We start from the raw sequence: 72,089 nt of genomic DNA, 5'->3' as shown, positions 1-72,089 counted from the left end.
GTTGCTAGCATGTTTCCAGCATGATTAGAATGTTTGCTAGCATTTCGCTAGCATGTATCTAACATGCTTAGTATGTTGCTAGCATTTTGCTAGCATGTTTCTAGCATGACTAGCATGCGACTAGCATGTTGTTATCATGTTTCTAGCATGACTAGCATGTGACTAGCATGTTGCTAGCATGATTTTTGCATGATTAGCATGTTGCTAGCATGTTTCTACCATGTGACTAGCATGTTGCTACCATGTTTCTAGCATGATTAACATGTTGCTAGCATGCTGTTAACATGTTTCTAGCATGATTAGCATGCGACCAGCATGTTGCTAGCATGACTAGCATGTGACTAGCATGTTGCTAGCATGATTTTACCATGATTAGCATGTTGCTAACATGTCACTAGCATGTCTCTAGCATGTTTAACATGATTAACATGTTGTCAACATGTTTCTAGCATGACTAGCATGCGACTAGCATTTTGCTAGCATGATTTTAGCATGATTAGCATGATGCTAGCATGTTTCTAGCATGATTAGCATGCAACTAGCATGTTGCTAGCATGTTTCTAGCATGTTGTTAGCATGTTGCTAGCATGATTAGCATGTTGTTAGCATGTTTCTAGCATGCCTAGCATGCGACTTGCATGTTGGTAGCATGATTTTACCATGATTACCATGTTGCTACCATGTTGCTAACATGTTTCTAGCATGACTAGCATGCGACTAGCATGTTGTTAACATGTTTCTAGCATTATTAGCATGAGACTAGCATGTTGCTAGCATGATTAGCATTTTGCTAGCATGTTTCTAGCATTACAAGCATGCGATTAGCAAGTTGCTAGTTTGATAAGCAGGTTGCTAGCATGATTTTAGCATGATTAACATGTTGTTAACATGTTTCTAGCATTACTAACATTCGACTAGCATGTTGCTAGCATGATTTTAGTATGATTAGCATGTTGCTAGCATTTTTCTAACATGATTATCATGTTGTTAGCATGTTTCAAGCATGCCTAGCATGCGACTTGCATGTTGGTAGCATGATTTTACCATGATTACCATGTTGCTACCATGTTGCTAACATGTTTCTAGCATGACTAGCATGCGACTAGCATGTTGTTAACATGTTTCTAGCATTATTAGCATGCGACTAGCATATTGCTAGCGTGATTAGCATTTTACTACCATGTTTCTAGCATGTTGCTAGCATGATTTTACCATGATTAGCATGTTGCAAGCTTGTTTATAGCATTACTAGCATGCGACTAGCAAGTTGCTAGTTTGATAAGCAGGTTGCTAGCATGATTTTAGCATGATTAACATGTTGTTAGCATGTTTCTAGCATTACTAGCATTCGACTAGAATGTTGCTAGCATGTTTCTAACATGATTATCATGTTGCTAGCATTTTTCTAGCATGACTAACATGCGACTAGCATGTTGCTAGCATGTTTCTAGCATGATTAGCATGTTTCTAGCATGACTAGCATGCGACTAGCATGTTACCAGCATGATTTTAGCATGATTAGCATATTATTAGGATAGCATGATTTGGTAGCATGATTTTACCATGATTACCATGTTGCTACCATGTTGCTAACATGTTTCTAGCATGACTAGCATGCGACTAGCATGTTGTTAACATGTTTCTAGCATTATTAGCATGAGACTAGCATGTTGCTAGCATGATTAGCATTTTGCAAGCTTGTTTCTAGCATTACTAGCATGCGACTAGCAAGTTGCTAGTTTGATAAGCAGGTTGCTAGCATGATTTTAGCATGATTAACATCTTGTTAACATGTTTCTAGCATTACTAACATTCGACTAGCATGTTGCTAGCATGATTTTAGTATGATTAGCATGTTGCTAGCATTTTTCTAACATGATTATCATGTTGTTAGCATGTTTCAAGCATGCCTAGCATGCGACTTGCATGTTGGTAGCATGATTTTACCATGATTACCATGTTGCTACCATGTTGCTAACATGTTTCTAGCATGACTAGCATGCGACTAGCATGTTGTTAACATGTTTCTAGCATTATTAGCATGCGACTAGCATATTGCTAGCATGATTAGCATTTTGCTACCATGTTTCTAGCATGTTGCTAGCATGATTTTACCATGATTAGCATGTTGCAAGCTTGTTTATAGCATTACTAGCATGCGACTAGCAAGTTGCTAGTTTGATAACCAGGTTGCTAGCATGATTTTAGCATGATTAACATGTTGTTAGCATGTTTCTAGCATTACTAGCATTCGACTAGCATGTTGCTAGCATGTTTCTAACATGATTATCATGTTGCTAGCATGTTTCTAGCATGACTAACATGCGACTAGCATGTTGCTAGCATGTTTCTAGCATGATTAGCATGTTTCTAGCATGACTAGCATGCGACTAGCATGTTACCAGCATGATTTTAGCATGATTAGCATATTATTAGGATAGATAGATAGATAGATAGATAGATAGATAGATAGATAGATAGATAGATAGATAGATAGATAGATAGATAGATGAGTTTGAATGAGTTTAAATTGATTAGCATCAAAGCTTGATTGAGTCTAATGGGATTTGGAGCTTGGGTCATCTGAACATCCTGTCAATTGAAGTCTATTGGATTTTTATGACATTTTAATATTATTTTTAAGAAAACCGTAACTCAAACCAGTCTGAAAAGATATAGCACACCAAGTCAGAACAGTATGAAGGTCTGACCCGAGTTTGGAGTATGTAGCTTGAACGGTCTAGGAGGAGTTAGTGCCCAAAAATTTTGCGGACAGAAAAATAATAAGAAGAAGAAGAAGTTTAAATAGGATTTCAGTAAGTTGGCTTTCTCAAGCCAACTTAATAATAAGTTTAAATAGGATTTCAGTAAGTTGGCTTTCTCAAGCCAACTTAATAAAGGTGACTTGACTAGTACACAGCGTCTAATGCTCACTTACATTTAAGGACAACGAATTTACCTAGTAACAACATCTATTAATATAATAATCATAATATATATTTAATAATAATAATAATAATTATATATATATATATATATATATATATATATATATATATATATATATATATATATATATTATTATTATTATTATTATTATTATTATTATTATAAAAAAAATAATATTATAAAAACAAATAAAAACATCAAATGTGTTAAAATTAGTTTTCATGTTTACTCCACTCACTGGAACAGTTTGTCACAGGAGCTGAATATTACATAACAGATCCCGTTGTTCTATATCTTGATTGGATGGCTCAGACTTTTCGCTCCGCATTATTTGCATAAAGAGAACGTGGACTTTCCCTTATTTGCCCAGGACAGAATGTTTCCTGAACAAACCGAAAGCAGGTGTGCCGCTGTTTACAGCTTTACAGGAAGAGACAGGCTCAGAACAGGTAAGGAACAGAAAGAAACATGTATGCTTATATTTAAACTTAAAACATTTAATCTCTTTAAACGTTTTGTTGTTGTTGTTACTGCTGCATGGAACTTTAGATTAGGCTGTATTTTTGCTATCTTTGATGAGTGGGAATGTTTCGTAAAGAAAGGTGAACGGCCTCACAAAAGGCCTCATATGTTATCTACTTCGTCTTTTTCTTCTTCTTCGTCTTCTTCTTCTTAAAACACCTTGTTGTTTTCTCTCTTAACTTCCTGAGGTATTGAGTTATTTTGTGTTATTTCCATCAGATATCGCAATTTGAATCTGGGAATACAGGAAAAGCGATGGAATCATTTCCAGGTAAAGAAAATGTTCCAGGTTTGGGGAATTTATGGTTAAAGTGGGCTCAATTTTACAATTGAAAAACATACATTTTGGTTTGGGGAGCAATAATACCTGCATGTAGTGTTCCTCAACTGATTTTGCTTTTATTCAGTTGTCGCATTTACATTGGAGCCAGGTGCCACCCCAATAATAACTATGCTACAATATTATTTTCTTTGTTGAATCATACTTTGTTGAATCGTACTGAAGCGAACTCAAGGATGCGACGCGTCTGGTCTGGTGTTCCACATCGGGCTAATTCCAGCCTCTCGTGTGCGCGCTCTCGCGATACAGGTTCATTTTCTACGGAGTAAAAAAAGTCGCAGAGCAGAGAGGACACAGACAACGAGTTGACGGCCACAACAGAGTAGAAAACACAGTCTCTGCATTCAAATTAAAAATGTATTAAGAATTTAGTAGCCTGACGGATCATGCGCACTCCCGCTGTGCCTCAAGTTCAAGCAAAGCAGGAGTGCATTTTTATTAGCATGAACATCAGATCCAGGCTGAAACATACACGACAGCTTACTGAATGTATAGTGTCATGTAATCACTCGAGCAGTGTTTCAACCAAGGGAAGACACGCAGAAATGTCTTTATCATAACTTTTGATCAATTTAAATTAAAACGTCCATGTTAAATAAAAGTATTAATTTATAATTAAAAATGTATGATTAAATACATACATACATACATACATACATATATATATATATATATATATATATATATATATATATATATATATATATATATATATATATAATAAAAATACTGACTCCAAGCTTTTAAATGCTATGGTGAATCATGTTACAAAAGCTCAGATAAATCCTGATCTTTGGATCTCTTTATTCATTAAAAGAATAGTGAAAAAAATAAATAAATAAATAAAAAAACAAATCAGCTTTGAAATCACAGGATTAAATTACATTTTAATATATATTCAAATACAATGCAGTTATTTGAAGTTGTAAAAATAGACCAGTTTCAAATTATTACTGCTTTTATTGTATTTTGGATCAAATAAATGCAGGCTTGGTGAGCAGAAGAATAATCTTTAAAAAAACATAAAAAATGTACTATTCAAAACTTTTGCTGATGGTGTACTTAATCGTAGGCTTGTTAATTAATCCTGATTAATTCTCACTCCAGGCTGAACTCAAAAGCTGGCAGCCCTGTTTGAAGTAATTTGAAGTTTTATGCTCCCTTAACAACATTTACAGAATTCACTGTAGTCTACAAGTTAATTATAGATATTTTGCTCCAACTACTGGTTAATGATATAAAATATATTCCAAATAATAATGATTGCAACTATTAAACCGGTTGAGAAAAGTACAGAAGAATTAAACACATTTGATCAAAGGTAGAATAATCCATTGTTGTTCATTGTGCAAGAAACGAAAGGCAATATAAATATACACACACACACACACACACACACACACACACATACATACATACATACATACATACATACATACATACATATATATATATATATATATATATATATATATATATATATATATATATATATATATATATATATATATATATAATGTACGTGTGTGTGTGTGTGTGTATTTGTAAATAAATCAAATCAAAGCCAATTAATACAGTCATTTAATACACTGTATTTAATGGCTTTGATTTAAATTATGCTTATTGAATTAATATATTTACACTACAGTTTATAGGAAGATAAGAAAAACATTCTTGCGACAGTTGCTGCTGGGCCATACTGACTGGATATAATAACTCAGCAGCTGTGTATGTCCTGATGGCTTCTGAGCTTTGATGGACTTGCCCGCATTCCATCCGCATCCGGTGTAATATATCAACATCTGAATGAGTGTCAATGTCTTTGCCCTCACCCTTGACTGGGCTTTGTAATAGGATGTCGTCCAATACCAAAGTTTTGCCTGGTGCAATATTTTATAGTCGGTTTGAATCTCTCATGCATTTAAAAATGCAACAGAAGAATGAAAAGATACCTGAAGTGTGAAATTAAAACTGCCAGTAGGTGGCAATAAGTCACTCTTAATAAGTGAGTTGTTACGATTGAACCGAATCATTTAACGGTTCATTCGGGAACAAAACAGCGTCCTGTTGTTCAGAGACATAAAACGGCGCTGTGGGTGTTTTTGTAACAATTTTTTTGTTGGAGAAAAATAGAGCAAATACAGGAAATATGGTGTCTAAAACGTAATCTCTTAATATTTTAACTACTTGTTTATTTAACTGCTGTATAAATCCAATATATCATTCGTAATCATGCTTGCTTTTGGAGAAAAAAAAAAACGTCCCTCTTCATGTGATATTAACTACATGAAATTATATAAATAATGTTCTTCCACCTATTTTAAATTATGTGATAATTCTAAACGCATTTTAATAGATTGATTAATGCATGCAGTGAAAGAACGCACTCTAAATGCGCGAACGTACACTAGTCTAACCTAGTGCTTTTCGTGATATAGGCAACTCCTAATATCAAATCGCACATCATTAAAACTACAATTACAATATTATCACAGACTATACATATTTCACAACCCTGTTTAGATTTTTATAATGTATTGTCTTCTTATCAATCTACCAGGTCACATTTAAAGCTCTGCATGTTTGCAGGGTAAAAACATGGGTCGATTTTCGCATTGTTCTGAACTCTGAACAAAACAACAGTTGTATTGTAAATGCTCATTAATTCTCTGCCAGCAGGTGGAGCGTTTGGTAGAAATATAACCGTTTCCCCAATAATGACAGAACACAAAGCAGCAGCACATGACTTTGAATGTGCAGCACTCAAGTTTATTCAATGAAATCATAACTTTAGGCTTTTGAAGTTTAATCATCTAATTCAGCCATATCGCAATTCTGGTCTTTCCGTCCCAAAATTTAAGACCTCTTGAAATCATACTTAAGATTTCTTGTAAAATTTTAAGACTTTTCAAGGACTTTAATTTGATACAACTACATTTAAGACTTTTGAAGACCCTGTGGAAACCCTGATTAGCACTGTTTTGGTTGGATTGTTTGAATGCATTTGCTTCCTGGATCACTGGACTGAAAACTTTCCCAGGACAGCTTAAAATGATCTATTCACAAGCCAAGCAGAGAAGCAAAATTCTTGCAAATGCAAGTTTATATCTCCTATTTCGAAACTGAATTTAACTCAGCAATTGTGAGTTTTTCAATTATGAGGGGAAAAAAGTCTGGATTATATATAAACTCATGGTTCTGAGTCAAGGGAGAAAAAAAAAGGATTGACGAGTTCTGATCAGAACTATGAAATATAAACTTGGAATTGTGAGAAAAATTTAAGAATTAAAAAAATTATCTTTATTTTATTCCATGGCTCTCATTTTCTGCGACCAGATAGGTTCCACCCACAAAAAATGTATCACCATTTGCAAACACCTGAATTGGTCTATAAATACTACATTAATATGCAAGCTGAAAAAAAGAGTTGACGGCTGCAATGTGAGTGTTTTGCTTCACTCTCAGAAGGCTCTCTTTGAGGAGGGAGCTTTCACTGGCATTTCTCATGGTGCCAGCCCCGCTTTCGCCAAGGCGGAGCGTTGGGTGTGCTCGCGGGTTTCGCTTTCAGATCCGCTGGAAGGAATGTAGACGGGCAAGTCCCTATCTTCTTCCTTAACCACCAGATCCGGCGCCCACTCTCGGGGTTTGGAAGCCCGCGTTTGCGGTACTTTCTCACCGGTGAGATGGCGCAATGCACTGCCTGTCTTTCTCTGAGGAGATTGATGTGGAAGGCGTAGCTGAGCTCGCCAGTTGCACAAGCACCAGTTGCACAAACATCAGTTACACAAGTATATTATGCCTTGTATTATAATAAGCAGCATAAATTAGGATTGGAGCTTGCGCAGTCGGCCCTTGGGGGGCTGATTTTGCTTTTCACGCTGTTAATCGCTCCGCTCTTGCTGGGCACGCTCCGAGGAGTGTGTACGTGCATGCAATTTGCTGAGGCACGGCGCGAACGCGATAGCGGGAATCACACTTGGTGAATGGATTGGAGACGGCTCATCCAATCTCCACACATGTTCACTAGATCAGGAGATCAGGAGATCATTCTGCCAACCCTGCCAGTGTTCCAGGTTGCAGCAATCTCCGGTGAGAGCTTTACTCAGTTACAGCCAGGAAAAAGGCTGAGGCTCGCTACCTCTATGGAGGTCTCTAGTGCAGCTAGTACGGTCGTCCCCTGCTGGTCCGCTGCTTCAGGGCACCGAGCTAGTGGCTCTCAGTTCTGGTGGGCCCTAAGCAGGCTCTGGTAATGGAACAGAAGTAGACTCTCTCTGAGGATGGAGGCCATCAAGGTGGTCCCTCCTTGGGTTGCAGAGTCCAGCTCCTACAGCTGGTACTTCACTTTTCCGAGGAAGGATGAGGTGTTGTGTCCTGTTTTAGATCTGTGCTTTTTGAAGTGCTCAGTCAGGGGACTGAAGATCAGCACGCTTGGACTGGTGTGTCACAATCATAATTATGCACTTATCTCCATCCTTCTTCATTGGAAGTTCCTAAAGTTTGCTTTTGGGGGTAAAGCCTACCAATATGGATCTTCCACTGGCCTTGCATTCTCACCCCACACTTTCATGACTCATGTCCACATTGACGATTGGTTGATATTAGCTCAATCAGAGCAGACGATAGTTCGGCATCTAGGTTTCATTCTCGCTCACATGAGAGAGCTGGGGTTAAGACTTAACACCAAGAAAAGTGTGCTTTCTCCAGTACAAAGAACCACTTATCTGGGTGTGGTTTGGGATTCGACCAAATCCCGGACCCACTTTATATTAAGTGGCCTTAACTACTATGTAGTTACATTTTAATTATTAATTTGGTACAATGCACTTATTGCGTACATACATGTTTTTACATTGTACTTATATTTGAAAAATATCTGCACATAATTACATCTGTAATTAATTTCTGTAATTACGTGTATAATTACAGGTTGACCCATCCCTTACACCTTAACACACCCTTAAACTTACCCATACCACCAAATCTGTCCCTAACCTAGCCTGTTTCCCACCTTAATAGCAGCAAAAAAAGTTGCAATACAATATGAACACAATAAGTACATTGTATTTATTTTTTGATGTAAGTACATAGTAGTTAAGGCCACTTAATATAAAGTGGGACCCAAATCCCAGAGGGCACGTATGTCACCTGCTCGGATCAAGTCGATCCTCAATGCAGTCGCGAGAGTGAGAGAAGGATGACCACTCACTGTCAAGCAGTCTCTGAGATTGCTGGGTCTGATGGCAGCTGTGTCCAACGTGAATACTATTGGCCTGCTGTACATGAGACCCCTACAGTGGTGGCTCAAGACCAAGGGGTTCTCTCTGAGGGGAAACCCATTTGACATGCTAAAGGTCACGCGGCGGTGCCTACGTGCCTTTAGAAATGTGGAGAAAACCTTGGTTCTTGTCTCAGGGCTTGGTGCTGGGAGCTCCTTGTCATTGCGTAATGCTAGCGACAGACACATCCCTCACCGGCTGGGGTTTGGTCATGAGTGGCCACCCCACCCTGGGTCTGTGGAGTGGCCGCCATCCGAAATGGCATTTCATCTTTTTGACGGCACTCCATGGGAGGTTCCCGTCAGGAGAGATCTCCTCTCTCATTCGGAGGGTGTGCCCCCGCCTGAAGCTTAGAGGCTGTAGGTGTGGTCTCTGAGGTGTCAACTCTTAGCTTCCGGTCTCTTAACCAAGGTTGTTGAGACTGTTTGCCAATCCAGAGCTCCCTCAATGAGGAAACTGATGCCTTGAAGTGGAGGCTTTTCACTTCTTGGTGTGGAGACCGCCACCTCGTCCAAGTTAACTGCCCGGTTGGTACAGTGCTGGAGTTCCTGCAGGCTCTCCGCAGGGTTGACCCACTCCACCCTGAAGGTCTATGTGGCAGTCATGGTGGCCTTACCGCACCCCTCTCGGTGGCCAGTCAGTCCTCCATGGTGCGCTGAGTCAGAAGAAGCTTGTGCTAAACGGTGATCAAGATGCTATCCTAAGACTCGAGTCCTTTGATCTCCCCTCTCCTGGGGTCTAGACTCACTCCTTCTGAAGTTTGGCCATTGGACGGATTGTCCCCGATTAATGTCAGTCTCCTTCCAAAAGAGGACACAACTAGAAATCAGTGGTTAAGTTTTATTTACAACACTGTTCCAGAACAGTTCAACCCAAATATTTGAGTGTGTGCACTACTTTTTATGGAAGAATGTTTCCTGGGAGAGTAGCCTACAATGTTGTTTGTGTTACTATGAAGTGTAGCGACTCCAACTTTGCAAGGATAGCCTAGATTCTGACTCACAGTCTGTAAGAACGTGTTCATATTTTAAAAATTTGCCATCGATTCAAACACAAGTTTTGAGCAGTGTAGAGTAGAACTTGTTGTTTCTTCAATCACAAATGCAGACATATTTTTTATTTTTTTATGCTGCGGTATACGCAACACAATTCGTAAAAAGACCGTATAAGTTATTACAATCAGTAATTATGTCCCCACTGCATGCAACAAATGCCTTGTCATTGCACCGGGACACTGCGTCACAGTATTGTAAGGTATGGTAATTTCTATCACACGCTTGAGGTATTCAGCTGATCACAGTGCACTGGATAGCTGGCCAATCAGCATACACCTCGCTTTTCAGACAGATTTTCAGACCAGCTTTTTAAAAATTGCAGCGTTTCAGAAAGGTGGGGCATAGCATACTGTACAGTAATGTACTGTATGTGGAAATGTTTTTCACCTTAAACCGCATAAACCCATCGCATTAAACCAAATACACAAAATAATGTTATATTAAGCAACATCATATGACCCCTTTGACTGAATCAATCTAACGGTATAGACATCATTATTGTTTGTCCATAATGCACCAACCACAAACCTCTCTCTCTTGTTTTGTTTTCTCAGACTGCTGTCCACATCGTAGTATGCCTGTAGAGACTGATGAGTCTATGACATTGTCCTCTCTCAATCTGGTCTGGCCTGTGTGCCAGCAGTGCCAAACACACACCCTTAAAGACAGAAGAAAAAATGATATATTCAGCCAAAAGATGTGTGTTCCTGATGTAAGTAGATTGGATTACCTAGAGGGTTGCCATGGGTATACTCCTAAAGATTTAAGGGGCAGTCACCTCACCAAACTTTCCATAAGTGATTCCCAACACAGAGAGAGCCCTGTTGGCTTGCCCAGTCTCTACTTGCCTCAGAGTTCAGGAAGACACCTTCAGAGAGACTGTAGAGCCCACATTGAAGATCTGAGCGAAGGTATTTCAGGCATCAGACTTGAAAATTGCTGCATTTCCCCTGACATATATCCACAGAACCCTGTGAGTGAGGATGAGGAGAGTCTAGAAAGGCCTAGTCCTCTTCGCTCTGACCTGGGAGAGAATTCCTGCAGATATTCTCCAGCAAAACAGCCAGGATTTTACGGTATGGTTATTATTAGTATGATTAAAAGGGTTGTGATATGAGGATACAAAGTTTATTTGATCTTTTGAAATAAAAATAGCAGTTACGTTTTAGACCTCAAAATTTCTCCCTAGCTCCATAAATAGCAGAAGAAACCATGAAGCTATTATTATTATTATTATTTTATTTTTTTGTCACACTGTGGTATACACCTCTACATCAACACATTAATGCCTAGTTTACCTTACCCACTTCCGTAGCCCTTCTGCAAGTTGTCTGTGTTGTTACATTGACAGTCCCACTTAAATTACAATATCCCCCCCATTTCATTAGAAATAAATCTCAGCATATATTAGGCCTAGATTAAATAATATATGTACTGTGCTGAATAGATTTCCGTATTAAAATATGCATTAAACTGAACTGAAAGTACTAAAATCTTAATGGTAACTGGAGGTGTAATACATGCAGGGGTCTGTTCTGATTCAAACTGATTGCATTAGTATTAGCCTGTATAACCTATGCAACACATACATGTAGTGGGGTATTCTGCATAATCGATTGCACAATGTTGACTTTCATCAGTGGTTGGCATACAGTACATGCAACCAGTGAGAATGCATTTCTGTCAGTGCTCATCCACACAGCAACACAACAAGTTTCTTTTGATAAGTCATTAGTGATGTACCAAAACTTGGCAGAAATCAGAAACATTACTTTTAAGACATCTGATATCATAAATTTTGACATGGGTGAAGTTGCATGTGCTGTATGCACAGAAAAAAATAAACCAGGTGTAATCTGAGTCAATGATGTTATGGAGCTTGTGTTAATGAGACACACTGAGTGTAAACCACACAAACATAATAAATAAATTCTGAGCTATATTCGTCCTCAATAATGTCTGTTTTGGAGTCTTGAATTATGGCTGTGACACACCAAGCCATCAGTAAGAATCTGTTAGCATAGTTTTTGCAGTGTGTTTTTCGACATCAGCACTAGTTGATTCTTGTCAGTTGGGTGACTAAACATGTTGTATTCTAAAACTTAAGCCTGCATTACGACGGTCGCTGTGATTTTGCCAAGATGTTTTGTTGGTCCTGGATCAACATTACTGTTCAAGAATACAGACACAATCCCTACCCCAAAACCTAACCCTACCCATAATTTATTTCTAAAATCAGTGTGAAATGATAGCTGATTAACAAGGGTGTAGAAGCACCTTACCTCGATCATAAGCCTAAAACAGATATTTTCTGTAAAGTTATCCCTAAATTCTGATTGGTTGATTGTGTGGTGTTTTCACACTTTAAAAGAACATACTCCACACAATGTACAACTCACATTCTCAACTTTATTCTTCTTCATCCCATTACTAAACAAAATTCCTCACTAGAGCCCCTAGTGGTGCAGTTCCACATTAATGTTTTATATTTAGCAATTATCAAATATTGTATGCTTCTCAACACAGCATTTCCCCCGTTACTCAAACAGAATTACTACTCTTTTATAATTGTTACCTTATTCAAGTCTTTACTCAAACATCAACTTATCTCAAATAAGCATACTCAAATGACCTCTTATGCATTCAAGCAACAGTTTATTTCAGTGGAGCATAATGAAAGATTCTAGCACACTTTTTTTCCTTTTAACATTACACAGAATAACATTCATCAAACATTTCAGGATTCAGTGTATATTCACATTATTATTATTATTTAAATAGGGCAGTGATCTGCCTACACCCTTTACATATCTTCTTGGTCTGACTTATTTCTTTCTCTTCAGACAAATTACTCCAACACATAGTCTTTAGACCACAAAGGTGGGCATCTCTATCAAGCCCCTATCTGAAGTCAACTCTAAATTCCATCTTTTCCCATCACTTAAGATGAAAAATTTGGACCTGTTTGTTGTTTTACTGCCAACGGATCAGTAAAATGGGCTTCTCCTTTTTTCACATGAAAAGGCTCTGTCACTCTCACCTTATTTCCAACCACAACATTGAGAAATGTAGATCCTCTTTTACGATCTGTGTATTGTTTTCTTTTGTTTAATTGTGTCACACGAGCTCTGACCTGAGCAAATTAATCAGGGGTATCCACAGGCAGAAGAACATTCAAATTTGTTCTCATAGGTCGGCCTCTCAAGACCAGAAAAGAGGGCTCACCCATTGCAGCATGGGGTGTTGTTAGCTCTTCAGCATGGTCAGGACTGCAGATTTCCAGGGCTAATGCACCACTTCAGCTGCTTGAAGACACTCTTTAAGCACCCTGTTGAACCATTTGATGGCCCCATTTTCCTGAGTGTGATAAACACAGGCCTTTATGTGCTATATTCCCTGTGTTTTCACGAAATCAGCAAATGCAGACGAAGTGAACTACATGCAGTGTTGGGCAAGCTACTTGGAAAATGTAGTGAGCTAAGCTACCAGTTACTCTACAGTAAATGAAGCTTCACTACACTGAAGCTACCCCCCTGCGAAATGTAGCAAGCTAAGCTACATCACCAGTAGCTTGCTACATCTAAGCTACTTTTAAAATTAAATTTTAATGTTGAACATGTTTTATTACAAGTCAATGCTATTTCAGTACTTAAAACTGTCAGTCAAACAGATAGGCAGGTGTAATTTTTTAGTTTAATAGTTTTTTGTGTTCCTTATCAATTTGGCTACAAAAACAATCAAAATACATGTAATTAACAATGTGCGCACAAGTAAGTGTATGCACCTGTTGCATGGGCATGCTTAATATACTGTAGGCCTTTGCAGAACAAAATGCAAGACCTCCAAACAATTTCAGGCTGGCCCTTATGAAACAAAAATATATTGCAGTATATTGGAAAATATCATGCAATATATTAGGCATATATTCTTATATATATATTTATTTTTTCCAATATATTTCAATATATTGAAAGCGGCAAACATTTGTATATTTTGCAATATAATATATAATATATGTGTCATCAATATATTATTAAATGTATTCAAATGTATAAAATATTAGAAATAAAAAGGGAAAATAATATATTACAATATATCACAATATATTTAAAGAAATATATTGGTAAACATATTTTTTTCTTTCGTAAGAGGGACCCTGATAATTTTTACAAGCAGCATCTGAAAACATATTTTCTCTCTGTTATCTCGGTCAGTGTCATGTACTTGTCGAGGTACGGCCACGGCGACTCACTCCTCGGCATTAACTGTTCTCCGACCTCATCCTGTGCCATCATTTCATCAAATAATTTTTTGCCTGACTGGCTAAGGACTGGTACCATCCGGAGCAGAAGGTGGCGGTAATGCATCATAAAGATGGTTGGTTGCTATTTACCCTAAACACAAACAAGACGTCGCGTCACTACTGATCCAGGATCAGCGATCTTAGCAGTTGTATTTCCCGATTTGAGTTTGAGCTTCAGAAATGCTTGCGGAAATGTAGCTTGTGTGGAAGCTACCGCACTACTTGGTAGAAAAAAGAGCTTCGCTACTGAAAAGCTGTTTGATTCAGAAAGCAGCGAAGCTACGACCAAGCTACTGAGAAATTTAGTTAAACTATTAGCTTCGCTGCTTTTAGCGACGCTACTGCCCAACACTGACTACATGATTGTCTGTTGAGATGGTGCAGGGGTTTCCTTAATTTGCAAAGATAGTGGTCAGAAATTTCAAAACAATCGCTGCTGTTACTGATGAAGCAAAACCAACTTCTAGCCATTTGCTGAAATAGTCAATCAGTGTTATTGCAAACTTACAATCAGTAGCTCCCTTTTTGAAAGGTCCAACTATATCAATAGCAACATGTTGAAATGGGCCTTTTGGCAGTGGTGGACAGTACTGTACTTAAGTACATTTTTCAAGTATCTGTACTTTACTGGAGTAGTTTATTTTGAGTAACTTTTACTTTTACTTCACTACATTCCAAAGTATAAGATCATACTTTTAACTTCACTATATTTCATAAAACATATCGTTACTCCCTATAATATATCACGTGCTCCGACACGCAGAAGCGGTGTCTGATTCATCATGAACAAACTGAGTCTTTTCAAAATAAACTTTTAAATCGGATCGCAAATCGCACCAAACTATTAGTTTCCGAATTAGAATTATCTGATTGCAGCTGTTCTGGAGTCGACCACTCACTGATTCAAATGAACCATTTAGTGCGAGTCAGTAAGAACCGGGAGATCTTGTGAGCGTGCGTGCGTCTGATGTTGCTAAAAGTAAGTTATTAATGTCGAAATTTAGGATTAATTATTGTGACTGAAAATCATATTTAGGTCAAAATTGTCAGTTGTTTGGGAACTAAATCCGCTGTAAAGAGTGATCTGTTTAAGCCCACTGAAATGCTCGAGTGCAGACGATGCAGACACATCAATCAGTGTCTCTGTGTTTTAGGTAAAAAAAAAACAACAACAAAAAAAACATTCAACTAACACAGATTAAATAAAATAACTTGTGCATGTTCAAATTCCCCGCTGCCATAATATTAACAGTTTTATTAAAATAGTACCATGTAGTACCAATAGTACCGTCTGTTTTTATATTGTTTATCAACAGTAACGTTATATTGTTTGGATTAACTAGACGAGCAGATAGACATGAATGTTTATTCATAACCGTACTGAAAATAAGTAAATATTGTTAGCTGATGCTAACTATCTAGCTAACAAGCTTGCTGGTGCTAACTTGAGGAAATTATTATAAATAATGTCCAAATATTTTTGTTCAACAACACACAAATATATATATATATATATATATATATATATATATATATAGATAGATAGATTACATCTATATATATATATATATATATATATATATATATATATATATATATATATATATATATATATCTATATATATATATATATATATATATATATATATATATATATAAATATATATAGATAACATCTAGGGACAAAAGTAAGGATGTGATGTTCAGAACATGGTAACTACAGTAATTATCAAAGTGGGAAGAGATGCACCCCGTTTGGCCAGGGGTGTTTTTACACCTCAGACAAGGTTTGAGAAGGAAAAAAATTATTATGAAAATATTATTATATTTTCCTTAAAATGTTCTTCCTAACTTCAGGCATTATTATCATGTCATATATAACTGTGATGTTCTGTTAAACAACAAACTTTAAAATACTTTGTTCTTGCTGGTGAAAATCAGATGGTCAACTCTGCTTTCTCTCAGGTACATCACAGTGTAAGCTTCACAGTGAACATTACTCTCGTCAACGTAGTCCATATCAACAACAAAAATATATCTTGACTCCATATAGTGGTTATTTTGGAAAAAAATCCCAGGTATTTTGAGCTGTAGGATTATTAAAAAAAATATGTGCTAATATAAAATTAAATTAAGTAGCCTATATAAAATTGCAAACATCTATCTTTCAGTATTTTTTTAATTAAGTACATAAAAAATTTAGTACTTTTGTACTTTCACTTGAGTAAAATTGAAAAAGGAGTAGTTTTACTGGAGTAATATTTTACTATATATATCTGTACTTTTACTCAAGTACTTGATTTGTGTACTTCGTCCACCACTGCCTTTTGAGGACTCCACTGGCTGCATTGGAGCTGTAAATGTTTTGGCCGATTTATCACTGGCCTGGCAGGTCACACATGCGGACAGGATCGTGTGAACAAGATCCTCCATTCATGGCCACCAATACAGCTCTATCAGATGTGGTTTAGATCGAACCAGCCCTTGATGTCCCTTGTGCGCCAGGTGGATGAGGTGTTCCTGCAGTGCAATAGAAACAATCAAATGATTCCCCCTGAATATCAATGGACATTCAACAGCCAGTTCATGTCTGATCAGGAAGTATGGATGTAAATCAATGGAGACAGACTTCTGTAGTTTAGCCCAACCTGTTTGAATTGTCTGACGTAACTGAGACAGTTCTGGACATTCCTCTCATTCAGCTTTAATGTGTTATATTGATTGAACATATATATGTGTTGTATGAATTGAACATCAAATATGGTATGCTATTGTATGCTCAACACAACAGATTGGAATGTTGTTACAGGATCAACACGGATGTTGATACAGGAACATGTTGTACTTGCTGAAATCATGCTCCCCACATTATAAAATTGATACTGAAGGAATGCTTGACCAAAAAGTTTGTGAAACACTGTATCTCTGCACTGATAGGTCAGCAGAAAATAAGCAATAGATTACTTCTACTTTCCATATTAGCATATCATTGTTTTGTTTTTTTGAATATTGAGAGCGCTAAATGATTGGACCAAATGTTTAAGTGTCTCAATATGTTGAATAATTAATTCTCAAATAAATTCTGGGCTAGGTGTCCATAAGGCTTGATTCCCTAAGGATAATCCCATATGTGTATTCTTCCACGATAAGTTTTCCTTCTTGGTAAACCTGTGTCTTCGCTTGACAGACCTGCTCTGTCAGTCTCTTCTGGCAGCTTCCATCCCTACTCTAAGGTAGGACCTGCCTCAGAGACCCATTCCATATGTAGTACTGCCCCCAGGTCAGTCCATATCAGTATCTCCACGTCACCTCCCTATGGGTAGGATGTGGTCTCCTTAGCGACCTTTTCCTAAGGCTTGTTTCCCCATCGTTTTGCCAAGCTGAACGAAGAACAAATAGGGAAGATCTGAAGCAATATTTCACCGAAGGTTGAAATCCCTTCCACTAACTTTGTTTGGGCAGAAGAGCAGCATGGCCTTCTCCAGCAGCGATGTACTCACCCTTTCGCTGTTGCCGGGACATGTTTTCGGCTCCTCAGCGTAAAACCTGAATCAGGGAATGAGGTTTACGTACGTAACAGAGACGTTTCTTTGACAGGGGCCTTCATCTCATCTGCAGTTTTTGGGCTCTTGTTTCTCATTTCCCTCTTGACAGTACCCCATATATTCTCTATGGGGTTCAGGTCTGGTGAGTTTGCTGGCCAGTAAAGCACACCAACACCATGATCATTTAACCAACTTTTGGTGCTTTTGGCAGTGTGGGCAGGTCCCAGATCCTGTTGGAAAATAAAATCGGCATTTTCAAATAGCTGGTTAGCAGAAGGAAGCACTTCAAAATTTCTTGGTAAGCAGATGCAGTGACTTTGGTTTTCAAAAAACACAATGGACCAACACCAGCAGATGACATTGCACCCCTAAATCATCACAGACTGGACTTCAAGCAACTTGGGCTATGAGCTTCTTCACCCTTCAATCTCCAGACTCTAGGGCCTTGGTTTCCAAATGAAATACAAAGTGATCACTTACCACTTTTTATTAAATGAACACATGTAGGCATAGTAGTAGTAGTAGTGCACAAGTAGTGCAAAACAAGAAACAAGAAAGTGCATTCTGTCAACTTTTTAGTGCATGAAATTCACAATTTAAACTATGCAACTGGGACAAGCCTGTCAACTGTTTGCTTTTTTTAAGAGAAGCTCTGTGGCAAAAAACAATGTTCCTACTGACACTAAAAACCCTCTTAGATGGGGAGCTAGTTGTTGAAGCACATAAATAAATATATATATAAATGTATACCAAAGACTTTTGCGCTCTCTCTGTCTATATTATGAAAACTGGTAAATATATTGGTGAAATTCCCTACTAGTATTCCAAATGGCCATAGTCTATGTTTCTCTATTCAAAAATCAGGTAAGTGCATTTATTCAGCGATCACAATCGCAGACAAAACAGTTGAGATCTCATGACAGAACCAGAGGCGGATCTATCTCTTGCCACCCCATTTATAAATCAGATAATATTTTTTAAGTATATTTTATGTTCAAAGCCTACACGTTGAAGGCTAAGGAGACCCGCACCAAACTCCTCTCAAATGGAAATCTCTGATTAAGAATCCCCTCCCCCTAACAGTCACAATGGTCTCACCCATCACCAGCACTGCAGTGACCCCCGTGAAATTTCACCCGTCAGTGTTAGCAGGGCAGCCGTGCATCTGTCTGCAGTATGCAGTGTCTCAGAGAAGAGAGATTGATAAGCAGTTAGCAGTGAGTTTAGAGGTAAGTCTGACACCGACAGTCGAAAAAGTCCATAAGCAGACAGTTAACCCTGCAACAACCACATTATTTACATCCGCAATATGTCTCATCAAATTTTTCTATGATCGTCAGGTCAGATTAGGGTGTTAACCTTAGTCTAGCTCACTGATTACACAGAGAAAGGGTCCAACATTCACAAATTAAGACCCACACCATCCAAAAACCCAGCTAAAACTCTGATTTGACTCCCACTCTGTTAAATGTAGTGAAGAGAACAAAACACATTCAATGAAAACCGTAGTATTTTAAATTATGGATGAACTGGGTCCCTATCAAACATCGTATAGATTTTAAAATATTGCTTATTACTTATAAAGCCCTGGTTTAGCACATCAGTATTTGAATGAGCTCGTTTTACATTATAATCCTCTACGTATGCTACGTTCTCAAAACTCAGGCAATTTGATAATACCTAGAATATCAAAATCAACTGTGGGCGGCAGATCCTTTTCCTATTTGGCGCCTAAACTCTGGAATAACCTACCTAACATTGTTCGGGAGGCAGACACACTCTTGCAGTTTAAATCTAGATTAAAGACCCTGGCTTAAACATAACATACTAATATGCTTAACAGCGAGTGGCTTTAGTTAATAGGTGAACGGTGAGAAATATGCGTTTAAACTCATAAATATAAGTAGAATATATCAATGTTTATTCCATATATGTGCCAATCTTCCTGTTGCCAGCAGGTGGCGCTATCATTATAATGGAATATTGGCCTTCAGATGTGTTCAGGGCAGGACTTTTATCGAACATGTGAGGTTTGGGGAGGATTGGACATTTTATGCCTGAGTTACAACAACATCCTTTTCATGGAGAAACATCAAAATTTGTCAGGCCGCCATGGACACGCCCTTTAACGAAACCTCAAGATCTTCGCAATTTAAGATCGCAAAAGGCTTTAGATTACACTAACAAACTCCTCCTAGAGATTTATTCAGATCAACACCAAACTTGGTCAAAGTACAACCCCTGAAAATGGCCAAAACAACACTAATTTTGCAGAGAAAATTCTAAATAACTGACTTCCTGTTGGGATTCGGATTTCGTACCAAGAGACTTTTTCGTAGATATTGGTGTGTTACATGTGTGTACCGATTTTTGTACATGTACGTGAAACATAGCTCGAGGCGCACTCCGTTTAAAGTGTATACGCACTCCGTTGAAAGTGTATAGGTGGCGCTATCGAGCCATTTTGCCACACTCGATGGAATATTGGCCTTCAGATCTGTTCAGGCCAGGACCCTTATCACACAAGTGAAGTTTGGGCAAGATCGGACATTTTATGCCTGAGTTATAACATCTTTTATTCCCATGGCGAGAGATCGAACTTCATCACGGCGCCATGGACACACCTTTTAACAAAAACTCAAGATCTTCACAACTAAACATTACACAGGTCTTTAGATTAGACTGACCACAAAAAAGACATTGATATCATAAAATCTCTAGGAGTAGTTTGTCGCAGTGTAAAATATGTAACTTCCTGTTGCCAATAGGTGGCGCTATGACTATAACTGAATATTGGCATGAAGATCTGTTCAGGTCAAGAGTCTTATCCAACATGTGAAGTTTGGGGCAGATTGGACATTGTATGTCTGAGTTACAGCAACTTCCTTTTTCATGGCGAAACATCGAAATTTGTCAGGCCGCCATGGAACCGCCCTTTAACAAAACCTCACGTCCTTCGCAATTTATTATCGCAAAGGGCTTTAGATTACACTGACCAAGTTTGGTGTTGATCTGAATAAATCTCTAGGAGGAGTTCGTTAAAGTACAACCCCTGAAAATGGCAAAAACAACACCAATTTTGAAGGGAAAATTCTAAATAACCGACTTCCTGTTGGGATCCGGATTTCGTACCAAGAGACTTTTTTGTAGGTATTGGAGTGTTACATGTGTGTACCAATTTTTGTACATGTACGTGAAACATAGCTCGAGGCGCACTCCGTTGAAAGTGTATAGGTGGCGCTATAGAGCCATTCTGCCACACCCGGTGGAATATTGGCCTGCAGATCTGTTCAGGTCAGGACTCTTATCACACATGTGAAGTTTGGGGAAGATCGGACATTTTATGCCTGAGTTATAACATCTTTTATTCACATGGCGAGACATCGAACTTCGTCGCGGCGCCATGAACAAGCCTTTTAACGAAAACTCAAGATCTTCACAACTGAACATCGCACAGGCCTTTAGATTAGACTGACCACAAAAAAGACATTGATGTCATACAATTTCTAGGAGTAGTTCGTCACAGCGTAAAATATGTCACTTCCTGTTGCCAATAGGTGGCGCTATGACTATAACTGAATATGGGCATGTCAATCTGTTCAGGTTCGGAGTGTCATCAAACATGTGAAGTTTGGGGCAGATTGGACATTGTATGTGTGAGTTATAGCAACTTCAGTTTTCATGGCGAATCATCGAAATTCGCCAGGCCGCCACGGACACGCCCTTCAACGAAAACTCAAGATCTTCGCAATTTAACATCGCAAAGGCCTTTAGATTAGGCATACCAAATTTGGTGTTGATTTGAAGAACTCTCTAGGAGGAGTTCGTTAAAATACAACACATGGAAATGACCAAAATTACACAAAATATGCTCATAATATAAAAAATAACCGACTTCCTGTTGGGTTTAGAATTTCGCTCCAAGAGTCTTTTTTGTAGGTATTGGTGTGTTACATATGTGTGCCAATGTTCGTGCATGTACGTGAAACATAGCTGGAAGGCTGTTGATTTTCTTGGTATAGGTGGCGCTGTCGAGCCATTTTGCCACACCCTCTTCTGAATCCTATATCAGACGAAAATTTTCACCAGGTTTGACGCGTGTGCAAAGTTTCATGACATTTTGAGGATGTTAAAGCCCTCAAAAATGCGATTCATTCGGGAGAAGAAGAAGAATTAAAGCTGCAAGCAGCGATGAACGGGCCCTCGCACCCAGGCTCACCGGCAGCGATTGGCTTTAGTAAATAGGTGAGCGGTGAGAAACATGCATTTAAACTCATAAATATGAGTGGAATATATCAAAGTTATTCCATATATGTGCCAATCTTCCTGTTGCCAGCAGGTGGCGCTATCATTATAATGGAATATTGGCCTTCAGTTGTGTTCAGGGCAGGACTCTTATCAAACATGTAAAGTTTGGGGAAGATCGAACATTTTATGCCTGAGTTACAACAACTTCCTTTACTGTGGCGAGACAGCAAATTTTGTCATGACGCCATGGACACGCCCTTTAAAAAAAAAAAAAACAAGATCTCCATAATTTAGCATTTCACAGGCCTTTAGATTAGACTGACCACAAAAAAAACATTAATGTAATACTATTTCTAGGAGTAGTTTGTCGCCGCGTAAAACATGTCACTTACTGTTGCCAGCAGGTGGCGCTATGACTATAACTGAATATGGGCATGTAGATCTGTTAAGGGCAGAAGTCTTATCTAACATGTGAAGTTTGGGGCAGATTGGACATTGTATGTCTGAGTTACAGTGTAAAACATGTCACTTCCTGTTGCCAGCAGGTGGCGCTATGACTATAACTGAATATGGGCATGTAGATCTGTTAAGGGCAGAAGTCTTATCTAACATTTGAAGTTTGGGGCAGATTGGACATTGTATGACTGAGTTACAGCAACTTCCTTTTTCATGGCAAAACATCGAAATTTGTAAGGCCGCCATGGACACGCCCTTTAACGAAACCTCAAGTTCTTCGCAATTTAACATCATAAAGGCCTTTAGATTTAACTGACCAAGTTTGCTGTTGATCTGAATAAATCTCTAGGAGGAGTTCGTTAAAGTACAACCCCTGAAAATGGCAAAAAGAGCGCCAATTTTGCAGAGAAAATTCTAAATAACCGACTTCCTGTTGGGATTCGGATTTCGTACCAAGAGACTTTTTTTGTAGGTATTGGACTGTTACATATATGTACCGATTTTTGTACATGTACGTGGAACATAGCTCGAGGCACACTCCGTTGAATGTGTATAGGTGGCGCTATTGAGCCATTTTGCCACACCCGTTAGAATAATGGCCTTCATATGTGTTCAGGCCAGGACTCTTATCACACATGTGAAGTTTGGGGAAGATCGGACATTTTATGTCTGAGTTATAACATATTTTATTCCCATGGCAAGACATCGAACTTTGTCATGCCGTCATGGACACGCCCTTTAACGAAAACTCAAGATCTTCACAATTTAACATCACACAGGCCTTTAGATTAGACTGACCACAAAAAAGACATTGATGTCAAAAATTTCTAGGAGTAGTTTGTCGCAGCGTAAAATATGTCACTTCCTGTTGCCAATAGGTGGCGCTATGACTATAACTGAATATGGTCGTGTCAAACTGTTCAGGACAGGAGTCTCATCAAACATTTGAAGTTTGGGGCAGATTGGTCATTGTATGTCTGAGTTATAGCAACTTCCTGTTTCATGGCGAATCATCAAAATTCGCCAGGCCGCCACACACAGGCCCTTCAACGAAAACTCAAAAGCTTCGCAATTTAACATCGCAAAGGCCTTTAGATTAGGCATACCAAATTTGGTGTTGATCTGAATGAATCTCTAGGAGGAGTTCGTTAAAATACAAGGCATGGAAATGACAAAAATGACACAAAATTTGCTCATAATATTAGAAATAACCGACTTCCTGTTGGGTTTCGGATTTTGCTCCAAGAGACTTTTTTGTAGGTATTGGAGAGTTACATGTGTATACCGATTTTCATACATGTACATGAAACCTAGCTCGATGCGCACACCGTTGAACGTGTATAGGTGGCGCTGTTGAGCCATTTTGCCACACCCACTTCTGAAACCCATATCAGACGTAAATTTTCACCAGTTCGGAGGTGTGTGCAAAGTTTCATGACTTTTCGAGCATGTTTAGGCCCTCAAAAATGCGATTCATTTTGGAGAAGAAGAATAATAATAATAAATATAGCTGCAAGCAGCGATGGCGGGCTCAAGCCATCAGTGCAACACCACCCCTGTGGCATCAGGTAAACTGTGCCAAGCGGGCACATGCATTCACAATAGCACTCTGGCAGTCAGGTTTTAAGGGATACGGCAGTTAAAAGGTTAATCCGAATCATCTAGACTTTGAAATCACATTCACAGAACAATATATATAACTTTAGAAACACATTTTTCAATCTGAGTTAAACCTTTTTTTGGGCTTATTTTATCAGTAAAGGAAAAAATGCCTAATAATTCTTCACACCTGAATATAAGGAGTTTTGTTTTTCTCTTCCAGGCTTCATGGTCAACTACATATGTATCACACTCGTTGCTTTCTATAGTGCAGCTCAACCAATTCTCATCCCATTCGTCCATATTTGTGAAATCACAAATCCCGGACAATATTTGTTGTAGTCCAAACAATTTGTTCATTATAGTTTTTAAAAAGTGTTTTTTGTTAAATAAAATATCTCCTTTTGAATTGGACTTTCAGCTTAGTAACTTTGCAGAACTTTTTTTTTATGCTGAAACAACAACATTACAGTATAACTAAATTTGAAAAATAATAATAGCACTCCTTTAATAGGCATTATTAAACAGTTCATAAATACAGCTATAAATGTTTTGTTCTTAAGCTATAAAGTTCAATCATTGTATTTTCATACTTTAAGTATTATAACATTATTCTAGTTGTCAGCAGGGGCGCTGCACAAGATCCCGGGCCCTATGCATAGGGAGTCCTAATGGTGAAAGTCCTTTGTTAGCTCATCTAAAGCAAAGACTATTTATACATTTAAATCATTCACAAATGAGATTTAAAGGAACATTCATCTACCAAACTAAAAAGTCAAACACAACACAGAGGGATACAGAACACAGAAATATTTTTTCAAGATGGATAAAAAGAAACTGTACAGCTGTACACTTGATAAAAAAAAAAAAAAAAAAAAATATATATATATATATATATATATATATATATATATATATTTTATCAAGTATATATATATATGTATATATATATATATATATATATATATATATATATATATATATATATATATATATATATATATTTTTTTTTTTATCAAGTATATATATATATATACATGTGTCTGTGTGTGTGTATTGGCTTTCCAATGCCGTTGATAATAGGGGTTAGCAAGTTTAAAACACGTACAGAGTCCATGCAGACGGATGTAGATGCATAACAAATGTCTTTCTTTATTACTTGAACTCCATTAAAAATGATCTCAAACGTCTTGTGTCCTCTCCTTGTACACATGTACACACAAAGCCATACCTTATGGACTGCATACAACCAGAATCCACCTGGAGAGCAAGTCTACAGTGCACTCAAAAACTGTGCTTCCCACATACCAACACACACATATATATATATATATATATATATATATATATATATATATATATATATATATATATATATATATATATATAATTCAAGTGTACAGTTTCCTTTTATTGCATATTGAAATAAATATTTCTGTATCAATCTGTGTTGTGTTTGTTTATTTTTATTTTTCTTAGGAAGATAACTGACCTTTTACTCTCCTTTTTAAAATATGTCCTTATAAACCAAGAAAAAGTTATTTATAGCTGTATTTATAAGCTGCTTACTAATGACTATTAATGTTGGGACAAGACTTTATAAAGCACGAACTGACTATTTACTAATGAGTGCAGTTATTATAAAGTGTTACCAATGCATTTACTAATGTTAGCAAATAAGACATTATTTTACAGTGTTATCAAATCCTTAAATGATTTATAAGTGTTCTGCTTGCATTACAGCTTAGTCTTCATCTGTGAGCTGAACAGATTTACTGTTACATCCATGACATTATGTAAATTCAAATAAATAGCATGTCAGAGGATGTCATAGGTCAGTATCAAATGAGTTTGAAATTATTATTTGCAGCACAAATAAGGTTTTTTAGGATTTTTTAAAATCCCTAAAACTGTCAGAAAAGGATAAGGCCTAAGATATTTCTATGTGAGTGGCTAAATTTATTTTTGTTTTTATAATTGTAATACATAAACTATGAAATTATACAAAATGTATAAAAAAGTAAATAAATAAATACGCTACATTAAAAAAGCAGCCAAGACAAATGAGTCTCCTTTTTTATATATATAGATTAAAATTGAAGACAGAAGCAGCTGGTATATGCGGTCACTTAATATTCAAATCCAGTAGATCCACTTCAGATTTATTTCTCAACAGTTTATGTTCACGTGGCTGTTTTCGTTTATATTCGCCAAGCTATTATGTATTTTGAAATAATCTTGTCCGTGATGTGTTCGTTCGTACGACGAAAGGCAGAATCCTGCAGCTCGAGAGATATATGTTATTGTGCCCGTCGCGCTTTCAAATAGTCTTGCACACTTAAACGGGTCACAAACACCTGTATTTAGCTCTTGTTGTGTTATAATGTGTGTATTGTGTGCATTTATGGCAATATTTTATTTTAAAAAGCTCTTAAACAAGAATAAATTTGTTAGTTTTGAACTTGTGGCACTGTGCGCGCTGATCGGAGCGGTGATTTCAGATAGGCAGCCACAAATATTTAATTTTCACACAAACAGTTCAAAAACATCTTAATTTAGCTCTTGGTGTGTTCTAATTTGTGAATTGTGTGATATCGCTGCAATACTTTATTCTTAATAGCTATGAAACAAGAATAAACTCGTTTTTTCTGAGCTCGTCATTCCACACGCTCCTGCTCAGAGCGGTGATTAATCTCTCCTGTTTCTCACGTATCACTGACCACACATCAATTATTAATGAGCCCTGACCCGGTAATAATCATATATGTTGGTTTAGCTTGTCAGTGTGAATTAAATCTAAGTATTTATTTGTATTTTAACCGATTTAAAAGAGAAACTAAAACTCCGGTAATTACACCTGTAGGGGCGCAATTTCTCTCAGACAATGGAAGTCTAATCACATACACTCAAACAGAGGGACAGAAGTGAGATGAGATGTCTGACAGTTTTTTAATTTTCTGTTACCCATACAGTGTTGTAAAGTCGTGAAACTATCCATATTTACTCAGAATGACTTTTTGTCTGTATGAAAAAAGGTTTTGAAGTGTTTGGAATTAAAAAATGCAGGAAAATTAATAATTCCATTTTTAATGTCATTTAAAAAAAATCACAGAGACAAAACCGTTCAAGCTATCCAAAATCTATTGGCAATTTAAGTTGTTTAAAATGTTTTGGCATCATGTAGACAAAATTTGGTGTGTATAGTGTTACTCTCCTCTGAGCAGTATGCATTAATTCACAGCTAAATGTAAAAAAAAAATCCACATTCAAATCAAAATAGCTGACTTCCTGTTGATCGTAGCTGATGACTGTGAATTAGAAAGTTGTCCGTCTTGATGAGAACAATTTTTGTACCGAGTTTGGTGTCTGTAGCTAAAACTAACCCCCCCACTTTTGACAAAAGGTGGCGCTATAGAGTGCCTCTTCCACGCCCTCTTATGAACTTTTGCCAGTGTCTAGTTATCATAAATACTGATATGTGTTCTGAGTTTGATGAAATTCTAAGCATGTTATATGCCTCAAAATCACCTGAGAAGTATTCCAGTTTAACATGTTGCCACGGCAACAATATTTTTAGATATCAATATCCCCCCAGCAGATTTATATAGGCTGTGTTTTAACATTATTCTGATGAAGTTTGAAGCAAATTGAGTAATAATAAGATGCTGAATTCAAAGCATTTTGAAAATGACACACTTCCTGCTGCCAGTTGGTGGCGCTATAACTTTGACTCCTAATAGTCACATATATGCGATCGACATCATACAAAAAATAATCTGATGAAGTTTGATTAAAATCAGGAAATGTATGTGGATGGTATTAGACACTTCCTGTTTCTCATTTCTCGCCATAATTTCAACACCTCGCCACGAGCAAACCGTTAGAGATATCAAAAATCCCCTCGCAATTTTTCATCCCCAATGTCTTGAGATCATGTTGACCGAATTTGGTGGCAATCTGCAAAAAAACCTATGACAAGTATTTCAAATTCCAGAGCATGCGCTTTTTACATAACTCTAAATAGCTGACTTCCTGTTGGGCGGAGCCTATGACATGCAATACGAAAGTTGTTCGGCACGATGAGATCTATATGTGTACTGAGTTTCATATGCATATGTGTGAGTATGTGTGAGCTATACATCAACATTTCTGACTGTGATCCAGGGGGCGCCGTAGAGCCCTTGTGCCACGCCCGGGTCCCAGCCTCTGCAGGCTCCTAAAGGCCACAGATTCCAAAGTGTGCGCAAATTTTCAAGAGTTTTTGAGTATGTTAAGGACCCCAAAAGCCCCCACAACTTTGACGAAAAATATGAATACTAAACCCTAAATAACCAACTTCCTGTTGGGCGGAGCCTATGACATGCAGTACGAAAGTTGTTTGGTTTGATGAGATCTACATGTGTACCGAGTTTCGTGTGTCTACGTGCAAGTATGTATGATATATGGCCCTCAGTATTCCAGGGGACGCTGTAGAGCCCCTGTGCCACGCCCGTATATCTGTCTCTGCCCAGCCCTAATGGCCGCAGGTTCCAAGGTGTGTGCCAAATTTCAAGAGTTTTCGAGCATGTTAAGGACCCCAAAAGCCCCCGTAACGTTGGAAAAAATAATAATAATAATAAAAAATAATCCTAAGGAAAACAATAGGGCTCTCGCCCTCCAGGCTTGAGCCCTAATTAAAGCTGCAAGCAGCGATGAACGGGCCCTCGCACCCGGGCTCACCGCCAACGAGTGGCTTTAGTAAAAAGGTGAACAGTGAGAAATATGCATTTAATGTGCTAAATATAAGTGGAATATATCAAAGTATATCCCATATATGTGCCAATCTTACCGTTGCCAGCAGGTGGCGCTATCATTATAATGGAATATTGGCCTTCAGATGTGTTCAGGCCAGGACACTTATCAAACATGTGAAGTTTGGGGAAGATTGAACATTTTATGCTTGAGTTACAACAACTTCTCTTGCTGTGGCAAGACATCAAATTTTGTCATGGCGCCATGGAAACGCCCTTTAACAAAAACTCAAGATCTCCAAAAGTTAACATTGCACAGGCCTTTAGATTAGATTGACCACAAAATATATGTTAATCTCAAAAAAATTATAGGAGTATTTTGTCGCAGTGTAAAACATGTCACTTCCTGTTGCCAATAGGTGGCGCTATGACTATAACTGAATGTGGGCAAGTAGATCTGTTAAAGGCAGAAGTTTTATCTAACATGTGAAGTTTGGGGCAGATTGGACATTGTATGTCTGAGTTACAGCAACTTCCTTTTTCATGGCGAAACATCAAAATTTGTCAGGCCGCCATGGACACGCCCTTTAACGAAATCTAAAGATCTTCGCAATTTAACATCGCAAAGAGCTTAAGATTACACTGACCAGGTTTGGTGTTGATCTGAATAAATCTCTAGGAGGAGTTCGTTAAAGTACAACCCCTGAAAATGGCAAAAACAAAGCCAATTTTGCAGAGAAAATTCTAAATAACCGACTTCCTGTTGGGATTCGGATTTCGTACCAAGAGACTTTTTTGTAGGTATTGGTGTGTTACATGTGTATACCGATTTTTGTACATGTACGTGAAACATAGCTCGAGGCGCACTCTGTTGAAAGTGTATAGGTGGCGCTATCGAGCCATTTTGCCACACCTGATGGAATTTTGGCCTTCAGATGTGTTCAGGCCAGGACTCTTATCACACATGTGCAGTTTGGGGAAGATCGGACATTTTATGCCTGAGTTATAACATCTTTTATTCCCATGGCGAGACATCGAACTTCGTGATGGCGCCATGGACACGCCTTTTAACGAAAACTCAAGATCTTCACAACTTAACATCGCACAGGCCTTTAGATTAGACTGACCACATAAAATACATTGAGGTCATAAAATTTCTAGGAGTAGTTCATCGCAGTGTAAAATATGTCACTTCCTGTTGCCAATAGGTGGCGCTATGACTATAACTGAATATGGGCATGTCAATCTGTTCAGGTCAGGAGTCTCATCAAACATGTGAAGTTTGGGGCAGATTGGTCATTGTATGTCTGAGTTATAGCAACTTCCTGTTTCATGGCGAATCATCGAAATTCGCCAGGCCGCCACGGACACGCCCATTAACGAAAACTCAAAAGCTTTGCAATTTAACATCGCAAAGGCCTTCAGATTAGGCATACCAAATTTGGTGTTGATCTGAATGAATCTCTAGGAGGAGTTCGTTAAAATACAACGCATGGAAATGACAAAAATGACACAAAATTTGCTCATATTATTAGTTTTAACTGACTTCCTGTTGGGTTTCGGATTTTGCTCCAAGAGACTTTTTTGTAGGTATTGGAGAGTTACATGTGTATACTGATTTTCATACATGTACATGAAACGTAGCTCGAGGCGCACACCGTTGAACGTGTATAAGTGGCGCTGTTGAGCCATTTTGCCACACCCACTTCTGAAACCCATATCAGACGTAAATTTTCACCAGTTCTGAGGTGTGTGCAAAGTTTCATGACTTTTCGAGCATGTTTAGGCCCTCAAAAATGCGATTCATTTTGGAGAATAATAATAATAATAATAATAATAATAATAATAATAATAATAATAATAATAATAATAATAATAAACGGAGCAATTCCAAGAGGGTCCTCACACCATCGGTGCTCGGGCCCTAATTAAAGCTGCAAGCAGCGATGAACGGGCCCTCGCACCCGGGCTCACCGCCATCGTGTGGCTTTAGTAAAAAGGTGAACGTTGAGAAATATGCATTTAATGTCCTAAATATGAGTGGAATATATCAAAGTATATCCCATATATGTGCCAATCTTACCGTTGCCAGCAGGTGGCGCTATCATTATAATGGAATATTGGCCTTCAGATGTGTTCAGGCCAGGACTCTTATCAAACATGTGAAGTTTGGGGAAGATTGAACATTTTATGCTTGAGTTACAACAACTTCTCTTGCTGTGGCAAGACATCAAATTTTGTCATGGCGCCATGGAAACGCCCTTCAACAAAAACTCAAGATCTCCACAAGTTAACATTGCACAGGCCTTTAGATTAGACTGACCACAAAATATATGTTAATCTAAAAAAAATTATAGGAGTAGTTTGTCGCAGCGTAAAACATGTCACTTCCTGTTGCCAATAGGTGGCGCTATGACTATAACTGAATGTGGGCATGTAGATCTGTTAAGGGCAGAAGTTTTATCTAACATGTGAAGTTTGGGGCAGATTGGACATTGTATGTCTGAGTTACAGCAACTTCCTTTTTCATGGCGAAACATCGAAATTTGTCAGGCCGCCAGGGACCCGCCCTTTAACGAAATCTAAAGACCTCCACAATTTAACATCGCAAAGGGCTTAAGATTACACTGAACAGGTTTGGTGTTGATCTGAATAAATCTGTAGGAGGAGTTTGTTAAAGTACAACCCCTGAAAATGGCAAAAACAACACCAATTTTGCAGAGAAAATTCTAAATAACCGACTTCCTGTTGGGATTCGGATTTCGTACCAAGAGACTTTTTTGTAGGTATTGGTGTGTTACATGTGTGTACCAATTTTTTGTACATGTACGTGAAACATAGCTCGAGGCGCACTCTGTTGAAAGTGTATAGGTGGCGCTATCGAGCCATTCTGCCACACCCGGTGGAATATTGGCCTTCAGATCTGTTCAGGCCAGGCCTCTTATCACACATGTGAAGTTTGGGGAAGATCGGACATTTTATGCCTGAGTTATAACATCTTTTATTCCCATGGCGAGACATCGAACTTCATCGCGGCGCCATGAACAAGCCTTTTAACGAAAACTCAAGATCTTCACAACTGAACATCGCACAGGCCTTTAGATTAGACTGACCAGAAAAAAGACATTGATGTCATAAAATTTCTAGGAGTAGTTCGTCGCAGCGTAAATTATGTCACTTCCTGTTGCCAATAGGTGGCGCTATGATTATAACTGAATATGGGCATGTCAATCTGTTCAGGTTCGGAATCTCATCAAACATGTGAAGTTTGGGGCAGATTGGACATTGTATGTGTCAGTTATAGCAACTTCATTTTTCATGGCGAATCATCGAAATTCGCCAGGCCGCCACGGACACGCCCTTCAACGAAAACTCAAGATCTTCGCAATTTAACATCGCAAAGGCCTTTAGATTAGGCATACCACATTTTGTGTTGATTTGAAGAAATCTCTAGGAGGAGTTCGTTAAAATACAACACATGGAAATGACCAAAATTACACAAAATTTGCTCATAATATTAAAAATAACCGACTTCCTGTTGGGTTTAGAATTTCTCTCCAAGAGTCTTTTTTGTAGGTATTGGTGTGTTACATATGTATGCCAATTTTCGTGCATGTACGTGAAACATAGCTGGAAGGCTGTTGATTTTCTTGGTATAGGTGGCGCTGTCGAGCCATTTTGCCACACCCTCTTCTGAATCCTATATCAGACGAAAATTTTCACCAGGTTTGACGCGTGTGCAAAGTTTCATGACTTTTTGAGCATGTTAAAGCCCTCAAAAATGCGATTCATTCGGGAGAAGAAGAAGAAGAAGAAGAATAATAATAATAATAATAATAATAAACAAAGCAGATACAAGAGGGTCCTCGCACCTCGGTGCTCGGGCCCTAATTAAAGCTGCAAGCAGCGATGAACGGGCCCTCGCACCCGGGCTCACCGCCATCGTGTGGCTCTAGTAAAAAGGTGAACATTGAGAAATATGCATTTCAAATCGTAAATATAAGTGGAATATATCAAAGTCATTTATTATGTGCCAATCTCCCTGTTGCCAACAGGTGGCGCTATCATTATAATGGAATATTGGCCTTCAGATGTGTTCAGGCCAGGACTCTTATCAAACATGTGAAGTTTGGGGAAGATTGAACATTTTATGCTTGAGTTACAACAATTTCTCTTGCTGTGGCAAGACATCAAATTTTGTCATGGCGCCATGGAAACGCCCTTTAACAAAAACTCAAGATCTCCAAAAGTTAACATTGCACAGGCCTTTAGATTAGACTGACCACAAAATATATGTTAATCTAAAACATATCTAAAAATTATAGGAGTAGTTTGTCGCAGCGTAAAACATGTCACTTCCTGTTGCCAATAGGTGGCGCTATGACTATAACTGAATGTGGGCATGTAGATCTGTTAAGGGCAGAAGTTTTATCTAACATGTGAAGTTTGGGGCAGATTGGACATTGTATGTCTGAGTTACAGCAACTTCCTTTTTCATGGCGAAACATCGAAATTTGTCAGGCCGCCATGGACACGCCCTTTAACGAAATCTAAAGATCTTCGCAATTTACCATCGCAAAGGGCTTAAGATTACACTGACCAGGTTTGGTGTTGATCTGAATAAATCTCTAGGAGGAGTTCGTTAAAGTACAACCCCTGAAAATGGCAAAAACAACTCCAATTTTGCGGAGAAAATTCTAAATAACCAACTTCCTGTTGGGATTCGGATTTCGTACCAAGAGACTTTTTTGTAGGTATTGGTGTGTTACATGTGTATACCGATTTTTGTACATGTACGTGAAACATAGCTCGAGGCGCACTCTTTTGAAAGTGTATAGGTGGCGCTATCGAGCCATTTTGCCACACCTGATGGAAATTTGGCCAACAGATGTGTTCAGGCCAGGACTCTTATCACAAATGTGCAGTTTGGGGAAGATCGGACATTTTATGCCTGAGTTATAACATATTTTATTCCCATGGCGAGACATCGAACTTCGTGACGGCGCCATGGACATGCCTTTTAACGAAAACTCAAGATCTTCACAACTTAACATCGCAGAGGCCTTTAGATTAGACTGACCACAAAAAATACATTGATGTCATAAAATTTCTAGGAGTAGTTCATTGCAGTGTAAAATATGTAACTTCCTGTTGCCAATAGGTGGCGCTATGACTATAACTGAATATGGGCATGTCAATCTGTTCAGGTCAGGAGTCTCATCAAATATGTGAAGTTTGGGGCAGATTGGTCATTGTATGTCTGAGTTATAGCAACTTCCTGTTTCATGGCGAATCATCGAAATTCGACAGGCCGCCACGGACACGCCCATTAACGAAAACTCAAAAGCTTCGCAATTTAACATCGCAAAGGCCTTCAGATTAGGCATACCAAATTTGGTGTTGATCTGAATGAATCTCTAGGAGGAGTTCGTTAAAATACAAGGCATGGAAATGACAAAAATGACACAAAATTTGCTCATAATATTAGTAATAACCGACTTCCTGTTGGGTTTCGGATTTTGCTCCAAGAGACTTTTTTGTAGGTATTGGAGAGGTACATGTGTATACCGATTTTCATACATGTACATGAAACGTAGCTCGAGGCGCACACCGTTGAACGTGTATAGGTGGCACTGTTGAGCCATTTTGCCACACCCACTTCTGAAACCCATATCAGACGTAAATTTTAGCCAGTTCTGAGGTGTGTGCAAAGTTTCATGACTTTTCGAGCATGTTTAGGCCCTCAAAAATGCGATTCATTTTGGAGAAGAAGAATAATAATAATAATAATAATAATAATAATTAAAGCTGCAAGCAGCGATGAACGGGCCCTCGCACCCGGGCTCACTGCCATCGTGTGGCTTTAGTAAAAAGGTGAACGTTGAGAAATATGCATTTAAACTCATAAATATAAGTGCAATATATCAAAGTTTATTCCATATGTGTGCCAATCTTCCTGTTGCCAGCAGGTGGCGCTATCGTTATAATGGAATATTGGCCTTCAGATGTGTTCAAGCCAGGACTCTTATCACACATGTGAAGTTTGGGCAAGATCGGACATTTTATGCCTGAGTTATAACATCTTTTATTCCCATGGCGAGACATCGAACTTCGTCATGGCGACATGGACATGCCTTTTAACAAAAACTCAAGATCTTCACAACTAAACATCACACAGGTCTTTAGATTAGACTGACCACAAAAAAGACATTGATGTCATAAAATTTCTAGGAGTAGTTTGTCACAGTGTAAAATATGTCACTTCCAGTTGCCAATAGGTGGTGCTATGACTATAACTGAATATTGGCATGTAGATCTGTTCAGGTGAAGAGTCTTATCAAAAATGTGAAGTTTGGGGCGGATTGGACATTGTATGTGTGAGTTATAGCACCATCATTTTTCATGGCGAATCATCGAAATTTGTCAGGCCGCCATGGACACGCCCTTTAACGAAACCTCAATTCCTTCGCAATTCAACATGGCAAAGGGCTTTAGATTACACTGACCAAGTTTGGTGTTGATCTGAATAAATCTCTAGGAGGAGTTCGTTAAAATACAACCCCTGAAAATGACAAAAACAACACCAATTTTGCAGGGAAAATTAAAAATAACCGACTTCCTGTTGGGATTCGGATTTCGTACCAAGAGACTTTTTTGTAGCTATTGGTGTGTTACATATGTTTACCGATTTTCGTACATGTATATGACATGTAGCTCGAGGCGCACTCCATTGAAAATGTATAGGTGGCGCTATCGAGCCATTTTGCCACACCCAATGGAATATTAGCCTCCAGATGTGTTCAGGTCAGTACTCTTATCAAACATTTGAAGTTTGGGCAAGATCTGATATTTTATGACTGAGTTACAACAACAACTACTCCCATGGCGAGACATCGAATTTTGACATGGCGCCATGGACACGCCCTTTAACGAAAACTCAAGATCTTCTCAATTTAACATCGTACAGGCCTTTAGATTAGACTGACGACAAAAAAGACATTGATGTCAAAAATTTCTAGGAGTAGTTTGTCGCAGCGTAAAATATGTCACTTCCTGTTGCCAATAGGTGGCGCTATGACTATAACTGAATATGGTCGTGTCAAACTGTTCAGGACAGGAGACTCAGCAAACATGTGAAGTTTGGGGCAGATTGGTCATTGTATGTCTGAGTTATAGCAACTTCCTGTTTCATGGCGAATCATCGAAATTCGCCAGGCCGCCACACACAGGCCCTTCAACGAAAACTCAAAAGCTTCGCAATTTAACATCGCAATGGCCTTTAGATTAGGCATACCAAATTTGGTGTTGATCTGAATTAATCTCTAGGAGGAGTTCGTTAAAATACAACGCATGGAAATGACAAAAATGACACAAAATTTGCTCATAATATTAGAAATAACCGACTTCCTGTTGGGTTTCGGATTTTGCTCCAAGAGACTTTTTTGTAGGTATTGGAGAGTTACATGTGTATACCGATTTTCATACATGTACATGAAACGTAGCTCGAGGCGCACACCGTTGAACGTGTATAGGTGGCGCTGTTGAGCAATTTTACCACACCCACTTCTGAAACCCATATCAGACGTAAATTTTCGCCAGTTCTGAGGTGTGTGCAAAGTTTCATGACTTTTCGAGCATGTTTAGGCCCTCAAAAATGCGATTCATCTTAGAGAAGAATAATAATAATAATAATAATAATAATAATAAACGGAGCAATTCCAAGAGGGTCCTCACACCATCGGTGCTCGGGCCCTAATAATAATTAAAGCTGCAAGCAGCGATGAACGGGCCCTCGCACCCGGGCTCACCGCCATCGTGTGGCTTTAGTAAAAAGGTGTACGTTGAGAAATATGCATTTAAACTCATAAATATAAGTGCAATATATCAAAGTTTATTCCATATGTGTGCCAATCTTCCTGTTGCCAGCAGGTGGCGCTATCGTTATAATGGAATATTGGCCTTCAGATGTGTTCAAGCCAGGACCCTTATCACACATGTGAAGTTTGGGCAAGATCGGACATTTTATGCCTGAGTTATAACATCTTTTATTCCCATGGCGAGACATCGAACTTCGTCATGGCGACATGGACATGCCTTTTAACAAAAACTCAAGATCTTCACAACTAAACATCACACAGGTCTTTAGATTAGACTGACCACAAAAAAGACATTGATGTCATAAAATTTCTAGGAGTAGTTTGTCACAGTGTAAAATATGTCACTTCCAGTTGCCAGTAGGTGGCGCTATGACTATAACTGAATATTGGCATGTAGATCTGTTCAGGTGAAGAGTCTTATCAAAAATGTGAAGTTTGGGGCGGATTGGACATTGTATGTGTGAGTTATAGCACCATCATTTTTCATGGCGAATCATCGAAATTTGTCAGGCCGCCATGGACACGCCCTTTAACGAAACCTCAATTCCTTCGCAATTTAACATGGCAAAGGGCTTTAGATTACACTGACCAAGTTTGGTGTTGATCTGAATAAATCTCTAGGAGGAGTTCGTTAAAATACAACCCCTGAAAATGACAAAAACAACACCAATTTTGCAGGGAAAATTAAAAATAACCGACTTCCTGTTGGGATTCGGGTTTCGTACCAAGAGACTTTTTGGTAGCTATTGGTGTGTTACATATGTTTACCGATTTTCCTACATGTATATGACATGTAGCTCGAGGCGCACTCCATTGAAAATGTATAGGTGGCGCTATCGAGCCATTTTGCCACACCCAATGGAATATTAGCCTCCAGATGTGTTCAGGTCAGTACTCTTATCAAACATTTGAAGTTTGGGCAAGATCTGATATTTTATGACTGAGTTACAACAACTTCTACTCCCATGGCGAGACATCGAACTTTGACATGGCGCCATGGACACGCCCTTTAACGAAAACTCAAGATCTTCTCAATTTAACATCGTACAGGCCTTTAGATTAGACTGACGACAAAAAAGACATTGATGTCAAAAATTTCTAGGAGTAGTTTGTCGCAGCGTAAAATATGTCACTTCCTGTTGCCAATAGGTGGCGCTATGACTATAACTGAATATGGTCATGTCAAACTGTTCAGGACAGGAGTTTCATCAAACATGTGAAGTTTGGGGCAGATTGGTCATTGTATGTCTGAGTTATAGCAACTTCCTGTTTCATGGCGAATCATCAAAATTCGCCAGGCCGCCACACACAGGCCTTTTAACGAAAACTCAAAAGCTTCGCAATTTAACATCGCAAAGGCCTTTAGATTAGGCATACCAAATTTGGTGTTGATCTGAATTAATCTCTAGGAGGAGTTCGTTAAAATACAACGCATGGAAATGACAAAAATTACACAAAATTTGCTCATAATATTAGAAATAACCGACTTCCTGTTGGGTTTCGGATTTTGCTTCAAGAGACTTTTTTGTAGGTATTGGAGAGTTACATGTGTATACCGATTTTCATACATGTACATGAAACGTAGCTCGAGGCGCACACCATTGAACGTGTATAGGTGGCGCTGTTGAGCCATTTTGCCACACCCACTTCTGAAACCCATATCAGACGTAAATTTTCGCCAGTTCTGAGGTGTGTGCAAAGTTTCATGACTTTTCGAGCATGTTTAGGCCCTCAAAAATGCGATTCATCTTAGAGAATAATAATAATAATAATAATAATAATAATAATAATAAACGGAGCAATTCCAAGAGGGTCCTCACACCATCGGTGCTCGGGCCCTAATTAAAGCTGCAAGCAGCGATGAACGGGCCCTCGCACCCGGGCTCACCGGCAGCGAGTGGCTTTAGTTAATAGGTGATCAGTGAGAAATATGCTTTTAAACTCATAAATATAAGTAGAATATATCAAGGTTTATTCCATATATGTGCCAATCTTCCTGTTGCCAGCAGGTGGCGCTATCATTATAATGGAATATTGGCCTTCAGATGTGTTCAGGGCAGGATGTTTATCACACAAGTGAAGTTTGGGCAAGATCGGACATTTTATGCCTGAGTTATAACAACATCCTATTTCATGGCGAAACATCGAAATTTGTCAGGCCGCCATGGACACGCCCTTTAACGAAACCTCAAGATCTTCGCAATTTAAGATCGCAAAAGGCTTTAGATTACACTGACCAAGTTTGGTGTTGATCGGAATAAATCTCTAGGAGGAGTTTGTTAAAGTACAACCCCTGAAAATGGCCAAAACAACACTAATTTTGCAGAAAAAATTCTAAATAACTGACTTCCTGTTGGGATTCGGATTTCATACTAAGAGACTTTTTCGTAGATATTGGTGTGTTACATGTGTGTACCGATTTTTGTACATGTACGTGAAACATAGCTCGAGGCACACTCCATTTAAAGTGTATACGCACTCCGTTGAAAGTGTATAGGTGGCGCTATCGAGCCATTTTGCCACACTCGATGGAATATTGGCCTTCATATCTGTTTAGGCCAGGACCTTTATCACACAAGTGAAGTTTGGGCAAGATCGGACATTTTATGCCTGAGTTATAACATCTTTTATTCCCATGGCGAGACATCGAACTTCATCACGGCGCCATGGACACACCTTTTAACAAAAACTCAAGATCTTCACAACTAAACATCACACAGGTCTTTAGATTAGACTGACCACAAAAAAGACATGATGTCATAAAATTTCTAGGAGTAGTTTGTCGCAGTGTAACATATGTAACTTCCTGTTGCCAATAGGTGGCGCTATGACTATAACTGAATATTGGCATGTAGATCTGTTCAGGTCAAGAGTCTTATCCAACATGTGAAGTTTGGGGCAGATTGGACATTGTATGTCTGAGTTACAGCAACTTCCTTTTTCATGGCGAAACATCAAAATTTGTCAGGCCGCCATGGACCCGCCCTTTAACGAAACCTCAAGTCCTTCGCAATTTATTATCGCAAAGGGCTTTAGATTACACTGACCAAGTTTGGTGTTGATCTGAATAAATCTCTAGGAGGAGTTCGTTAAAGTACAACCCCTGAAAATGGCAAAAACAACACCAATTTTGAAGGGAAAATTCAAAATAACTGACTTCCTGTTGGGATCCGGATTTCGTACCAAGAGACTTTTTTGTAGCTATTGGTGTGTTACATGTGTGTACCAATTTTTGTACATGTACGTGAAACATAGCTCGAGGCGCACTCCGTTGAAAGTGTATAGGTGGCGCTATAGAGCCATTCTACCACACCCGGTGGAATATTGGCCTGCAGATCTGTTCAGGCCAGGCCTCTTATCACACATGTGAAGTTTGGGGAAGATCGGACATTTTATGCCTGAGTTATAACATCTTTTATTCCCATGGTGAGACATCGAACTTCGTCGCGGCGCCATGAACAAGCCTTTTAACGAAAACTCAAGATCTTCACAACTGAACATCGCACAGGCCTTTAGATTAGACTGACCACAAAAAAGACATTGATGTCATAAAATTTCTAGGAGTAGTTCGTCGCAGCGTAAAATATGTCACTTCCTGTTGCCAATAGGTGGCGCTATGACTATAACTGAATATGCGCATGTCAATATGTTCAGGTTCAGAGTCTCATCAAACATCTGAAGTTTGGGGCAGATTGGACATTGTATGTGTGAGTTATAGCAACTTCATTTTTCATGGCGAATCATCGAAATTCGCCAGGCCGCCACGGACACGCCCTTCGACGAAAACTCAAGATCTTCGCAATTTAACATCGCTAAGGCCTTTAGATTAGGCATAACAAATTTGGTGTTGATTTGAAGAAATCTCTAGGAGGAGTTCGTTAAAATACAACAAATGGAAATGACCAAAATTACACAAAATTTGCTCATAATATTAAAAATAACCGACTTCCTGTTGGGTTTAGAATTTTGCTCCAAGAGTCTTTTTTGTAGGTATTGGTGTGTCACATATGTGTGCCAATTTTCGTGCATGTACGTGAAACATAGCCGGAAGGCTGTTGATTTTCTTAGTATAGGTGGCGCTGTCGAGCCATTTTGCCACACCCTCTTCTGAATCCTATATCAGACGAAAATTTTGACCAGGTTTGATGCGTGTGCAAAGTTTCATGACTTTTTGAGCATGGGAAAGCCCTCAAAAATGCGATTCATTCGGGAAAAGAAGAAGAAGAATAATAATAATTAAAGCTGCAAGCAGCGATGAACGGGCCCTCGCACCCGGGCTCACCGCCATCGTGTTGCTTTAGTAAAAAGGTGAACGTTGAGAAATATGCATTTAATGTCCTAAATATAAGTGGAATATATCAAAGTATATCCCATATATGTGCCAATCTTACCGTTGCCAGCAGGTGGCGCTATCATTATAATGCAATATTGGCCTTCAGATGTGTTCAGGCCAGGACTCTTATCGAACATGTGAAGTTTGGGGAAGATTGAACATTTTATGCTTGAGTTACAACAACTTCTCTTGCTGTGGCAAGACATCAAATTTTGTCATGGCGCCATGGAAACGCCCCTTTAACAAAAACTCAAGATCTCCAAAAGTTAACATTGCACAGGCCTTTAGATTAGACTGACCACAAAATATATGTTAATCTCAAAAAAATTATAGGAGTAGTTTGTCGCAGCGTAAAACATGTCACTTCCTGTTGCCAATAGGTGGCGCTATGACTATAACTGAATGTGGGCATGTAGATCTGTTAAGGGCAGAAGTTTTATCTAACATGTGAAGTTTGGGGCAGATTGGACATTGTATGTCTGAGTTACAGCAACTTCCTTTTTCATGGCGAAACATCGAAATTTGTCAGGCCACCATGGACACGCCCTTTAACGAAATCTAAAGATCTTCGCAATTTAACATCGCAAAGGGCTTAAGATTACACTGACCAGGTTTGGTGTTGATCTGAATAAATCTCTAGGAGGAGTTCGTTAAAGTACAACCCCTGAAAATGGCAAAAACAACGCCAATATTGCAGAGAAAATTCTAAATAACCGACTTCCTGTTGGGATTCGGATTTCGTACCAAGAGACTTTTTTGTAGGTATTGGTGTGTTACATGTGTATACCGATTTTTGTACATGTACGTGAAACATAGCTCGAGGCGCACTCTGTTGAAAGTGTATAGGTGGCGCTATCGAGCCATTCTGCCACACCCGGTGGAATATTGGCCTGCAGATCTGTTCAGGCCAGGACTCTTATCACACATGTGAAGTTTGGGGAAGATCGGACATTTTATGCCTGAGTTATAACATCTTTTATTCCCATGGCGAGACATCGAACTTCGTGACGGCGCCATGGACACGCCTTTTAACGAAAACTCAAGATCTTCACAACTTAACATCGCACAGGGCTTTAGATTAGACTGACCACAAAAAATACATTGATGTCATAAAATTTCTAGGAGTAGTTCATCGCAGTGTAAAATATGTCACTTCCTGTTGCCAATAGGTGGCGCTATGACTATAACTGAATATGGGCATGTCAATCTGTTCAGGTCAGGAGTCTCATCAAACATGTGAAGTTTGGGGCAGATTGGTCATTGTATGTCTGAGTTATAGCAACTTCCTGTTTCATGGCGAATCATCGAAATTCGCCAGGCCGCCACGGACACGCCCATTAACGAAAACTCAAAAGCTTCGCAATTTAACATCGCAAAGGCCTTCAGATTAGGCATACCAAATTTGGTGTTGATCTGAATGAATCTCTAGGAGGAGTTCGTTAAAATACAACGCATGGAAATGACAAAAATGACACAAAATTTGCTCATAATATTAGTAATAACCGACTTCCTGTTGGGTTTCGGATTTTGCTCCAAGAGACTTTTTTGTAGGTATTGGAGAGTTACATGTGTATACCGATTTTCATACATGTACATGAAACGTAGCTCGAGGCGCACACCGTTGAACGTGTATAGGTGGCGCTGTTGAGCCATTTTGCCACACCCACTTCTGAAACCCATATCAGACGTAAATTTTCGCCAGTTCTGAGGTGTGTGCAAAATTTCATGACTTTTCGAGCATGTTTAGGCCCTCAAAAATGCGATTCATTTTGGAGAAGAAGAATAATAATAATAATAATAATAATAATAATAATAATAATAATAATAATAATAATAATAAACGGAGCAATTCCAAGAGGGTCCTCACACCATCGGTGCTCGGGCCCTAATAATAATAATTAAAGCTGCAAGCAGCGATGAACGGGCCCTCGCACCCGGGCTCACCGCCATCGTGTTGCTTTAGTAAAAAGGTGAACGTTGAGAAATATGCATTTAATGTCCTAAATATAAGTGGAATATATCAAAGTATATCCCATATGTGTGCCAATCTTACCGTTGCCAGCAGGTGGCGCTATCATTATAATGGAATATTGGCCTTCAGATGTGTTCAGGCCAGGACTCTTATCGAACATGTGAAGTTTGGGGAAGATTGAACATTTTATGCTTGAGTTACAACAACTTCTCTTGCTGTGGCAAGACATCAAATTTTGTCATGGCGCCATGGAAACGGCCTTTAACAAAAACTCAAGATCTCCAAAAGTTAACATTGCACAGGCCTTTAGATTAGACTGACCACAAAATATATGTTAATCTCAAAAAAATTATAGGAGTAGTTTGTCGCAGCGTAAAACATGTCACTTCCTGTTGCCAATAGGTGGCGCTATGACTATAACTGAATGTGGGCATGTAGATCTGTTAAGGGCAGAAGTTTTATCTAACATGTGAAGTTTGGGGCAGATTGGACATTGTATGTCTGAGTTAAAGCAACTTCCTTTTTCATGGCGAAACATCGAAATTTGTCAGGCCACCATGGACACGCCCTTTAACGAAATCTAAAGATCTTCGCAATTTAACATCGCAAAGGGCTTAAGATTACACTGACCAGGTTTGGTGTTGATCTGAATAAATCTCTAGGAGGAGTTCGTTAAAGTACAACCCCTGAAAATGGCAAAAACAACGCCAATATTGCAGAGAAAATTCTAAATAACCGACTTCCTGTTGGGATTCGGATTTCGTACCAAGAGACTTTTTTGTAGGTATTGGTGTGTTACATGTGTATACCGATTTTTGTACATGTACGTGAAACATAGCTCGAGGCGCACTCTGTTGAAAGTGTATAGGTGGCGCTATCGAGCCATTTTGCCACACCTGATGGAATTTTGGCCTTCAGATGTGTTCAGGCCAGGACTCTTATCACACATGTGAAGTTTGGGGAAGATCGGACATTTTATGCCTGAGTTATAGCATCTTTTATTCCCATGGCGAGACATCGAACTTCGTGACGGCGCCATGGACACGCCTTTTAACGAAAACTCAAGATCTTCACAACTTAACATCGCACAGGGCTTTAGATTAGACTGACCACAAAAAATACATTGATGTCATAAAATTTCTAGGAGTAGTTCATCGCAGTGTAAAATATGTCACTTCCTGTTGCCAATAGGTGGCGCTATGACTATAACTGAATATGGGCATGTCAATCTGTTCAGGTCAGGAGTCTCATCAAACATGTGAAGTTTGGGGCAGATTGGTCATTGTATGTCTGAGTTATAGCAACTTCCTGTTTCATGGCGAATCATCGAAATTCGCCAGGCCGCCACGGACACGCCCATTAACGAAAACTCAAAAGCTTCGCAATTTAACATCGCACAGGCCTTTAGATTAGGCATACCAAATTTGGTGTTGATCTGAATGAATCTCTAGGAGGAGTTCGTTAAAATGCAACGCATGGAAATGACAAAAATGACACAAAATTTGCTCATAATATTAGTAATAACCGACTTCCTGTTGGGTTTCGGATTTTGCTCCAAGAGACTTTTTTGTAGGTACTGGAGAGTTACATGTGTATACCGATTTTCATACATGTACATGAAACCTAGCTCGAGGCGCACACTGTTGAACGTGTATAGGTGGCGCTGTTGAGCCATTTTGCCACACCCACTTCTGAAACCCATATCAGACGTAAATTTTCGCCAGTTCTGAGGTGTGTGCAAAGTTTCATGACTTTTCGAGCATGTTTAGGCCCTCAAAAATGCGATTCATTTTGGAGAAGAAGAAGAAGAATAATAATTAAAGCTGCAAGCAGCGATGAACGGGCCCTCGCACCCGGGCTCACCGGCAGTGAGTGGCTTTAGTTAATAGGTGAACGGTGAGAAATATGCGTTTAAACTCATAAATATAAGTAGAATATATCAATGTTTATTCCATATATGTGCCAATCTTCCTGTTGCCAGCAGGTGGCGCTATCATTATAATGGAATATTGGCCTTCAGATGTGTTCAGGGCAGGACTTTTATCGAACATGTGAGGTTTGGGGAGGATTGGACATTTTATGCCTGAGTTACAACAACATCCTATTTCATGGCGAAACAATGAAATTTGTCAGGCCGCCATGGACACGCCCTTTAACGAAACCTCAAGATCTTCGCAATTTAAGATCGCAAAAGGCTTTAGATTACACTGACCAAGTTTGGTGTTGATCTGAATAAATATCTAGGAGGAGTTCGTTAACCCCTGAAAATGGCCAAAACAACACTAATTTTGCAGAGAAAATTCCAAATAACTGACTTCCTGTTGGGATTCGGACTTCGTACCAAGAGACTTTTTCGTAGATATTGGTGTGTTACATGTGTGTACCGATTTTTGTACATGTACGTGAAACATAGCTCAAGGCGCACTCCGTTTAAAGTGTATACGCACTCCGTTGAAAGTGTATAGGTGGCGCTATTGAGCCATTTTGCCACACTCGATGGAATATTGGCCTTCAGATCTGTTCAGGCCAGGACCCTTATCACACAAGTGAAGTTTGGGCAAGATCGGACATTTTATGCCTGAGTTATAACATCTTTTATTCCCATGGCGAGACATTGAACTTCATCACGGCGCCATGGACACACCTTTTAACAAAATCTCAAGATCTTCACAACTAAACATCACACAGGTCTTTAGATTAGACTGACCACAAAAAAAGACATTGATGTCATAAAATTTCTAGGAGTAGTTTGTCGCAGTGTAAAATATGTAACCTCCTGTTGCCAATAGGTGGCGCTATGACTATAACTGAATATTGGCATGTAGATCTGTTCAGGTCAAGAGTCTTATCCAACATGTGAAGTTTGGGGCAGATTGGACATTGTATGTCTGAGTTACAGCAACTTCCTTTTTCATGGCGAAACATCGAAATTTGTCAGGCCGCCATGGACCCGCCCTTTAACGAAACCTCAAGTCCTTTGCAATTTATTATCGCAAAGGGCTTTAGATTACACTGACCAAGTTTGGTGTTGATCTGAATAAATCTGTAGGAGGAGTTCGTTAAAGTACAACCCCTGAAAATGGCAAAAACAACAGCAATTTTGAAGGGAAAATTCAAAATAACCGACTTCCTGTTGGGATCCGGATTTCGTACCAAGAGACTTTTTTGTAGGTATTGGAGTGTTACATGTGTGTACCAATTTTTGTACATGTATGTGAAACATAGCTCGAGGCGCACTCCGTTGAAAGTGTATAGGTGGCGCTATAGAGCCATTCTGCCACACCCGGTGGAATATTGGCCTGAAGATCTGTTCAGGCCAGGACTCTTATCACACATGTGAAGTTTGGGGAAGATCGGACATCTTATGCCTGAGTTATAACATCTTTTATTCACATGGCGAGACATCGAACTTCGTCGCGACGCCATGGACACGCCCTTTAACGAAAACTCAAGATCTTCTCAATTTAACATCGTACAGGCCTTTAGATTAGACTGACGACAAAAAAGACATTGATGTCAAAAATTTCTAGGAGTAGTTTGTCGCAGCTTAAAATATGTCACTTCCTGTTGCCAATAGGTGGCGCTATGACTATAACTGAATATGGTCATGTCAAACTGTTCAGGACAGGAGTCTCATCAAACTTGTGAAGTTTGGGGCAGATTGGTCATTGTATGTCTGAGTTATAGCAACTTCCTGTTTCATGGCGAATCATCGAAATTCACCAGGCCGCCACACACAGGCCCTTCAACGAAAACTCAAAAGCTTCGCAATTTAACATCGCAAAGGCCTTTAGAATAGGCATACCAAATTTGGTGTTGATCTGAATTAATCTCTAGGAGGAGTTCGTTAAAATACAACGCATGGAAATGACAAAAATGACACAAAATTTGCTCATAATATTAGAAATAACCGACTTCCTGTTGGGTTTCGGATTTTGCTCCAAGAGACTTTTTTGTAGGTATTGGAGAGTTACATGTGTATACCGATTTTCATACATGTACATGAAACGTAGCTCGAGGCGCACACCGTTGAACGTGTATAGGTGGCGCTGTTGAGCCATTTTGCCACACCCACTTCTGAAACCCATATCAGACGTAAATTTTCGCCAGTTCTGAGGTGTGTGCAAAGTTTCATGACTTTTCGAGCATGTTTAGGCCCTCAAAAATGCGATTCATCTTAGAGAAGAAGAATAATAATAATAATAATAATAATAATAAACGGAGCAATTCCAAGAGGGTCCTCACACCATCGGTGCTCGGGCCCTAAATATAGCTGCAAGCAGCGATGGCGGGCTCAAGCCACCAATGCCATCGCCACCCCAGTGGCATCAGGCAAACTGTGTCCAGCGGGCACATGCATTCACAATATCCCTCTGGCAATGAGGTTTTAAAGGATATGGCGGTTAAAGGGTTAATCTGAATCATCTAGACTTTAAAATCACATTCACAGAACAATATATATATATATATATATATATATATATATATATATATATATATATATATATATATATATATATATATATATATATATATATATATATTTAGTAACACTTTACAATAAGATTTCATTTATAAACATTACGTTAACATGAACAATATTTATATAGCATTCATTCATGTCAGTTAATATTCCAAACTTAAACATTAAAACATTGTTTTATTGTGATTTTTTTCCAAGCACATTTTACCAATTCCAAACCATATCAATCTTAATAACTACCATTATTTTTTATTTAATCATTTATGAGTGCTATACAGTAGTCCAGGAAAGCTGGAAGAGAAAAACTCCTTATATTCATGTGTGCAGAATTATTAGGCATGTTTTCTTTTACAGATGAAATGCGCTAAAAAAGAGTTTTAACCCAAACTGTTTTAACTCAAAAGTCGAAAATTATGAAATAACCATGAGAAATATCAAACACAAATGCAATACAAAAATGGATAAGTTAAGACTTGACCATTGTACAAAAATGCTGACTGGGTCATGAGGTCCGAAAAGAAGAAGAAAAAAAAACAGGTCAAGAAGAACTGACAAAAATAATTGCAAAATAATTAGGAATTAATGTAAAGATTAATTTTTAGTCAATTCTGCAAGACAGACTTTCAGGAAAGGAGGTGGAATAAAAATGAGCTCCTAAATCTTAATCCCGGATTCAGGAAAATATATTCCTCAAACCATCGGACAAGAGGAGGTGGTGCTGGTCCTTCACGAGTCACTCTAATCTGTTCATAAAGCCTATATATAAAGTCTTTATATATAGTATTTCACAATACTTCATGGTATTCTAATTAAATCATTTTTTGGAATCTTAGATCTCTCAGAACCTGACACATTGTAATTCTGAGACTCCAGGAAAGTGGCAGTTCTGTAAAATGTTGGCGCTGGAGACTAAATGCTCCCTGATAGTTTCACACCTAATTCACTTAACACACACACACACACACACACACACACACACACACACACACATTAACCACAGTGACAGAGGGACAGAGTGACATCAGTGTGTATGATAGTTGATAGTGATGTATGATAGTTTTTTAATTTTCTATCATCCATATAGTGTTGTATAGTCATGAAACTATGCATATTTCCTCAGAATGACTTGTCTTCTATGTGTACATTTTTTTGAAGTGTTTAGAAGCTGCACTTAAAAAAAAATAAATGACATTTACTGGTTACATTTTTACTGTTATTTCAAAAAATCACCACGACAAAACCATTCAAGCTATTCAAAATTCATCCGCACCTGTACTGTAAGATACATTCTTTAAACAGTGGTAAAAGAGGATGTGGTGCTGATCCTTCAAGAGTCTCTGAAAACGTATCTGTCCATAAAGCCTATAAAGAATTATTCTTAATATACGGTTCACAATACTTCAGCTTGTTTTTCTAATTAAGTGAGGGTCATTTTATCAGTAAAATACATAAAATTCATATTATTTTTCTTTGAAAGATTTCTATAAATGATTTAAATCATACTTGTTTCTACAATAATTATTTAAAAGTAATCCCATAGCTCCATCTGGTGGTCATTATTGGTACTAAGAATTGCCAGCTTGATTTATAAGTTATGATAGTTTTAATTTTATGCTGGCTCTTGAAAATGATAAAGCTATGAAACTTACTGTGCTTCCTTCAAATGATGACTTCTACGTATATAAAAAATTATGAAGAGTTGGAATTAAAATTTTTAAAGATATAGTAAAATAACTATTGTATTTTTTATGTTACTTTAATAAATCGGTATGGCCACACCATTTAAGGTATCCTAAACCCATTCGAAATTTAACATCTTCAGTATATGGCTTCATGTTAAAACAGTTTGGTGTGAACTACTTGTGTCTTCTTGGAGGAGAATTAATTCATTTACAGGCTGAGTTTATCATAAATCCACAATAACATTTCTGAGTTCTGTATCAATTTGTGTTGTTGTTTGTTTATTTTTATTTTATTTTTTTTTCATAGGAAGATAACTGACCCTTTACTCTCTTTTTTAATAAATGTGCTTATAAACCAAGAACAAGATATTTATAGCTGTATTTATAAACTGCTTACTACTGACTATTAATATTGGGACAAGGCTTTATGAAGCATGAACTGACTATTTACTAATGAGTGCAGTTATTATAAAGTGTTATCAATGCATTTGCTAATGTTAACAAATTAGACATTATTTTACAGTGTTATCAAATCCCTTAAATGATTTGTAAGTGTTTTGTAATGATTTTATTGACCTGTAAGCATTTGTGAAAGTTCTGCTTGCATTACAGCTTAGTCTTGATCTGTGAGCTGAACAGATTTACTGTTACATCCATGAGATTATGTAAATTCAAATAAATATCATGTCACAGGATGTCAGAGGTCAGTATCAAATTAATTTGAAATTATTATTTGCAGCACAAATAAGGTTTTTTAGGATTTTTAAAAATCCCTAAAACTGTCAAAAAAGGATAAGGCCTAAGATTTCTATGTGAGTGGCTAAATTTATTTGTTTTTATAACTATAATGCATAAACTATAAAATTATACAAAATGTATAAAAAAGTACAACAGTTATTATTTTCCAATGTTTTTTATTTATTTATTTATTTTTTTTTATTATTTTTTTTTTTGGATTTACATTAAAAAAAAAATAGCCTACTGCATTCATTCTAAACAGCTTGAATAAAACCTGTCAATATTTATTATAGACCACTGTAACTGTGTATAATCTAACAAACAAGTTTATTATGAAAATAAAAGTGTACACCAGATAAATTGGACGATAAAGAAATTGCTAACAATAGTATAATAGAGCATGTTTTAGGTTTTTAGGCGTTTAGATGCAGAAATGGACAAATAAAATGTAAAATAAAATGTAATTGATTTAATTAAATATAGATTAAGTCTTGTTAGAGCAAAATAATAAATAAATACACATTAAAAAAGCAGCCAAGATGAATGAGTTAAATTTTTATATAGATTAAAATTGAAGACAGAAGCAGCTGGTATATGCGGTCACTTAATATTAAAATCCAGTAGATCCACTTCAGATTTATTTCTCAACAGTTTATGTTCACGTGGCTGTTTTCGTTTATATTAGCCAAGCTTTATGTATTTTGAAATAATCTTGTCCGTGATGTGTTCGTTCTTACGACGAAAGGCAGAATCCTGCAGCTCGAGAGATATATGTTATTCTGCCAGTCGCGCTTTCAAATAGTATTGCACACTTAAACGGGTCACAAACACCTGTATTTAGCTAGCGTTGTGTTATAATGGGTGTATTGTGTGCATTTATTGCAATAATTTATTTTAAAAAGCTCTTAAACAAATATAAATTTGTTTGTTTTGAACTTGTGACACTGTGCGCGCTGATCGGAGGCAGTGATTTCAGATAGGCAGATATTTCATTTTCACACAAACAGTTCAAAAACATCTTAATTTAGCTCTTGGTGTGTTCTAATTGGTGAATTGTGTGATATCGCTGCAATACTTTATTTTTAATAGCTATAAAACAAGAATAAACTAGTTTTTTTCTGAGCTCATCATTCCACACGCTCCTGCTCAGAGCCGTGATTCATCTCTCGTGTTTCTCATGTATCACTGACCACACATCAATTATTAATGAGCCCTGACCCGGTAATAATTGTATATGTTTGTTTAGCTTGTCAGTGTGAATTAAATCCAAGTATTTATTTGTATTTTAACCGATTTAAAAGTGAAACCAAAAGAGAGTCTCCTCCCTTTTTCAGATGCCTTTTTAGTCCGGGAATTGAACCTGTAGGGGCGCTATTTCTCTCAGACAATGGAAGTCTAAGCACACACACTCAAACAGATGGACAGAGTGAGATGAGATGTCTGACAGTTTTTTAATTTTCTGTTATCCATACAGTGTTGTAAAGTCATGAAACTATGCATATTTACTCAGAATAACTTTTTTTTCTGTATGAAAAAAGGTTTTAAAGTGTTTGGAATTTAAAAATGCAGGAAAATTAATAATTCCATCTTTACTGTCATTTAAAAAAATCACCACGACAAAACCATCCAAGCTATCCAAAACCCATTCACAATTTAAGTTCCTCAATGTTTTTTCAACATGTAGACAAAGTTTGGTGTGTATAGTGTTACTCTCCTCTGAGCAGTATGCATTAATTCACAGCTAAATGTAAAAAACAATCCACATTCAAATCAAAATAGCCGACTTCCTGTTGGTCGTAGCTGATGACTGTGAATTAGAAAGTTGTCCGTCTTGATAAGAAAAATTTTTGTACTGAGTTTGGTGTCTGTAGCTAAAACTTACCCCCCCACTTTTGACAAAAGGTGGCGCTATAGAGTGCCTCTTCCACGCCCTCTTATGAACTTTTGCCAGTGTCTAGCTGTCACTAATACTGATATGTGTTCTGAGTTTGATGAAATTCTAAGCATGTTATTTGTCTCAAAATCACCTGAGAAGTATTCCAGTTTGACATGTTGCCACGGCAACAATATTTTTAGATATCCAATTTCCCCCAGCAGATTCATATCGGCTGTGTTTTAACATTATTCTGATGAAGTTTGAAGCAAATCGAGTAGGTAACACTTTAGAATACTGTTTCTTACTTACTACATAACTTATAAGGAATTATTGAAGAACTAACAGGTGATTATTCATTAACACTCAACTCATTACTGTTAACTACTAAGGAAGATGTGTTAATTAATCAGTATGTAATATAATTTTATGATTATGTTAAGTAACAGTTAGCTAATCAATAACTAATGTATTCTGTCATACCTCCTGAAGAACTACTATTGATTATCTACTACTTAGGGTTCTAGAAAAATAACTATGAAGTAACTACTAATGAACAGTTTTACACTATTACATTGAATTGTGACCCTTTCATATAAATGCTATTAGCAATAATAGTAGTAGTATGAAAATGCAATATTAATAAATGCAATACATTTTATAGAGGTTTTGCCTATGTACTAAATTGGTTTGTGAGTGTGTTTTGTAAGAAATCACCTTCTAGTAGGAACCCCACTCCAGTGCCTTGTGATAACTTACCTTAGTTTTTTTATTTTATATACAGTACTGTGTGTGTGCTTCCTCCGCATATACCACACTATATATATATATATATATATATATATATATATATATATATATATATATATATATATATATATATACCAGGAAAAGTGAAAATACAGGTACCCAATTTGTAATTAATAAAGAATTATAAAATAATTATGCAGGACTTATTTTGAACCTGAAACATTAGGCCTATTCTAAAGTGAAAATATTGGGAACCCATTAGTAATTAACAAAGAATTATCAGATAATTCCTGAAGAATTACTTAGAATCTGAAACAGTATTCTAAAGTGAAAACATAGGCAACCCATTATTAATTAATAATTAATTATCAAATAATTCTGAGGACTTATTTTGAACCTGAAACATTAAACCTATTCTAAAGTGGAAATGTTGGGAAACCATTAGTAATTAATAAATAATTATTAGATAATTCCTCAAGAATTACTTAGAATCTGAAACAGTATTCTAAAGTGAAAACATAGGGAACCCATCAGTAATTAATAATTAATGATTAAATAATTCTGAATGACTTATTTTGAACCTGAAACATTTTGCAATATTTTGCTGTGCGATTTTCTCCTATCCAATGAGTGGCATTACAACCATACAAAAGCACAGCATGAAATTACAAATCACATCCATTTTATTTGTTTGCTGTACTCCATATCTTTAGAATCCAGAAGTTTGCAAGGAACATATCCAAATTCAGCCCTTTATCAATCGATCTTCATCTTCATTCTCAGTAACAGCGACCATCACATAGTCAAAGCCCGCGCTCGTTATATGATTTGAATGTGAAAATAGCGCCAGTGCGCCACCCTCGAGAAACGTTACGACACGGTTTACGGCACTGATATCAAACTGTCATTGGTTCTCACCTAATTCGTCACAGATTGCGACATGCCGTGTTTCAGTTGATAGACATTTGAAATCAGTACTGCGCCAGTGCGCCTTCACGGAGAGAAGACAGATTCATAATTTCACGGATTAATAAATTAAATTCTGCTCTGTACCTTATAAAAACTATTACCTCCAGAGAGGACTGCGACTGGAACTCATTATCATTTGAACTACTTTTGGTACCACTTTTGATCTTTTCGCAAAAAATAAATGATTAATGTTACGTTTGTTTGTCTGTTATTTGTTTATTTATAACAGTAACGTTATGTAATTTTAAGAAATGGTTATTGGTAGGTTTAGGAGTAGGTGTAGAATTAACGTTAGTGGCTCAAAATAACGTTTTAATGTTATATTTTTACTAAAATTGTGTTTTAATATGTTTTATTCTTTTAACATTCTGTATAAATTGGGTAGGTTTAGGTTCGGGTGGGGTTACGCATTTTTCTATGGATAACTGACTGGTCAGAGAACACGTTCTATCTGTACGTATTTTAGGTTGTTTTTATGTAAATTTAGTTACGTATCGAAACCTGTAATTACGTCCGGATAATACGTAAACAACACTGTAAATTTACGTCTAAATATGTACGTTTTGATTGTGAGATCAGGCTGAATTATTAGATAATTCCTCAAGAATTACTTAGAATCTGAAACAGTATTTTAAAGTGAAAACATAGGGAACCGATTAGTAATTAATAAAGAATTATCAAATAATTCCTGAAGAATTAATTAGAATCTGAAACAGTATTCTAAAGTGAAAACATAGGGAACCCATTAGTAATTAATAATTAATTATCAAATAATTCCTGAATAATTACTTAGAATCTGAAACAGTATTCTAAAGTGAAAACATAGGGAACCGATTAGTAATTAATTATTAATTATCAAATAATTCCTGAAGAATTACTTAGAATCTGAAACAGTATTCTAAAGTGAAAACATAGGGAACCCATTAGTAATTAATAAAGAATTATCAGATAATTTTGCAGAACTTACAGAATTCTAAAGTGAACCTAGTAAATAATAAACTACATCATTTTGACTAAGAACAACCTATAAAAGTAATCATAAACTTTGCAAAATACTCTCATCTGTTTATTTCAGATGAGAACATTTCTTAATACAGCATATTTTATTCCATTTTAACATGTATACTGCCCACATTTTAATTAATGTAACAAACATTTCATAATCAAAAGTTAAACATTAAGAAGCAAACTAAATCCATATTTCATTTCCATTATAGGCTAATAATTGGGCAGTAACAAAGTTGCTACTGTAGTAGTTCTTTGTACTTGTCCTTTTACTCAAGTAATTTTGAAAATTAACAAGCCTACTTATAATTTTACTGGAGTAATATTTTATTGGGATATCTGTACTTTTACTCAAGTACTTGATTTGTGGGACACAGCCTGATTATTATAGTTTTTTTTTTTTTTGCGTATAACTGTTCAGAAGTAGTTATTTCATAGTTATTTTTCTTGAACCTTAACTAGTAGATAATTAATAGTAGTTATTCAGGAGGTATCACAGAATATATTAGTTACTGATTAGCTAACTGTTACTTAACACAATCATAAAATTATATTACATACTGATTAGTTAACACATCTTTCTTAGTAGTTAACAGTAGTGAGTTAAGTGTTAATGAATAATCACCTGTTAGTTCTTCAATAATTCCTAATTAGTTATGTAGTAAGTAAGAAACAGTATTCTAAAGTGTTACCATCGAGTAAAAATAAGATGCTGAATTCAAAGCATTTTGAAAATGACACACTTCCTGCTGCCAGTTGGTGGCGCTATAACTTTGACTCCTAATAGTCACATATATGTGATCGACATCATACAATGAATAATCTGATGAAGTTTGATTGAAATCAGGAAATGTATGTGGATGGTATTAGACACTTCCTGTTTCTCAATTCTCGCCATAATTTCAACGCCTCGCCACGAGCAAACCGTTCGAGATATCAAAAATCCCCTGGCAATTTTTCATCCCCAATGTCTTGAGATCATGTTGACCGAGTTTGGTGGTAAACGAGTAAAAAACCTATGACAAGTATATCAAATTCCAGAGCATGCGCTTTTTACATAACTCTAAATAGCTGACTTCCTGTTGGGCGGAGCCCAATGACATGCAGTACGAAAATTGTTCGGCACAATGAGATCTATATGTGTACTGAGTTTCATATGAATATGTGCAAGTATGTGTGAGCTATACATCAACATTTATGATTGTGTTCCAGGGGGCGCCGTAGAGCCCCTGTGCCACGCCCGGGTCCCAGCCTCTGCAGGCTCCTAAAGGGCACAGATTCCAAAGTGTGTGCAAATTTTCAAGAGTTTTTGAGTATGTTAGGGACCCCAAAAGCCCCCACAACTTTGACCAAAAATATGAATAATAAACCCTAAATAGCCAACTTCCTGTTGGGCGGAGCCTATGACATGCAGTACGAAAGTTGTTTGGTTTAATGAGATCTATATGTGTACCGAGTTTCATGTGTCTACGTGCAAGTATGTATGATATATGGCCCTCAGTATTCCAGGGGGCGCTGTAGAGCCCCTGTGCCACGCCCGTGTATCAGTCTCTGCCCGACCCTAATGGCCGCAGGTTCCAATCTGTGTGCCAATTTTCAAGAGTTTTCGAGCATGTTAAGGACCCCAAAAGCCCCCGTAACGTTAGAAAAAAAAAAAAATAATAATAATAAAAAATAATCCTAAGGAAAACAATAGGGCTCTCGCTAGAGTTGGGTCCGAGTCCACCTTTGTCGAGTACGAGTCAAGACCAAGTCCACAAACGTCGAGTCCGAGTCCGAGTCCAAAAGGGGCCGAGTTGGACTCAAGTCCGAGTTCTTAAAGGCCGAGTCCGAGTCGAGTCCAGAAAGTAATTAAATTAAAAAAGATTATAAATTGGTATTGTACATTTTTACATTCTATTAATATTTTAACCTTTCAACCCATTAAACCAATGGCAATATAAAAATGTAATAAAAAAAATACCACTGTTACATCTAGTCATTGCCATTGAACATTTTTATTTTATGTCAACAGAACTAGTTTCCTATCAAAAAAGTTTTCAAAGGTTTTATTGTATTACAAGTGCATGAAAATACAAATGAACCTATTTTATTATTGTATCACACTATATTGTCCTCCAGTTAAAGATGACATTTCAGTTATTTAATACCTCTCCCCCACATTTGACAGAGGTAAAGTGCAGCCAATGAGGAGATCCTTAATGATGACATTATGAATTTCTTGTTGTCTTGGAGAACTTGCATCATAAAGTTGCATTGCTTGTTTGGTCAGTTCTGGTCTTGCAAATCCCGCAATGCTGAGCTGTGCAGCATCTGTTGGTTGCTGCTGCTGTCTTTGGTACTCGGTTGCATCGGTTTTCGGATCACCAGTACACTGAACCGAAAACCGTTTCTTTCGGAGGTGTCCGATTTGAGAACCGATGAACTGATGATACTGCGCATGCGTTTAATTTTTCAAGTATTTTGTTAAACATCGGAAAGTGTGATAAAACTATAAAATATATATATGTATATATATATATATATATATATATATATATATATATATATATATATATATATATATATATGTGTGTATATATATATATATATATATATATATATATATATATATATATATATATATATATATGTATATATATATATATATATATATATATATATATGTATATATATATATATATATATATATATATATATATATATATATATGTATATATATATATATATATATATATATATATATATATGTATATATATATATATATATATATATATATATATATATATATATATGTATGTATATATATATATATATATATATATATATATATATATGTATATATATATATATATATATATATATATACACGTTTTTTTTTTTTTAAAGATGGGGCTACATGTTATGTTTCTAATCTGTATATTGTAGATTATGTATGGGCCAAAAGGGGTTTTCAGGGAAGTTGGACAATAATTAAGACTCTAAAGACTCCATGTTTAATATGAATAAGGGATGATTAATGAAATATCTGTACTGTATTTATAGTTAATGATGACAGATTCACAAACTGAGTTTGTAGTAAACAGAACATAAACACGAGTAGAGCAGCTGATGATACTGAACTGCAGCATGTGCCGGTGTCCTGACATTTTATCCTACCCTGTCAGATTTTCCTGTCAGATTTTCCTACCCGGGTTTTGAGCGATTCTCGTTCTCGAGTCAAGAACCGGTTGTATCAGTTTTCAGATCATCAGTAAACCGAAAACCGTTTATTTCGGACGCGTCCGATTCGAGAACCGAGGAGCTGATGATACTGCGCATTCGTGATTCAGCATGAAGCCGAATGACTCACAGCGCGTCTGAACCGAACTGATTATTTTGGTAATTGATTCTGAACTGATTTTGTGCTAATGTAATGAGTGCGGGTAAACCGAGGGCTTGAATGAAGGGCAATCTGACGAAACGTAAATTCATTTAATAACAAATACATCGCAATGGATTATGTATCCGGTGAACTGTTTTTTTTTTCAACCGGTTTATTGAATCAAACCGTCCGAAAGAACCGGTTCGCAGAAAAGAATCGAACTTCCCATCACTAATCCACATTGATATCCAGTGAGTGGTGCGTGTGTGAGACTTCTGCCTGCCGGTGTGGTGCAGTAAAATGACAGAAGGGGAGACATTCATTAATCTATCATTTCAATTTTATGCTGGTTTTATTGTTACACATGACGCGGACTCGACTGTACTCGGAATATTTTCCGAGTCCAAAATGTTCAAGTCCGTGTCAAGTCCGAGTACAAATTCACCCGAGTGCGTGACAAGTCCGAGTTCATTCAAAATTGGACTCGAGTCCGGACTCGAGTCCGAGTCCAAGTTCGAGTACCCCAACTCTAGCTCTCGCCCTCCAGGCTTGAGCCCTAATAATAATAATAATAATAATAATAATAATAATAATAATAATAAACGGAGCAATTCCAAGAGGGTCCTCACACCATCGGTGCTCGGGCCCTAATAATAATAAACAAAGCAGATACAAGAGGGTCCTCGCACCTCGGTGCTCGGGCCCTAATTAAAGCTGCAAGCAGCGATGAACGGGCCCTCGCACCCGGGCTCACCGCCATCGTGTGGCTTTAGTAAAAAGGTGAACGTTGAGAAATATGCATTTAATGTCCTAAATATAAGTGGAATATATCAAAGTATAGCCCATATATGTGCCAATCTTACCGTTGCCAGCAGGTGGCGCTATCATTATAATGGAATATTGGCCTTCAGAGGTGTTCAGGCCAGGACTCTTATCAAACATGTGAAGTTTGGGGAAGATTGAACATTTTATGCTTGAGTTACAACAACTTCTCTTGCTGTGGCAAGACATCAAATTTTGTCATGGCACCATGGAAACGCCCTTTAACAAAAACTCAAGATCTCCAAAAGTTAACACTGCACAGGCCTTTAGATTAGACTGACCACAAAATATATGTTAATCTCAAAATCATTATAGGAGTAGTTTGTTGCAGCGTAAAACATGTCACTTCCTGTTGCCAATAGGTGGCGCTATGACTATAACTGAATGTGGGCATGTAGATCTGTTAAGGGCAGATGTTTTATCTAACATGTGAAGTTTGGGGCAGATTGGACATTGTATGTCTGAGTTACAGCAACTTCCTTTTTCATGGCGAAACATCGAAATTTGTCAAGCCGCCATGGACACGCCCTTTAACGAAATTTAAAGATCTTCGCAATTTAACATCGCAAAGAGCTTAAGATTACACTGACCAGGTTTGATGTTGATCTGAATAAATCTCTAGGAGGAGTTTGTTAAAGTACAACCCCTGAAAATGGCAAAAACAACGCCAATCTTGCAGAGAAAATTCTAAATAACCGACTTCCTGTTGGGATTCGGATTTCGTACCAAGATACTTTTTTGTAGGTATTGCTGTGTTACATGTGTATACCGATTTTTGTACATGTACGTGAAACATAGCTCAAAGCGCACTCTGTTGAAAGTGTATAGGTGGCGCTATCGAGCCATTTTGCCACACTTGATGGAATTTTGGCCTTCAGATGTGTTCAGGCCAGGACTCTTATCACACATGTGCAGTTTGGGGAAGATCGGACATTTTATACCTGAGTTATAACATATTTTATTCCCATGGCGAGACATCGAACTTCGTGACGGCGCCATGGACACGCCTTTTAACGAAAACTCAAGATCTTCACAACTTAACATCGCACAGGCCTTTAGATTAGACTGACCACAAAAAATACATTGATGTCATAAAATTTCTAAGAGTAGTTCACCGCAGTGTAAAATATGTCACTTCCTGTTGCCAGTAGGTGGCGCTATGACTATAAATGAATATGGGCATGTCAATCTGTTCAGGTCAGGAGTCTCATCAAACATGTGAAGTTTGGGGCAGATTGGTCATTGTATGTCTGAGTTATAGCAACTTCCTGTTTCATGGCGAATCATCGAAATTCGCCAGGCCGCCACGGACACGCCCATTAACGAAAACTCAAAAGCTTCGCAATTTAACATCGCAAAGGCCTTCAGATTAGGCATACCAAATTTGGTGTTGATCTGAATGAATCTCTAGGAGGAGTTCGTTAAAATACAATGCATGGAAATGACAAAAATGACACAAAATTTGCTCATAATATTAGTAATAACCGACTTCCTGTTGGGTTTCGGATTTTGCTCCAAGAGACTTTTTTGTAGGTATTGGAGAGTTACATGTGTATACCGATTTTCATACATGTACAAGAAACGTAGCTCGAGGCGCACACCGTTGAACGTGTATAGGTGGCGCTGTTGAGCCATTTTGCCACACCCACTTCTGAAACCCATATCAGACGTAAATTTTCGCCAGTTCTGAGGTGTGTGCAAAGTTTCATGACTTTTCGAGCATGTTTAGGCCCTCAAAAATGCGATTCATTTTGGAGAATAATAATAATAATAATAATAATAATAATAATAATAATAATAATAATAATTAAAGCTGCAAGCAGCGATGAACGGGCCCTCGCACCCGGGCTCACCGCCATCGTGTGGCTTTAGTAAAAAGGTGAACGTTGAGAAATATGCATTTAAACTCATAAATATAAGTGCAATATATCAAAGTTTATTCCATATGTGTGCCAATCTTCCTGTTGCCAGCAGGTGGCGCTATCGTTATAATGGAATATTGGCCTTCAGATGTGTTCAAGCCAGGACCCTTATCACACATGTGAAGTTTGGGCAAGATCGGACATTTTATGCCTGAGTTATAACATCTTTTATTCCCATGGCGAGACATCGAACTTCGTCATGGCGACATGGACATGCCTTTTAACAAAAATTCAAGATCTTCACAACTAAACATCACACAGGTCTTTAGATTAGACTGACCACAAAAAAGACATTGATGTCATAAAATTTCTAGGAGTAGTTTGTCACAGTGTAAAATATGTCACTTCCAGTTGCCAATAGGTGCCGCTATGACTATAACTGAATATTGGCATGTAGATCTGTTCAGGTGAAGAGTCTTAACAAAAATGTGAAGTTTGGGGCGGATTGGACATTGTATGTGTGAGTTATAGCACCTTCATTTTTCACGGCGAATCATCGAAATTTGTCAGGCCGCCATGGACACGCCCTTTAACGAAACCTCAATTCCTTCGCAATTTAAAATGGCAAAGGGCTTTAGATTACACTGACCAAGTTTGGTGTTGATCTGAATAAATCTCTAGGAGGAGTTCGTTAAAATACAACCCCTGAAAATGACAAAAACAACACCAATTTTGCAGGGAAAATTAAAAATAACTGACTTCCTGTTGGGATTCGGATTTCGTACCAAGAGACTTTTTTGTAGCTATTGGTGTGTTACATATGTTTACCGATTTTCGTACATGTATATGACATGTAGCTCGAGGCGCACTCCATTGAAAATGTATAGGTGGCGCTATCGAGCCATTTTGCCACACCCAATGGAATATTAGCCTCCAGATGTGTTCAGGTCAGTACTCTTATCAAACATTTGAAGTTTGGGCAAGATCTGATATTTTATGACTGAGTTACAGCAACTTCTACTCCCATGGCGAGACATCGAACTTTGACATGGCGCCATGGACACGCCCTTTAACGAAAACTCAACATCTTCTCAATTTAACATCGTACAGGCCTTTAGATTAGACTGACGACAAAAAAGACATTGATGTCAAAAATTTCTAGGAGTAGTTTGTCGCAGAGTAAAATATGTCACTTCCTGTTGCCAATAGGTGGCGCTATGACTATAACTGAATATGGTCGTGTCAAACTGTTCAGGACAGGAGTCTCATCCAACATGTGAAGTTTGGGGCAGATTGGTCATTGTATGTCTGAGTTATAGCAACTTCCTGTTTCATGGCGAATCATCGAAATTCGCCAGGCCGCCACACACAGACCCTTCAACGAAAACTCAAAAGCTTCGCAATTTAACATCGCAAAGGCCTTTAGATTAGGCATACCAAATTTGGTGTTGATCTGAATTAATCTCTAGGAGGAGTTCGTTAAAATACAACGCATGGAAATGACAAAAATGACACAAAATTTGCTCATAATATTAGAAATAACCGACTTCCTGTTGGGTTTCAGATTTTGCTCCAAGAGACTTTTTTGTAGGTATTGGAGAGTTACATGTGTATACCGATTTTCATACATGTACATGAAACGTAGCTCGAGGCGCACACCGTTGAACGTGTATAGGTGGCGCTGTTGAGCCATTTTGGCACACCCACTTCTGAAACCCATATCAGACGTAAATTTTCGCCAGTTCTGAGGTTTGTGCAAAGTTTCATGACTTTTCGAGCATGTTTAGGCCCTCAAAAATGCGATTCATCTTAGAGAAGAAGAATAATAATAATAAATATAGCTGCAAGCAGCGATGTCGGGCTCAAGCCATCAGTGCAACGCCACCCCAGTGGCATCAGGATAACTGTGCCCAGCGGGCATAAGCATTTACAGTAACCCTCTGACAATCAGTTTTAAGGGATGCGGCAGTTAAAGGGTTAATCCGACCAATCTAGACTTTGAAATCACATACACAGAACAATATATATAACTTTAGTAACACTTTATTTTAATATTTATAAAATATGTATAAGGTGTGCATTGTAGCTGACACCTATATGAACACATTACAATTGCTTTGTGACTGCAAGTCTTTCTTCTCAAATGCTATTGAGCTTCAAATTTGCATTTGAGCCCATGTGAAAAAGTAGCATAATTTACATATGACTTACAGTTTGTTGTAATAAATATCAAACATTCAATTTAATTCTGCATTATAGCTGTCACCTAGATGAACAATTACAGTTGTTTTTATGACTGTAAGTCATTCTCTTCAAATGCTACTGACGTTAGAAAAGTGTATAACAATATCACATGTAACTTTAGAGACCGGCCCTAAATTTGAGACTCTAGAAAGTCCAATGTCAAGACAACTTTATGCCTGTTTTATTTTCTTTATTTTTCTTTTCTCTGTGCCGGATTGCTGATGTCCTATACCCAGGCATAGATGTCCATCCATCAATTACGAACATTCAGCCGCAAACATGAGGTGTGAGCGGTCGCGAGCGCGGATGGGAGAATGGCGCATGTTTTTTTTTTGTTTTGTTTTTTTGAGCAACTGGGATGGTGCCCCCTCTGGGAGTTGGTGCCCTACGAAGACTGCATACTATGTTATACTGCATAATGTTAACAAATTAGACATTATTTTACAGTGTTACCAAATCCTTAAATAATGTATTAGTGTTTTGTAATGATTTTAATGACCTATAAGCATTTGTGAAATAGTTTTGCTTGCATTGCAGCTTTATCTGTCAGTTGAAGAGTTTTACTGTTACATCCATGAGATTAATAAATGTCATGTCACGTCACAGGTTGTCATAGGTCAGTATCAAATGAGTTTGAAATTATTATTTGCAGCACAAATTAGGGTTCTTAGGATGTTTTTAAATCCCTAAAACTGTCAGAAAAGGATAAGGCCTAAGAGATTTCTTAACCTGTAATGAAAGGAAAAAACACCACCATTAGCAACAACAAAAACAATAACAATTTAAAATACAGATTTTTTTTTCCTGATTATTAAAGGGATGATTAGGTCTCTCTCTCTCTCTCTCTCTCTGCCAGACAGCCCCTCCCGACAGTCCACACACACTGTCACAGTCACCAACCCCCTCACACTCCCCTTCCCTCTCCCCCTCCCTTCCCTCACACAGACAGGGTGGCCAGAGTGAGATCATGTCAGTTGAGAAGTCTGACAGTTTTTTAATTTTCTTTTATCCATACAGTGTTGTAAAGTCGTGAAACTATGCATATTTCCTCAGAATGATTTGATCTTTGTATAAAAAAATGCGTTGAAGTGTTTGGAAGCTGCAATTTAAACATACAAGACAATTAATGTTTCCCTTTTTACTGTCATTTCAAAAATTCACCACGACAAAACCGTTCAAGCTAACCAAAATCCGTTCGCAATTTAAGTTCCTCAATGGTTTTTCTTCATGTAGACAAAGTTTGGTGTGTATAGTGTACTTCCCCTGTGAGGAGTATGCATTAATTCACAACTGTAAAATCTCAAAAATACACATTCAAATCAAAATAGCCGACTTCCTGTTGATCGTAGCTTATGATTGTAAATTAGAAAGTTGTCCGTCTTGATTAGAACAATTTATGTACCAAGTTTTGTGTCTGTAGCTAAAACTAACCCCCCCCACTTTTGACAAAAGGTGGCGCTATAGCGTGCCTCCTTCACGCCCTTTTAAAAGCTTTTGCCATTGTCTAGCTATCAATAATACCGATATGTATTTTGAGTTTCATGTAAGTCTGAGCTTGTTGTCTGCCTCAAACTCACCATAACAGAACATTCAAGTTTGACACGTTGCCATGGCAATGCCATATTAGATATCAATATCCCCACAACAGATTTACATCGGCCGTGTTTTGTCATTATTCTGATGAAGTTTTAAGGAAATCGAGTAAAAATAAGATGCTAAATTCAAAACATTTTGAAAATGACTCACTTCCTGCTGCCAGTTGGTGGCGCTATAACGTTGACTCTTAATAGTCACATATATACGATCTGTATCATACAATGAACAAACCAATCAAGTTTGATCAAATTCAGGAAATGTATGTGGACGTTATTAGACATTTCCTGTTTCTCATTTCTCGCCATAATTTCCACGCCTCGCCACGGGCAAACCGTTCGAGATATCAAAAATCCCCTCGCAATTTTCCATCCCCAATGTCTTGAGATCATGTTCACCGAGTTTCGAGGCGAACGGGTTGAAAACCTCAGAGGAGTATTTCAAATTCCAGAGCATGCTTTTTTTAAACAGCCCTGAATAGTTGACTTCCTGTTGGGCGGAGCCTAAGACATAAAGTGTGAAAGTTGTTCGGCTTAATGAGATCTATAAGTGTACCGAGTTTCATATAAATACATGCAAGTGTGTGTGAGCTATGGTTCAAGATTTCTGACTGTGTTCCAGGGGGCGCTGTAGAGTCCCTGTGCCACGCCCGGGTCCCAGCCTCTGCAGCGTCCTGATGGCCGCAGATTCCAATGTGTGTGCCAATTTTCAAGAGTTTTTGAGCATGTTAAGGCCCCTAAAAACCCCCGGAAGGTTTAATAAAAAAAAAAAAAATTAATAATAAGAAGAATAATCCTTAGAAGAACAATAGGGCTCTTCGCCCCTTCGGGCTTGAGCCCTAATTAAAGCTGCAAGCAGCGATGGCGGGCTCAAGCCACAAATGCCATCTCCACCCCGGTGGCATCAGGTAAACTGTGCCCAGCGGGCACATGCATTTACAATATCCCTCTGGCAGTGAGGTTTTAAAGGATATGGCAGTTAAAGGGCTAATCCGAATCATCTAGACTTTAAAATCACATTAACACAGAACAATCTATATATATATATATATATATATATATATATATATATATATATATATATATATATATATAGAACTTTAGTAACACTTTACAATAAGATTCCATTTATAAACATTGTGTTAACATGAACAATATTTATATAGCATTCATTCATGTCAGTTAATATTCCAAACTTAAACATTAAAACATTGTTTTATTGTGATTTTTTTCCAAGCACATTTTACCAATTCCAAACCATATCAATCTTAATAACTACCATTATTTTTTATTTAATCATTTATGAGTGCTATACAATAGTCAAGGAAAGCTGGAAGAGAAAAACAGGTCAAGAAGAACTGACAAAAGAATTGCAAAATATTAGGAATTAATGTGAAGATAAATTTTTAGTCAATTCTGCAAGACAGACTTTCAGGAAAGGAGGTGGAATAAAAATGAGCTCCTAAATCTTAATCCTGGATTCTGGAAGATATATTCCTCAAACCATCGAACAAGAGGAGGTGGTGCTGGTCCTTCACGAGTCACTCTAATCTGTTTATTAAGCCTATATATAAAGTCTTAATATATAGTATTTCACAATACTTCATGGTATTCTAATTAAATCATTTTTTGGAATCTTAGATCTCTCAGAACCTGACACATTGTATTTCTGAGACTCCAGGAAAGTGGCAGTTCTGTAAAATGTTGGCGCTGGAGACTAAATGCTCCCTGATAGTTTCACACCTAATTCACTTAACACACACACACACACACACACACACACACACACACACACACATGCACACACACACACACTACCCACAGTGACAGAGGGACAGAGTGACATCAGATGTATGATAGTTTTTTTAATTTTCTATCATCCATATAGTGTTGTATAGTCATGAAACTATGCATATTTCCTCAGAATGACTTGTATTCTATGTGTAATTTTTTTTTTAAGTGTTTAGAAGCTGCACTTTAAAAAAATAAAAGACATTTACTGGTTACTTTTTTACTGTTATTTCAAAAAATCACCACGACAAAACCATTCAAGCTATCCAAAATTCATTCGCACCTGTTCTGTAAGATACATTCTTTAAACAGTGGTAAAAGAGGATGTGGTGCTGAACCTTCAAGAAACGTATCTGTCCATAAAGCCTATAAAGAATTATTCTTAATATACACTTCACAATACTTCAGCTTGTTATTCTAATTAAGTGAGGGTCATTTTATCAGTAAAATACATAAAATTCATATTATTTTTCTTTGAAAGATTTCTATAAATGATTTAAATCATACTCGTTTCTACAATAATTATTTAAAAGTAATCCTATAGCTCCCTCTGGTGGCCATATTTGGTACTAAGAATTGCAAGCTTGATTTATAAGTTATGATAGTTTTAATTTTATGCTGGCTCTTGAAAATGATAAAGCTATGAAACTTACTGTGCTTCCTTCAAATGATGACTTCTACTTATATAAAAAATTATGAAGAGTTGGAATGAAAAATTTTAAAGTTATAGTAAAATAACTATTGTATTTTTTTATGTTACTTTAATAAATCGCTATGGCCACACCATTTAAGGTATCCTAAACCCATTCGCAATTTAACATCTTCAGTATATTAGCTTCATGCTAAAAAAGTTTGGTGTGAACTACTTGTGTCTTCTTGGAAGAGTATGAATTCATTTACAGGCTGATTTTATCATAAATCCACAATAAAATTTCTGAGTTCTGTATCAATCTGTGTTGTTGTTTGTTTATTTTTATTTTTTTATTTTTCATAGGAAGATAACTGACCCTTTACTCTCCTTTTTAATAAATGTGCTTATAAACCAAGAACAAGCTTTTTATAGCTGTATTTATAAACTGCTTACTACTGACTATTAATATTGGGACAAGGCTTTATAAAGCATGAACTGAATATTTACTTTTTGAGTTTGAAATTATTATTTGCAGCACAAATAAGGTTTTTTAGGATTTTTAAAAATCCCTAAAACTGTCAGAAAAGGATAAGGCCTATAAGATTTCTATGTGAGTGGCTAAATTTATTTGTTTTTATAACTATAATGCATAAACTATGAAATTATACAAAATGTATAAAAATGTACAACAGTTATTGTTTTCCAATGTTTTTTATTTATTTATTTTGTATTATTTTTTTATTTACATTTCAAAAAATTTGCCTACTGCAATCATTCTAAACAGCTTGAATAAAACCTGTTAATATTTATTATAGACCACTGTAACTGTATAATCTAACAAACAAGTTTATTATGAAAATAAAAGTATGTACACCAGATAAATTGGACGATAAAGAAATTGCTAACAATAGTATAATAGAGCATGTTTTAGGTTTTTAGGCGTTTAGATGCAGAAATGGACAAATCAAATGTAAAATAAAATGTAATTGATTTAATTAAATATAGATTAATTCTTGTTAGAGCAAAATAATAAATAAATAAATACGTACACACATTAAAAAAAGAAGCCAAGATGAATGAGTTTCATTTTTTATATAGATTAAAATTGAAGACAGAAGCAGCTGGTATATGCGGTCACTTAATATTCAAATCCAGTAGATCCACTTCAGATATATTTCTCAACAGTTTATGGTCAAGTGGCTGTTTTCGTTTATAGTCGCCAAGCTGTTATGTATTTTGAAATAATCTTGTCCGTTATGTGTTCGTTCGTACGACGAAAGGCAGAATCTTGCAGCTCGAGAGATATATGTTATTCTGCCAGTCGCGCTTTCAAATAGTCTTGCACACTTAAATGGGTCACAAACACCTGCATTTAGCTCTTGTTGTGTTACAATGGGTTTATTGTGTGCATTTGTGGTAATATTTTATTTAAAAAAGCTCTTAAACAAGAATAAATTCGTTTGTTTTGAGCTCGACACTGTACGCGCTGATTGGAGGTGGTGATTTCAGATAGGCAGCCACAAATATTTCATTTTCACACAAACAGTTCAAAAACATCTGAATTTAGCTCTTGGTGTGTTCTAATTGGTTTATTGTGTGATATCGCTGTAATAATTTATTTTTAAAAGCTTTAAAACAGGAATAAATTCGTTTTTTTCTGAGCTCTTTACTCCAGACGCTCCTGATCACAGCGGTGATTCATCTCTCCTATTTCTCACGTATCTCTGGCCAGAAATAATTTATCCATGAGCCCTGAACCGGTAATAATCAGATATGTTGGTTTAGCTTGTCAGTGTGAATTAAATTTGTCAGGCCGCCATGGACACGCCCTTTAACGAAACCTCAAGATCTTTGCAATTTAAGATCGCAAAAGGCTTTAGATTACACTGACCAAGTTTGGTGTTGATCTGAATAAATCTCTAGGAGGAGTTCGTTAAAGTCCAACCCCTGAAAATGGCCAAAACAACACTAATTTTGCAGAGAAAATTCTAAATAACCGACTTCCTGTTGGGATTCGGATTTCGTACCAAGAGACTTTTTCGTAGATTTTGGTGTGTTACATGTGTGTACCGATTTTTGTACATGTACGTGAAACATAGCTCGAGGAGCACTCCGTTTAAAGTGTATACGCACTCCGTTGAAATTGTATAGGTGGCGCTATCGAGCCATTTTGCCACACTCGATGGAATATTGGCCTTCAGATCTGTTTAGGCCAGGACCCTTTACACACAAGTGAAGTTTGGGCAAGATCGGACATTTTCTGCCTGAGTTATAACATCTTTTATTCCCATGGCGAGACATCGAACTTCATCACGGCGCCATGGACACACCTTTTAACAAAAACTCAAGATCTTCACAACTAAACATCACACAGGTCTTTAGAGTAGACTGACCACAAAAAAGACATTGATGTCATAAAATTTCTAGGAGTAGTTTGTCGCAGTGTAAAATATGTAACTTCCTGTTGCCAATAGGTGGCGCTATGACTATAACTGAATATTGGGATGTAGATCTGTTCAGGTCAAGAGTCTTATCCAACATGTGAAGTTTGGGGAAGATTGGACATTGTATGTCTGAGTTACAGCAACTTCCTTTTTCATGGCGAAACATCGAAATTTGTCAGGCCGCCATGGACCCGCCCTTTAACGAAACCTCAAGTCCTTCGCAATTTATTATCGCAAAGGGCTTTAGATTACACTGACCAAGTTTGGTGTTGATCTGAATAAATCTCTAGGAGGAGTTCGTTAAAGTACAACCCCTGAAAATGGCAAAAACAACACCAATTTTGAAGGGAAAATTCAAAATAACCGACTTCCTGTTGGGATCCGGATTTCGTACCAAGAGACTTTTTTGTAGGTATTGGAGTGTTACATGTGTGTACCAATTTTTGTACATGTACGTGAAACATAGCTCGAGGCGCACTCCATTGAAAGTGTATAGGTGGCGCTATAGAGCCATTTTGCCACACCTAATGGAATATTGGTCTTCAGATGTGTTCAGGCCAGGACTCTTATCACACATGTGATGTTTGGGGAAGATCGGACATTTTATGCCTGAGTTATAACATCTTTTATTCCCATGGCGAGACATCGAACTTCGTGACGGCGCCATGGACATGCCTTTTAATGAAAACTCAAGATCTTCACAACTTAACATCGCACAGGGCTTTAGATTAGACTGACCACAAAAAATACATTGATGTCATAAAATTTCTAGGAGTAGTTCATCGCAGTGTAAAATATGTCACTTCCTGTTGCCAATAGGTGGCGCTATGACTATAACTGAATATGGGCATGTCAATCTGTTCAGGTCAGGAGTCTCTTCAAACATGTGAAGTTTGGGGCAGATTGGTCATTGTATGTCTGAGTTATAGCAACTTCCTGTTTCATGGCGAATCATCGAAATTCGCCAGGCCGCCACGGACACGCCCATTAACGAAAACTCAAAAGCTTCGCAATTTAACATCGCAAAGGCCTTCAGATTAGGCATACCAAATTTGGTGTTGATCTGAATGAATCTCTAGGAGGAGTTCGTTAAAATACAACGCATGGAAATGACAAAAATGACACAAAATTTGCTCATAATATTAGTAATAACCGACTTCCTGTTGGGTTTCGGATTTTGCTCCAAGAGACTTTTTTGTAGGTATTGGAGAGTTACATGTGTATACCGATTTTCATACATGTACATGAAACATAGCTCGAGGCGCACACCGTTGAACGTGTATAGGTGGCGCTGTTGAGCCATTTTGCCACACCCACTTCTGAAACCCATATCAGACGTAAATTTTCGCCAGTTCTGAGGTGTGTGCAAAGTTTCATGACTTTTCGAGCATGTTTAGGCCCTCAAAAATGCGATTCATTTTGGAGAAGAAGAATAATAATAATAAATATAGCTGCAAGCAGCAATGTCGGGCTCAAGCCATCAGTGCAACGCCACCCCGGTGGCATCGGGAAAACTGTGCACAGCGGGCATAAGCATTTACAATAACCCTCTGACAATCAAGTTTTAAGGGATGCGGCAGTTAAAGGGTTAATCTGACCAATCTAGACTTTGAAATCACATACACAGAACAATATATATATATAACTTTAGTAATACTTTATTTTTATATTTATAAAAAATTTATAAGGTGTGCATTGTAGCTGACACCTATATGAACACATTACAATTGTTTTGTGACTGCAAGTCTTTCTCTTCAAATGCTACTGACGTTAGAAAAGTGTATAACAATATCACATGTAACTTTAGAGACCGGCCCTAAATTTGAGACTCTCGAATGTCCAATGTCAAGACAACTTTATGCCTGTTTTTTTTTTCTTTAGTTTTTTTTCTCTGTGCCGGATTGCTGATGTGCTATACCCAGGCATAGATGTCTATCCATCAATTACGAACATTCAGCCGCAAACATGAGGTGTGAGCGGTCGCAAGCACATATTGGAGAATGGCGCATGTTTTTTTTTTTTTTTTTTGAGCAACTGGGATGGTGCCCCCTCTGGGAGTTGGTGCCCTACGAAGACTGCATACTCTGCATATAGGGAGCGGCAGTACTATCTGGAAGATATATTCCTCAAACCATCGTACAAGAGAAGGTGATGCTAATCCTTCAAGAATCGCTCAAAAGCTATTCAAGTGTACAGTTTCCTTTTATTGCATCTTGAAATAAATATTTCTGAATTCTGAATCAAGCTGGGTTGTGTTTATTCATTTATTTTATAAGACAACTGAGACTTTAATCTATTTTGTAATATATGTGCTTTTAAACCAAGAACAATTTATTTATAGATGTATTACTGCTTAATAATGACTATTATTAAGGGAAAAGGCTTTATAATCATGAACTATTTACTAATGCTTAGCTAATGAGTGCAGTTATTATAAAGTGTTACCAATGCATTTACTAATGTTAACAAATTAGACATTATTTTACAGTGTTACCAAATCCTTAAATAATTTATTAGTGTTTTGTAATGATTTTAATGACCTATAAGCATTTGTGAAATAGTTTTGCTTGCATTGCAGCTTTATCTGTCAGTTGAAGAGTTTTACTGTTACATCCATGAGATTAATAAATGTC

At 37.5% G+C, this 72,089-nt stretch overlaps 3 long non-coding RNA genes across 6 annotated transcripts; all 3 read left to right on the top strand.

The window, feature by feature from the left end:
- The first annotated feature begins 3,297 nt into the window (after positions 1-3,297).
- Positions 3,298-15,965, top strand: LOC127938337 (uncharacterized). Its single transcript, XR_008148672.1, has 3 exons — positions 3,298-3,398; positions 3,691-3,742; positions 10,697-15,965. It is a non-coding gene; the product is annotated as an uncharacterized LOC127938337 (long non-coding RNA).
- A 4,476-nt stretch (positions 15,966-20,441) lies between these two features.
- On the top strand, positions 20,442-71,696 carry LOC127938340 (uncharacterized). The gene is made up of 2 exons (XR_008148678.1): positions 20,442-21,224; positions 69,953-71,696. It is a non-coding gene; the product is annotated as an uncharacterized LOC127938340 (long non-coding RNA).
- Positions 23,026-62,504, top strand: LOC127938338 (uncharacterized). Of its 4 annotated transcripts, none has more exons than XR_008148674.1 (4): positions 23,026-23,166; positions 29,825-34,650; positions 38,516-39,620; positions 45,894-47,473. It is a non-coding gene; the product is annotated as an uncharacterized LOC127938338 (long non-coding RNA). The 4 variants fall into 4 exon arrangements; XR_008148676.1 differs by lacking the exon at positions 23,026-23,166 and adding an exon at positions 36,483-36,555 and having other exon boundaries at positions 25,702-34,577; XR_008148675.1 differs by lacking the exon at positions 23,026-23,166 and adding an exon at positions 62,430-62,504 and having other exon boundaries at positions 25,740-34,650; positions 45,894-47,248.
- Positions 71,697-72,089: the final 393 nt, after the last annotated feature.

The sequence above is a fragment of the Carassius gibelio genome, chromosome A20 (assembly GCF_023724105.1).
Source record: "Carassius gibelio isolate Cgi1373 ecotype wild population from Czech Republic chromosome A20, carGib1.2-hapl.c, whole genome shotgun sequence".
NCBI classification, from domain to species: domain Eukaryota; kingdom Metazoa; phylum Chordata; class Actinopteri; order Cypriniformes; family Cyprinidae; genus Carassius; species Carassius gibelio.
Note: the sequence above shows the minus strand (reverse complement) of the source record. Positions and strands in the feature narration are given on the sequence as shown.